At 32.7% G+C, this 72,089-nt stretch overlaps 3 protein-coding genes and 1 pseudogene across 5 annotated transcripts; 2 read left to right on the forward strand and 2 right to left on the reverse strand.

Moving 5' to 3' along the window:
• Positions 1 to 7,763: 7,763 nt before the first annotated feature.
• On the reverse strand, positions 7,764 to 9,503 carry LOC133792276 (uncharacterized). Its single transcript, XM_062230184.1, has 2 exons — positions 8,600 to 9,503; positions 7,764 to 8,494 (listed from the first exon to the last, which is right to left on the reverse strand). Exons 1-2 carry the CDS (start codon positions 9,501 to 9,503, stop codon positions 7,764 to 7,766), a joined length of 1,635 nt encoding a protein of 544 aa, XP_062086168.1.
• A 10,080-nt stretch (positions 9,504 to 19,583) lies between these two features.
• On the forward strand, positions 19,584 to 48,329 carry LOC133788705 (dihydropyrimidinase). 2 transcript variants are annotated; one of them, XM_062226285.1, is made up of 13 exons: positions 19,584 to 19,784; positions 19,857 to 20,024; positions 30,024 to 30,075; positions 33,481 to 33,750; positions 33,853 to 34,064; positions 34,533 to 34,653; positions 36,129 to 36,216; positions 36,322 to 36,400; positions 43,000 to 43,087; positions 43,193 to 43,233; positions 43,329 to 43,381; positions 43,536 to 43,692; positions 47,918 to 48,329. In XM_062226285.1, the coding sequence occupies exons 1-13, from the start codon at positions 19,653 to 19,655 to the stop codon at positions 48,107 to 48,109; spliced, it is 1,653 nt and encodes a 550-aa protein (XP_062082269.1). In that variant the 5' UTR covers positions 19,584 to 19,652; the 3' UTR covers positions 48,110 to 48,329. The 2 variants fall into 2 exon arrangements, with proteins under 2 accessions (XP_062082269.1, XP_062082270.1); XM_062226286.1 differs by having other exon boundaries at positions 19,585 to 19,742.
• A 173-nt stretch (positions 48,330 to 48,502) lies between these two features.
• LOC133788707 (uncharacterized) lies at positions 48,503 to 49,971 on the reverse strand. Of its 2 annotated transcripts, XM_062226288.1 has the most exons (3): positions 49,799 to 49,971; positions 48,876 to 49,070; positions 48,503 to 48,640 (listed from the first exon to the last, which is right to left on the reverse strand). In XM_062226288.1, exons 1-3 carry the CDS (start codon positions 49,814 to 49,816, stop codon positions 48,593 to 48,595), a joined length of 261 nt encoding a protein of 86 aa, XP_062082272.1. In that variant the 5' UTR covers positions 49,817 to 49,971; the 3' UTR covers positions 48,503 to 48,592. The 2 variants fall into 2 exon arrangements, with proteins under 2 accessions (XP_062082272.1, XP_062082271.1); XM_062226287.1 differs by lacking the exon at positions 48,503 to 48,640 and having other exon boundaries at positions 48,658 to 49,070.
• Positions 49,972 to 50,509: 538 nt separating this feature from the next.
• On the forward strand, positions 50,510 to 52,140 carry LOC133792277 (rop guanine nucleotide exchange factor 3-like; annotated as a pseudogene).
• The last annotated feature ends 19,949 nt before the right edge of the window (positions 52,141 to 72,089 follow it).

A 72,089-nucleotide genomic window follows, 5' to 3' on the forward strand; every position in this document is an offset into this window, starting at 1 on the left:
GTGAAGATATCATGTCTTTTGGCAAGAATTGGCTCTATATGATTTTGCAGCAATGCTTCGCTACATCAATGTAATAACCAATACAAAATTATTTGTCGTTGAACATTCACAGGTTTTTGAATTTATTTTTTCTTCAATGCTTAACTATAAGTTTGCTACATTTGTGTAACTCTAATTTATTTTTTCTTTCCAGGGGACAATAATGTCTTTGGCTGCTTTCACTCAGCCAGATGGTTAATATGCATCTTGATCATGTATTTTTTTGTCCTGGTATTATTGACCACATCTACATGTTTTTGATGATAAAGATGACAATCTCTATTCATTTCAACAGATGATTCTTGCCATGGGTTCAGAAGGTCTATTCTAGTTTTCCTTTCCTCTGTTTTTTCTCTAGTACTATGGGCGCGCTTTTTATTAATATTATATTTTCAGTGATTGGTTAGCCTTTTGGATTCCATATGTGATGCCCATTTAGATTGCAATGACCTGTTACATCTATAACAACAGGTTAATCTTGTAGTTTCTAGTTCCTGCAATCAAAGAGTCATGATTTAAATTTTAAGTCTTGTGGTTTAAATTTTAAAGAGTAGTAGTTTAAATTTTAAACCTTGCGATTTAAATTTTAAAGAGTTTTGGATTATATTTTAAACCTTATGCTTTAAAGTTTAAAGGGTCACGTTTTAGATTTTTAGCCAAGTAGTTTAAAATTTTTAAGCTTTGTAATTTACATTTTGAAGAGTTGTGGTTTAGATTTTAAGCTTTGATGTTTAACTTTTAAAGTGTCGCGATTTAAATTTATGTCTTGAGGTTTATATTTTAAATGATTGTTATTTATATTTTAAGCTTTGTAGTTTAAATTTTAAAGAGTTCTGGTTTAGATTTTAATCCTTGAGGTTTACATTTTAAAGGGATATGGTTTAGACTTTAAGCCTAATGGTTTAAATTTTAAGCACTGTTGTTTAGATTTTAAAAGATCGTGATTTATATTTTATATGATTGTGGTTTAGATTTTAAGCCTAATGGTTTAACTTTTAAGCTTTGTGGTTTAAATTTAAAAAAGTCATGATTTAAAATTCAAGCATTGTCATTTAAATTTTAAAGAGTCGTGGTTTAAATTTTAAGTCTTATGGTTTAAATTTTAAGCCTTGTGCTTTAATTTTTAAGCTTTGTGGTTTAAATTTTAAAGATCGACGGTTTAAATTTTAAAGAATCGTGGTTTATATTTTAAAAGATCATGGTTTATATTTTATATGGTCATAGTTTAGATTTTAAGCCTAGTGATTTAACTTTTAAGCCTTGTGGTTTAAAGTTTAAATATTCGTAATTTAAATTTTAAGCCTTGTGGTTTAAATTTTAAGTCTTGTGGCTTAAATTTTAAATAGACGTTGTAACACCCTGGTTACCCCAGAACCGTTACGGTGAACCGGAAATTTGACCCGCTACCCGAGTCCTTTGGTTAAAACGTGTTCTAAGTGTTATTAACAGGCTAAGGTGAAAATCAATAAAAATGAAATGATATATTTTATTAAATACATAAAACTGTTCATGGGCCCATAAAAACATTTACAAGTTATTTACAACTCAAAGAGGTCATTATAGTTTCAAAATTACAAACTCGTCGACCTAAGCAGCAAAAATAGGGTAAACCCCCTAGTTCCTATGAGAACTCCTTGGTCGTGGTGGTCAAGCGGCCGCATATGTACACATCACCACCTAAGCTCTCTACTCAGGGTTGGGTGAGCTTTTCTTTCCTTTTACCTGCACCACATAGCACCCATGAGCCAAAACCCAGCAAGAAAACACAGTATTGCATATAAACATTATCAAATGATTATCATTATAATCACACAGAGCTTATAGCTCTTAAACAGATGAGGGAATATCACTTGAGGTTCTAGTAAACTATACTCAGTGATTGACAAGCAAATCACTAATTTAAACAGAAGAGTGACTGCTGGGTAAGCCACTAGCCTTAAACAGATTAGAGACTGATGGGTAAGTCTCTGACTTAACAGATGAGTGACTGATGGGTAAGTCATACAAACGCTTATAGTATTCATCGAACTTGAGGTCGGTCCGGCATTAATGCTCTTTGAGTCATCCAATGCAATTATCAATTAGATCTAATCTTTATTGGCTTGCGTTGAACACGCTAAGGCCGTCCTAACTTATGAGTCAGCACTGTGTGACCAGTGCCCAGTACCACTGCCGAACCTGACTAATAAGTCACAGCTTCACAGTTGATACTGACACCTTTTCCAATTCTGACTAATGAGCCAGTACCATGCACAAGTGAGCAAGATTTGCTAAGCATTCAATAATCAATCCATGTCCACATTTACACAATCAACATGCCTCATGAACAACCATGCATGTCACATTTGGGGTGCAGTTTTCTTACCTCTGGTTCGAGCGAGAATTAATAGAAGAACGACCCTTGAGAATGACCTGTCTTTTTTTCCCTTAGCGGTTACCTGGCCATAACCAATTATGGGATTCCATCAATAAAATGAATAACAAAGGTTCCCAAACCAAAACCTAGCCTCCGAGACATCGGATACTACTAAACCGGGTAGTAGGATCGATCCCGAGGCCTAAGGCTAGAATCCCCAAGCCAAAAACTCATTTATGGCCAAAATGCCACTAAGGGCCGCGGCCCTCCTTGGCCATGCTGCGGCCCGCCCCTCAAACAGAGGCGGCCTCCTTCAACACCCCTCAAGAGTCGCGGCCCTCCCTAGCCATGTCGCGGCCCAACCCACAGTTCAGCCAAAACTCTGGTTTTTTTCCTCCCTTGCAATTTTCCTTGGAACCAACCTTTCAAACCAAGCTCAAACACCACTTAAACATCCAATACAACCCCTAAACTTGATCTATAACACTCCCTCATCAAAACCCAAGTTAAACCCCAACCAAAACTTCCATCAATTCCAACTATCCACAACAAAATCATAAGCTGAAACTAACAACCAAAACAAAGCAAACCAGGGAACTAGTGGCTAGAAACTTACCTCAAACTCAGGTTGTGATGCTCTTCAATGGTAGACCACTCTCCCAAACTCCCAAGGCCTACTTCCCAAGCTTAAATCCTCAACAAGTGCTCAAAAATCACAAAGAAGATGAAGGAGGAGGAAGGTACGGGCAAGCTCCAAGAACTTGCTCTGTTTTCCTCTTCTTCACAGCCATAAAGGGTTTATATCTATCCTAGGGGTAAAAAGACCATTATACCCCTAGGTCAATTAAGGGTTTCTAAAAGCTCCCAAGGGCAAAATTGTCATTTCCAACCTATCTTGTCAATCATAATTAACGCTCTCCAATTCCTGCTATTTTCGATAATCTCAAACACCAATAATTTATATCCCGTTACCCTTTAACTCCCGGTAACGCTCTAATTATTAAAATCACCCCGAGACTCATCCCGAGCCCCGAACTTAAACCTATTATGACTAGACTGCTAATCAATAATCCAAGATCATCTCTTGCCGAATAGCTCGAACAAACCCACATTATAATGTGTTCTCAACATCATATCATTAACATGCATACAATTATACAATTATACCCTCAACGGGTCAAATTACCATCACACCCCTGTTATCAAATGTGGACCCACATGCATGCGTTTAACATCATATTATAATATAATTCACATAAACATGCATATACTCATTTAATGGCATAATTAAACAATTATGGCCCTCCCGGCCTACTAATCCCGCCATTAAACCACATCGGAGAATTCGGGGCATTACAGACGTGGTTTAAATTTTAAGTCATGTGATTTAAATTTTAAAGAGCCGTGGTTTAAATTTTAAATAGTCATGGTTTAAATTTTAAAGACTGGTGGTTTAAATTTTAAAGAGTCGTGGTTTAGATTTTAAAGGATCATGGTCGTGGTTTAGATTTTAAGCTTAGTGGTTCAACTTTTGAACCTTGTGGTTTAAATTTTAAAGAGTCGTTTAAATTTTAAGCCTTGTGGTTTAAATTTTAAATAGTCGTGATTGAAATTTTAAGCCTTGTGATTTAAATTTTAAATAGTCGTGATTGAAATTTTAAGCCTTATGGTTTAAATTTTAAAGACTCATGGTTTAGATTTTAAAGGATCATGTTTTATATTTTATATGGTTGTGGTTTAGAATTTAAGGCCTAGTAGTTTAACGTTTTAGCCTTGTGGTTTAATTTTTAAGTCTTGTGGTTTAGATTTTAAGTCTTGTGGTTTAAATTTTAAAGAATCGTAATTTAAATTTTAAGCCTTGTACTTTATATTTTAAAGAGTCGTGTTTTAAATTTTAAGTCTTGTGTTTTGAATTTTAAAGACTAGTAGTTTAAATTTTAAAGAGTTGCGGTTTAAATTGATATGAATCATGATTTATATTTTATATGGTCATGGTTTATATTTTAAGCCTAGTGATTTAACTTTTAAGCCTTGTGGTTTAACTTTTAAAAAGTCGTGGTTTAAATTTTAAGTCTTGTGGTTTAAATTTTAAAGAGTCGTGGTTTAAATTTTAAGTCATGTGGTTTAAATTTTAAAGAATAGTGATTTAAATTTTTAAGAGTCGCGGTTTAGATTTATAAGAATCATGATTTATATTTTGTATGGTCGTTGTTTGGATTTTAAGCCTAATGGTTTAAATTTTAAAAAGTCGTGGTTTAAATTTTAAGTGTTGTGGTTTAAATTTTAAAGAGTCGTGGTTTAAATGTTAAGTCATGTGGTTTAAATTTTAAAGACTAGTGGTTTAAATTTTAAAGAGTTATGATTTAGATTTTAAAAGATCATGATTTATATTTTATTTGGTCGGGGTTTAGATTTTAAGCCTAGTGGTTTAACTTTTAAGCCTTGTGGTTTAAATTTTAAAAGGCGTGGTTTAAATTTTAAGTCTTGTGGTTTAAATTTTAAGCTTTGTGATTTAAATTTTAAAGAGTAGCAGTTTAGATTTTAAAGGATCATGTTTTATATTTTATATGATCGTGGTTTAGATTTTAAGCCTATTGGTTTAACTTTTAATCCTTGTGGTTTAAATTTTAAAAAGTCGTGGTTTAAATTTTAAGCCTTGTGGTTTAAATTGTAAAGAGTTGTAGTTTAAATTTTAAGCCTTGAGTTTAAATTTTAAAGACTAGTGGTTTAAATTTTAAAGAGTCATGGCTTAGATTTTAAAGAATCATGATTTATATTTTATATGGTTGGGGTTTATATTTTAAGCCTAGTAATTTAACTTTTAAGTCTTGTGGTTTAAATTTTAAAAGTCGTGGTTTAAATTTTAAAGAGTCGTTGTTTAGATTTTGAAAGATCAAGATTTAAATTTTAAGCCTAGCAGTTTAACTTTTAAGCATTGTGGTTCAAATTTTAAGCCTTGTGGTTTAAAGTTTAAAGATTTTGTGATTTAAGTTTGAACCCTTGTGATTTAAATTTGAAAGAGTCATTGGTTAAATTTTAAGTCTTGTGGCTTAAATTTTAAATAGACGTGGTTTAAATTTTAAAGAGTCGTGGTTTAAATTTTAAGTCTTGTGGTTTAAATTTTAAAGAGCTGTGATTTAGATTTTAAATTATCGTGATTTATATTTTATATGACCGGGGTTTAGATTTTAAGCCTAGTGATTTAACTTTTAGCCAATGTTTGGTAGGGAAGAAAGAAAATAAAAAAGATTGAAAAAATGAAGTGGAATGAAAAAGTAAAGGAAATAAAAGAAATGTATTTTCTCACCCATTTGTTTGGTAGAAAGAGAGGAAATAAAATTATTTTATTTCTTTTCTTTGGTATTTGAGTTAAAATTGAGAGGAAAAAAATATATTTTGACATTTTTGCCCTTATATTTATATGTTGTTTATACTCATATTAATCTTTATATGTATTACTCATTATTTTGATTATAAATTATCCTGCCTATTTTTTAAAATTAGATTTTTTTTAAGAAAATAAATAACTATGTCCACCCTTCTCTATTTTTTTTTCTTTCTTTTCATTCATATGCTTAAAATAAAACATATAAATAATTATATATTATAAAATTTAGACTAAAAATAAATAAACGAGCAAATATAAAAAGCTAAAATTAATATATATTATTTTTGAGTGGTATATAAAAATATGAAGATAAAGCATAAATGAATAATTTTAACATAGAAAGTTAAAAAAAAAGTATTGTGAACAAATTAATAAAATAAATATAAATATGATGTTTATATGGATAGTAGTAATTATATTCATGTATAAATAAAATAAAAAAATATTTTATAATAATTAATTTATTAAAAAGGAAATAGAGAAAATGTAGGAGTCACACAAGATTATTTTAGTGAAATAAAATTTGAAATTTCATTTTTTAAGATTACCAACTTAATTATTCAAATTAAATAATTAATTGTTGAACTGTTACAGAAATGTTTAAACAGACACAAAGACTGTTTGAACAGAAACCAGATATGTTTAAACAGTTTGTGACCAGAAGACAAAAACGAACATAAAGTAAAGAACACACGAATTTTTACGTGGTATCAGCAATCTTTGCAAATTGCTACTAGTCCACGAGGCCACGCCCAGAGAATGAAATTTATTAGAAGAATATCTAAACGATTACAAAACCAAATTGACTTATACAAATAAAGACTCCCTCTTGAATTTGTCGCAATTGTTGTAATCTAAACTCCTAATCAAATTTCTGAAGTGCTAAGATCTTGAACTCCCTTCAAATCATAACACTTGCACTTTTCCTCCCGAAAAGTGACTCACGAACAAGACTTCTCCTGAAGCTTGATGACCAATGTCCAAGTGTGTTCAACCTGCACAATTAACACAAAGAAAACAATACAGAAGTACACTGTAATAAACTACTAAGAACTTCCTGGACTCAAGTTCTTCACATAATAAAAAGTCTCTCTAAAACTTGAAAAATATTTGGAAAATAATACTCCAAGAGAGTTGATCAAAAACCAGCGACCTAAGGATGATTATATACTTTTTAGAATCCCTTTAGGTCGTGGAAAACAAATCAGAAATCAAACAGCCAATAAATGGAAAATCTTCCAAAACAGGAAAGTCAGAATCTGTTCAAACAGACTGGCAAGCCGTTCAAACAGATTGGCAATCCGTTCAAACAGATTCATTGAACCTGGACAGTTTTTCAACCCAGTTTCCTTAAATAAATAAGGAAACAATATATACATTATCACTGCAAGTTGTACACGATTTCTGGGTAACCACATCAGATCAACAAATAAAAATAAATACTAATAATTTCCATATAAATTAATTTCAAGAAAAGATATTCTTTTATAGGAAATTATATATTTATTTTATAATCATATATAGAATAATCTGATTATAGAAAACATATCACAACAAAACAGAAAACTACCCATTTTCGAAATTTACCACAAAATATTACAAAACAGGAAACTACCAATTTCGAAAATACTCTTTTAATTAATTTTGTCATTATTGTCAAATATGCCAATAAAGGATTTTACAATCTCCCCATTTGGCAATTTGATAGACAAAATTAATTCAAAAACCTGCAACACAAATGTTAGTGATAAGTAAAGAGAAAGAACTCCCCCTGCAAACATGCATTAACTTATAACAAACATGTAAATAAACTAGACTTAACTCCCCCCTCAAAATAAGAAGGTCCAGAGTTAAACAAAACATCAAACAAACAGGTTTTTGGAAAGTATCTACTCTCCCCCTTTGTGTCTATCAAAGAAGCCAAAAAACCATAAAACAAAAAAGAGTATCAATGTTTAATTAACAAAAACTAAAATAAAACTAAACAATTGGATCTTTGGACAGAGATTGAACAGCCTCCAACACAGAACGTTGCAGTCCTTCAATTGACATCACTCGAGCAGTCAAAGAATCAACAGAGGCTCGAACAGCAGCTATTTCTGTTGCAACAAGTCCTGAATCTGTGGCAACAGAGGAGGAGGCATGAGGAATGTCATCCGAGGCAATCTTCAGAGATTGGGGCTTGACTTTCTTGGAGGATGGAGCAGCAGTGGCTTCAGTAGGAGGGGCAGAGGCCTTGTAGGAAGCAGCAGTAGTGGGTGCCACCAAGTCTTCTTGATCACGTTGGAGATCTTTTTTCTGCATACTCAACACTTTATAAATAACTTGAGGAAAAGGAAGATTCAAGTTTTTACTATTACCTTTGTGAAACCCAATGATTTGATCATGAATGATCGAAGCCAAATTTATACCAAGACCGGTCCCCACCTTGTACAAAAATGATGTCATATCAAAAGAGATAGTGGCGGTGTGAGAAGTGGGCTTCCAATTTGTTGTGGCAAACTTATGGAGAACAGCATAAGTGTAGGTGAGATTGGAGACCGAGATGACTGTATTAGAAGGCCATACCATTTTTTGACCTACCAATTCAGTGATAACCATGTCCTTGTCAAGAGAGGCACCATCAACATCATCCTCGACATCAAGGGGAAGATGCAAAGCAAGAGCAATGTCTTGAGGAGAAAAAGAGAACCAATGGCCCCTAACAAACACTTTATGATACAAAGAAGATTTAGGTTCTATAATTTCATGAGTAAGATTGGCATAGAATTCCTTGACTATTCTATCCACAAAACCAAAAAATTTAACCAAGGAACCTGTCCATTGTCGATCTTGAAGCATTGTTAGCACACCAAAAGGACGATGATCACTCAAGACATAATTTCTTTCAATGATAAATTTCCTTTGAGCATATAGAACCATATCACGTGCATTATCATTATAGCAAAAAATGGAAGAATAAGGTTTGAAATTTACCCCTGAACGTTTTGGAGAAGGTGTAGGATCAGAAATAGGTTTCTTCCCTTTAGCCTTGGATGTCAAAGGGGTTTCAATTTGTTCTGAGTCAGATTCGGCTTCTTGTTCAGAGGGAACAACGTCTTCTTTTTTTGGCTCATCAGACTCAGCCTCTGATTCTACATTGTCAGGAACCGTTTCATCAGACAATGTGGTATCACGGGTTGCTTCAGATTCAGACTTTTCTTCCTCAGGACCAGATTCGGAGGAAGACACTGATGGAGGATGAGCCTTCAGTCTTTTCTTAGTAGCAGTCAAGGGAGAAGAGGACTCGTCCATTCCCAATTTCCTTTTGGGAGTCACATAATTTTTCTTGGACTGGCTCAGTTTCAAGGGCAATTTGAGCAACCCAGCAGCAGCAGCTTTGAAAGAAGATGAAACATTTTTTGAATTTGCCCTAGCCGCCAAAGACGAATCAATCGGAAGAGGAGAATGGTCCTTGGCTCGAGAGGGCACCACCACTTCAGATGGTGGTGCAACATCAACAATGTCAGCAGAGATATCTAGAAACACCATGGGGTGTTCATGAGAGAGCGAAAACACTTTCTTATGTGCCTTGGATTTGCAAGATTTTCCAACAGATGTGGCAGCTGCTGGAACAGAAAGAGGCGTCGTTGACATAGATGGAGGAGGCGAAGGAGATGGCACCTTTCGGGATTGAGAAGCAGGGATCTTCTTGGAGGAAGCACCACGAGTTCTCACCATTTTTTTCTCTGAAAAATAGAAAGCACTTACAAGAAAATGAGAGAAAAAAAATTAGAAGGAGAAGAAATAACTGAGTGAAATCGTGGGTGAGAAAAAATAGGGTAATGGCAAGCCTTTTTAAATACAATACTTACCCAATTTGGACACCACGGCAATAAAAGGTTTTTTTTTTTTAATTTTAATTGAAATAATAAAAGGAAACAACCTTTAATACACACGATCTTCATACAACTTACCCTTTTTTTTTTAAATTTCAGTTTATGAAAAATAATAAAAATCCCAAACCAAAAAAGGTAACCAAAAAAAATACCCACACGATCTTCTTATTCACTTTTTCCTTTTTTTTTTTTTATAAACAATTCTAAACAAAGTACAAGACAATAAAGATACAAATCATGGTATTCCAAATTGAGAAAGAAGATAAAAATAAATTCCTTGGAGACAAATAATATATTAAATCACACAATTAAATGCATAATTTCACATAATTACCACAATGATTCGGTCCACCATGAATTTCCTTGTCAAAATTTTTATTATTATTTTTTTATTTTCATTTTATATATATGCACAAAAATAAAACTCAACCAAAATAAAAACTGCTTTAATCAATGTGAGTCATCCTGATAAGAATAAAATCAAGCAAATAAAAATAATAAGTATACCATGGATAAGAACACTTGTGAAAACAAACAATTAGAAAGAATATTCGAGAGAAATAAGCCACAATTCAGTCACAAGCACATATTCTTAAGTGAATCAATCAACATGTATGAGACTTACACACATTTTTTATTTTTTATAAACTGTGTATGATTTTTTTATTGCATTGTTTCAAGCATAAGTGTGTGACAGTGTATGCAAGGGAACATTGCCCAATGAAAAATAAGTCTTTTTCGAAATTAAAAATAATTGTAACCCATGAAGACGCTGTCACACTACACCAGTGGTAGCCCTTTTCTTTGGTAGCGTATCCTCTTTATAACTCCGAATTACAAAGTTCCAACTTACTCAAAAGACGGCTTTCACACACTGATGTAGGTAGCTCTATTCTTGCACAGGAGCTTGAAACAATGCTACACAAAAGGAAGCTCAAACATTAAACATTGATTAATTTACTCGAATATGCCTAGGAGGAATTGATTAAATTTCTCTCAAGAATATACAACCAAAGATTCATAAACACAAGACAGATTATCCAGCTTGACACACAACAAAATTTTCAAATTGATTGACAATTTTCTTAACCAAAAATAACACACAATAGATCAAGCGGACAACACCATAACAAGAGAATTTAAAGAGAACAAACCCCCAAAGATTTTCGGAGGAAATCAAAGCGAACCGAATCAAGAGCTTTAGTGAAAATATCTGCAATTTGTTTATGTGTTTCAATATATTCCAAGACAAGAACTTTATTTTCAACTAATTCTCTTATGAAATGATGACGAATATCAATATGTTTAGTACGAGAATGTTGCACAGGATTTTTTGAAATATTAATTGCACTTGTATTATCACAAAAAATAGTTAAAGTGTCAAGATCAAACCCATAATCCATCATCATTTGCTTCATCCACAAAAGTTGTGCACAATAACTTCCCGCTGCAATGTATTCGGCCTCAGCTGTTGAGAGAGAAATAGAATTCTGTTTCTTGCTGTGCCAAGAGACAAGATTATTTCCCAAGAAGAAACATCCTCCACTAGTGCTTTTTCTGTCATCAGTGTTACCTGCCCAATCAGCATCACTAAAACACACTAGATTAGGGTTAGTTTCTTTTGAATACCAAATACCATAATCAGCAGTTTGATAACTCTACAAAATAGAGTTATTTTACCACTTTTTATGTGCTAATTGTTGCTTAATTCTTGAGTTTTTAAGTAATTTATTAAGTTTTTAAGTAATTTTGAATTTATTAGTCTTATCATGATTTTATATACTTTTGTGTGTTTTTATAGTATTTTGTTGTAAAATATTGTAGTTAATTATTTGAATTGTTATTGTTAAGTTAGTGGTAAAAAAATGTTGTATTATTGAACTTAAATGTAAAATATAATTAAGTTATAATTAATATTTTCAAAGAATTAAATTGATTTATTTTATAATTGAAAATATTGTATTATGATTTATTTTATATTTATTTTGTAGGGAATTTATGCTCTTGAAAAGCAATGAAATTGATGAAAAAAAAGTGGCATTTCAAGGAAAAGAAAGTAAAATTGTGGCATTTATGAAGAGGAAATAGCAAAATTTGGCACTTTTGCCATCTCACTTCCCCAAGTCTCCAGGCCCATCACATGAAGCCCAAGCCACACTTCCCCAAGTCTCATCTGCCTCCTGCGCCAACACCCAGCTCCAACTTAATCACTCCATTTTCACCTCCTGGCTCCTTCAGCATATCAATCCGCCAGCCTCCATTCAGCCACCAGCACCCAGCGTGACTCCACGCCTGCCCAAGCCTGAAGCAAGCAGCCCCAAAGCCTCTCACCCATGCATGCCACTTTTTGAGCCCACAAAAATGCTTTTGTACCATTTGTCCCCTATGACAAAAATACCACTTTTTACCTCACTTTCTACACATTTTACCCCAAAACATCATAATTACACCTTATAATTTACCCCTATTTGCCATATTATAATTAATTAAATTAATTTAATCAATTTAATTAATTTAAATTGATTATTTTAATCATCATTTTTTGCTATAAATAAGGGGTTTGGGGTGTCCATTTTAGGAGGGAGGTTAATATACCATAATTTCTACACATTTCAAAACCTCTCCATTCTCTTCATCTTCTTCTTCTTTTTGGTTATTTTCTATGTATTTTTAGAGGAAATATTTGGGGGTTTCTCCTCCAAATTTTCCTATTTATGTTTGTAATTTTTAGTGTGTATTTGCTATTCTAGTTATGAGTTTCTAATCTTTTTAAGATTATTAAGGTGATGATGAAACAATTTGTAACTAGATAGTGTTTATTTTGTATATTGATTTCCCATTTTGTGCAATAAAATTTATGGATTTTTCTTGCTCAAATATCTTCTTTCTTCTTAAATATCATGTATTTTGGATTGTTAGCACATATTTACACTTTGTTCTTCATTAGTGCTAAAACATAATATTCTTTGTGTAAGATGTGTCATTAAATTGTACACATCCATGCTTAGAACAAAAATATTATGTTTTTCCCTATAAATAATGTTTATTGATTTATTTGTTATTTCATTAGATTGACTTACACTAAATGCTTTGAAATTATAATTTTGAAAAGTGAAGAAAAATCTTATCTTTTTAGAAATAATTTGTGCTTAAAATTATAAATCTATTTAGAAAATGATAGTTTGATTTATTTTAACTATTACTAAAACTTGGGAATTAATGTACTTATAAATATTATTGAACTTATATTCTGTGGATTCTAATCCTTAATAATCTTATTTTACTATCTTGATTTTTACTTTTAATTTATATTTATATATATTGTCTTTCATTTTTATATTATTGTCTTTTCTTGTATTTTCATTATTCAAAAATCTCTTCAATCTTTGGGGCTAGGTTAGAATTTACTACTTTTGATTTAAAATAGTTTTCTCTTTTCGATTTTAGACAACTCCTTTGGGTTCGACATCCTTGCTTACACGATCACTATTCTATATGAACGATTTGTGCGCTTGCAATTTATAAATTTTTAAATATACCCGTTTTGGGTCCATCACAGTCCCATGAACATATCGAATGATTCTTTTGACAGCTGCAACATGAGACTCCATGGGATTTCCTTGATACCTGGCACACACACCAACACTATAACTCAAATCAGGTCGACTAGCAGTGAGATAAAGAAGACTACCAATCATGCTCCTATACAGTGTAGGATCCACTTTGACACCATTTTCATCTTTGGATAGCTTGACAGTCGTTCCCATTGGTGTTTTGGCAATCTTTGAACTTTCAAGTCCAAACTTTTTCACCAAGTTCTTAGCATATTTGCTTTGAGAAATAAATGTGCCTTCATCTAATTGCTTGACTTGCAAACCTAAGAAATAGGTCAATTCTCCCACCATGCTCATTTCAAATTCTTCTTTCATTTGTTTCACAAATACCTGCACCTCATTGTCAGAAGTAGAACCAAACACAATATCATCAACATAAATCTGAGCAATAATTATGTTAGATTTAATATTTTTGATAAACAAAGTTTTATCTACTCCACCCCTTTTGTATCCATGAGAAACAAGAAATTGAGAGAGTCTCTCATACCAAGCCCGAGGGGCTTGCTTCAAACCATATAGAGCTTTCTCCAATTTGTAAACATGATCAGGTGCATGGGGATCTTCAAACCCTTTGGGTTGTTCAACATATACCTCTTCATTCAAGATCCCATTGAGAAATGCAGATTTGACATCCATTTGGAACAACTTGAAACCAATCAAGCAAGCAATAGACAATAATAATCTAATTGATTCAAGTCTTGCAACAGGTGCAAATGTTTCATCAAAGTCTATTCCTTCCACTTGTGTGTACCCTTGTGCCACTAATCTTGCTTTATTTCGCACGATTGTACCAAATTCATCAGATTTATTTTTGAAAATCCATTTTGTGCCAATAATATTGGTATGCAATGGTCTTTGCACAAGGATCCACACTTTGTTTCTAAAAAATTGTTCCAATTCCTCCTGCATAGCTTTAATCCAATTTTCATCAGTTAAAGCTTCTTTCACATTTTTAGGCTCAATTAGAGATAAGAAACAAACAAATTGAACAACATTACTAAACCTTCTTCATGTTACCATACTGTCTTTTGGATTTCCAAGTATTAAATCTGCTGGATGATTTAACTTAACTCTGGTTGATGGCTCCTTTTGAACTTCATCCAAAATAATATCTGGAAATTTCTTTTCTGTCTGTCCAGAATCTGTTTCATCGGATTCGCGATATGTTGGAACAGATGGACCAGACGTTGCAACAGTAGTATCACTGACACAAGCTTCTTCGTGTTTTTCAATAGGTTCATCAATAAACCTTTCAATTTCTTCCTCAGTAGAAAACTCAGAAAAATCCCTGGAATCATCAATAACAACGTTAGCTGACTCCATTACAGTTTGGGTTCTCATGTTATACACACGATAGGCCCTACTGTTAGTGGAGTATCCAATAAAAACACCTTCATCACTCTTAGCATCAAATTTACCAAGATTTTCTCTATCTCTCAAAATGTAACAAACACATCCAAAAACATGAAAGTAAGCCACACTTGGTTTCTTACCTTTCCAAATTTCATAAGATGTTTTAGATGTACCTGGACAAAGAAAAACACGATTTTTGATATAGCAAGTAGTGTTAATTGCTTCTGCCCATAACTGTTTGGTCAATTTTTTGCTGTTTAGCATCACTCTAGCCATTTCTTGAAGAGTGCGGTTTTTCCTTTCTACAACTCCATTCTATTGAGGAGTTTTGGGAGCTGAAAACTCATGAGAGATACCTGCAAACTTACAAAAATCATCATAGACAGAATTCTCAAATTCTTTACCATGATCACTTCTTATACGAACAATTTTTCCAATGTTGCAATCTTTTTCAACTTTTAATTTCAAGCAAAGAGTTTTAAAGGCATCAAAAGTGTCAGATTTTTCTTTCAAGAAATCCACCCAAGTATATCTAGAAAAATCATCCACACAAACAAAAATATACCTTTTCCCATTTAAACTCTTAATTTGAATTGGACCCATAAGATCCATGTGAAGCAATTCTAAAACTTTCGAAGTATTTATGTCAGAAACACTTTTATGTGTAATTTTTAATTGCTTACCAAGTTGACAACTCTTGCACTTACCATCAGATTCTTTACCTAGCTTAGGTAAACCACGAACACTCCCTGCATGTGACAATTTTTTAAAGGTTTTGAAATTTATGTGACCAAATTTAGCATGCCACATATCAGTGTTATTACTCACAACAGATTGACACATAATAGATAGCAAAAGAGTGTAGCAATTGTCATTAGATCTATAACCTTCAAGAACATTCTCACCATTCTTGTTTAAAACAAAACAATTCTCTTTATCAAAGTTAACCGTATAACCTTGATCACAAATTTGACTTATGCTTAGAAGATTAGCTTTAAGACCTTCCACAAGTAACACTCTTTTGATTCTAGGCAACCCTTCAAAGTTAAGAGTACCCATACCAAGAACATTACCTTCAATTCCATTGCCAAAAGTAACAGACCCACAATGCAAAGGTTTTATGTCTGTAAGAATAGACTTGTCACCTGTCATATATCTTGAACAACCACTGTCAAAATACCAAAAATATGAAGAAGCAGATCTATCATATTCACTAGTAAAACCAGCAAAACAATTATTCTTTTTTATCCATATTTTCTTTGATTGAACATTTTCCTTTTTTACTCTTTTGAAATTATCAAAATAATTGAATTTTTCAAAATATTCATTGTTAGCAAAATTCATAAGAGTAAAACACTTAGGACGAATATGACCATTCCTACCACAAAAATGACAGATTGGAATGAATTTTTCGAACTTACCATTGGATTTACCTGCTGACTGTGTCCTTTCTGTTGGAACAATCCGAGTACCGGATACAACAGATTTCAGTGAGGATGACACAGGAACATCAGACGGTAACATCCCAGCCGAGATAAAGACAGTTTTCTTTGATTTTTGAGAACTTGAAGCACCCAGTCCCACATGACTTCTTTGACCTGAATTCTGTATATTCTAAAAAACAGTTGAACCGGGGTTAAGCATTCTAACATTTTTCTCAAGAGTATCCAAATCTTTAGACAACTTATTAATTTCAACATTTTTTGAAATTATTTCTTTTTCAAAATTTTCATTTAAATTAGTAAGTTGTTTAATTTCAAAGGATAAATCTTTATTTTTGCTTACCAATAACCGATTTTCAGAACACACTTTCACCCATGAACCATACATCTTTTTGTAAGATTCACTCAAGGACTCATCATTCAATTCAGATTCATCACTATCAGAATTTTCTTCATCTTTTGAAACATTATTCAAGCAAACAATTTTTTCATTTTCAGATTTAGAACCAGGTAAAATAGAAGTGAGAGCGACATTACCTTCCTCATCTTCACTACTTTCAGAGTCATTATCACTCCAAGTCGCAATCATACCTTTTTTGTTCTTTTTCAAAGTATTTGCACATTCAGACTGGATGTGACCAAATCCCTCACATTCCCTGCACTGAATACCCTTTTTATTAGTTTGAAAAGGTTTAAGAGAAGAAGGATTACCTTTTGACATCTTGCCATTGAATTTCTTGTTTCCTATCTTATTCATATATTTTCAAAAATTCTTTGCAATCATTGCCATTTCATTATCACCATCTTCATCATCTGAGACTTCCTTTTCAGTGCTCTTGAAAGCTATGGTTTTCTCCTTTTCTTTGGAAGTACTTGGCTTGTCTTTTTGACGATTCTTTTGATTTAACTCAAAGGTACGAAGTGACCCCATCAGTTCTTCTACCTTCATAGTACTGAAGTTTTTTGCCTCTTCCATAGCAGTGAGCTTAATATTGAACCTGTCAGGAAGAACTCGAACGATTTTTCTAACAAGAACAGAATCATCAAGTTTTTCACCAAGTGCAAAATACTCATTAGAAATATCAGATAATCTCTCATAAAATTCAGATAGTGTTTCAGAATCAGACATTCTAAGGTCATCAAACCTAGTTTGTAACATAATAAATCTAAACCTTTTAACATCTACAGTTCCTTCGAATTGAGTTTGAAGAATTGTCCAAGCATCTTTAGCCGAGACACACGTGGAAACAAGTTTTATAAAACTTTCCCCAACACCATTAAATATGGCGTGAAGAGCTTTATTATTATAGCTGGATAATTTTTCTTCTTCTGTGTCCCAAATAAGTTCAGATTTTACAATTGTGCTTCCATCTTCACTTTTTTCAGTAGGAGGTGACCATCCAGACAGAATTGCTCTCCATGCTTTCTCATCTTGAGCTTTTATGAAAGCTCTCATCCTAACTTTCCAATATGGATAGTTTGAGTCATTTAGCAATGGAGGTCGAGACACCGAACTACCTTCTGCAAGACATTTCACACAAAACAAATCAAACGGAAAATAACCACAAGATCTCACTAAGAGTTTAGTGAACCGCTCTAATACCAATTGAAATTCCGTTTTTTAAGATTACCAACTTAATTATTCAAATAAAATAATTAATTGTTGAACTGTTACAGAAATGTTTAAACAGACACAAAGACTGTTTGAACAGAAACCAGATATGTTTAAATAGTTTGTGACCAGAAGACAAAAACGAACATAAAGTAAAGAACACACGAATTTTTACGTGGTATCAGCAATCTTTGCAGATTGCTACTAGTCCACGAGGCCACGCCCAGAGAATGAAATTTATTAGAAGAATATCTAAATGATTACAAAACCAAATTGACTTATACAAATAAAGACTCCCTCTTGAATTTGTCGCAACTGTTGTAATCTAAACTCCTAATCAAATTTCTGAAGTGCTAAGATCTTGAACTCCCTTCAAATCATAACACTTGCACTTTTCCTCCCGAAAAGTGACTCACGAACAAGACTTCTCCCGAAGCTTGATGACCAATGTCCAAGTGTGTTCAACCTGCACAATTAACACAAAGAAAACAATACAGAAGTACACTGTAATAAACCACTAAGAACTTCCTGGACTCAATTTCTTCACATAATAAAAAGTCTCTCTAAAACTTGAAAAATATTTGGAAAATAATACTCCAAGAGAGTTGATCAAAAACCAGCGACCTAAGGATGATTATATACTTTTTAGAATCCCTTTAGGTCGTGGAAAACAAATCAGAAATCAAACAGCCAATAAATGGAAAATCTTCCAAAACAGGAAAGTCATAATCCGTTCAAACAGATTCATTGAACCTGGACAGTTTTTCAACCCAGTTTCCTTAAATAAATAAGGAAACAATATATACATTATCACTGCAAGCTGTACACAATTTCTGGGTAACCACATCAGATCAACAAATAAAAGTAAATACTAATAATTTCCATATAAACTAATTTCAAGAAAAGATATTCTTTTATAGGAAATTATATATTTATTTTATAATCATATATAGAATAATCTGATTATAGAAAACATATCACAACAAAATAGGAAACTACCCATTTTCGAATATTACAAAACAGGAAACTACCAATTTCGAAAATACTATTTTAATTAATTTTGTCATTATTGTCAAATATGCCAATAAAGGATTTTACAAAATTATTAAGCATTTTCTCTCACTTTTCTTTCCCTTCACATTTTCTCTTCTATGAAACAACCTTCATTTTTGCTTCTCTCCAAAACTTTTTTTCCTCCAATTTTTCTTTCCTAACAAACAAATAGTTAAACCTTGTGGTTTAACTTTTAAAAGTCGTGGTTCAAGTTTTGTGATTTAAATTTTAAAAAGTTGCAGTTTAAATTTTAAGTCTTATGATTTAAATTTTAAAGAGTTGTGATTTAAATTTTAAGTCTTGTGGTTTATATTTTAAGCTTTGTGGTTTACATTTTGAAGAGTTGTGGTTTAAATTTTAAACCTTGAGGTTAAACTTTAAAGAGTCGTGCTTTAGATTTTATGTCATGAAGTTTATATTTTTAAGGATTGTGGTTTACATTTTAAGTTTTGTGGTTTAAATTTTAAAGAATTCTAATTTATATTTTAAACTTTGATGTTTACATTTTAAAGAATAATTTTTCATAAATTGAATACAATCCTATAATATAAATATAATTGTCACATATATATATTACACGTTATAATTAGAATGCATTTCTAATTTAACTATTAAATGATACATATAATACATACTAAAAAATATTTACAAAGAATTATGTGATTTTGAATAATCTCATAATAAAATAATAATAATATATAAAGGTTATCTAAACATATTTAGTTTCTAAGTTTAGTTATATACTCCTAAAAAGTCTAAAAGGAAGAGTGGGTATCATTAACCTCAGATTGCACATTTAAAGTTGGTTTCAAGTAAAAATACATGTCGTATCCCTTGTAGATTCTCAATCAAAAAACTATAAAAGGAAGAGGAGAAAACAAAAGCAAACTCATTTCTATGTCAATAGCTCGCTTCCCATGGACTCCGGTTACACATTCCTTACCTTCAATCTTTCATTTCTGATCCTTCTTCTCCTCTCGTTTCCTTCCACTTCAGATTCAAACGAGGTCACTCTTCTGTTTGGTTCACGAGAAAACAAGATAGAAAAAGCAAGTAAAAAATAGCGTGCTTTGTTTGTGACTGATTTGTTTTGACTGAATTGAATTGGTTATTTCTTTCAGTTTTGTGCTGCTGGAATTGGAGATGGCGACTCCACGTGCGGGTTTTCGACGAAATCTTTGTCGAAGATTCTGATAAAGGGAGGTTCAGTTGTCAACGCTCATCATGAGGAGGTTGCTGATGTTTATGTTGAAGATGGAATCATTGTGGCCGTAAAGCCTCATATTAACGTATGTTTTGAACCTTCATGTTCGATTCTTTTCTTTCTTGGAATGGTTTTGAAATTGAATTTCATAGTTATGTGAGCTAGCTCTGGTGGTTGACTTTGCAACGGCGGCTTTTCAACTATGCCCTTTTATTTTTCATTCATTCTTTCTTAATTGATAGATTAATATTTAAGAAGTGAGTGTGAAATATGTACGTTTATATAAGTTTATAAGTTTTCTTAGTAATTTCGACGTTTTTGTTTCATCATATATCAGGCACAATTTTTTTCCTGGAATGCTAAAATGACCAGAAAGAGAAAATTCTGGGCAAACACTGTTTTTTCTTCTAGTATAAAACATTCAAATTACGTGTTTTTTTAAATTCTGCATAGTATATATATTTATTTATAAAATAAGAATATCCACTCAGTATATATCAAACTGTATACAATAGCTTGGTGTTTCAGTACTTGATTTATTTTATTTTTTTTATCATGTCCGTCAAATTTATTGCCATAGCTAAACTGGGATAAATTTTGTTTGTCTGGGTAGCCATCTGTAGGATGTTACAAGTTTGTAATATCTTGTTTTCCGTTAGGCCTCAAATGAGCCTAAACATATTCCTTATGATTGCTGAGTTGTTAAGTTTTTAGTGGCTGAGATGTACTGTAAGCAGGGTGTTTTAGGTTGCTGAGATGTAATGTTTTTGTTGACAGATAAAGAGAAAGTCAAATCCCATGGTTTGATTGTAGCTGTAAATTAGTAGTTTCCTTATTTAGAAGATTTGTAATTATCTTTGTGAATTTGTAGTTTATTCTGTAATTAAGAAGATAGGTGTATAAACCCTATAAATAGAATTGTATTTTACTGATGAAAAACACAGAAATAAGAAAAACAATTTTCTCTCACAAAGTTTTATACGGTATCAGAGCTGTACGACTCTCTCCCTCTTCTCTGATAGATCTGATCATCTCTGTCTAGTCCAATTTTTTTTTTCAGGTTTCTGGTGAGAATTCTGTTGTCCTTGCATGTCTTATTAATTCAATGGATCCTAAAATTAGTAGAAAATATTTATTTTTGAAATCTGCTAAGGAAGTATGAGATGCTGCTAAGAAGATGTAATCTAATCTTGGGAATGCCTTAAATTCGTACCAAACCCAAAAAAATCAAGCAAGGTAATCACACTGTTATCCAACATTTTCCAGACTTACAAGACCTGTGGCAGGAACTCGATTTGTACCTGGACACCACACCTTTGTGTGCTAACTGCACCACACTCCAGCGCTAACAATTAGAAAAAGAGCGGGTATTTGAGTTTCTTATTGGGTTAAATAGTAATCTTGATGAAGTTCGAGGTCGTTTGGTTAGTTATTCTCCGTTTCCTGACACTGAAGAAGCTTTCTCTGAGGTCTGGCGTGAAGAAGCACGTCGTCGTGTCATGCTTACCACTCCAGAACAGTCGCCCATCGAGAGCTCAGCACTGGTCTCAAAGTCTGGCCCCCCCACAATTTGTTAGATCCACTCCCGACCCTCGACCTAATCGAAAGGGTCAACGTCATGGTCATACTCGCTCCACTTGTTGAGAAATTCATGGTAAACCACCAAATTGGACTCCTCGCCACCAGAATGACAAAAGGGCCTACCAAACTCAAACTAAGGGTCACACAAATTAGAACAGTACTGGTGCCCCTTCATTCAGTAAGGAACAACTCGAGCATTTATACACGCTCCTCAGTCAATCCTCCATGATACCCAAGTTTGGTCCAGAGTCTCACAGTGCCTCAGTTGCACATTCTGGTAATTTTTTTTTAGCTTTCCAAACACCATGGATCATCGATTCAGGCACCACTGATCACATGACAGGTTTACCTCGTATGTTTGATTTTTATTATCATTGCTTTACTACCTCTAGTGTTAAGTTGCAGATGGTACCCACTCACCTATTGCAGGAATTGGCACAATAAAATTGTCTGCTGATTTACTTCTTAAATCAGTACTCCATGTTCCTTCATTAAAATGCAATTTAATCTCTGTTCAAAAATTAACATCTGACAATCTGACAATCACTGTCTTGCTAAATTTGTGTCCAATTCTTGTCAATTTCAGAATCTATTTCGGGGAGGATGATTGGCAGTGCTAGGATTCGTGACATACTTTATTTTTTTCAATATCCGCCCAAAGAACAGCCTTCTTTGCATTGTTTGACTTCAAGTTCTATTTCTAATTCTGTTTTTTATTCAAATTCTCGAACAATTATATTATGGCATTGTCGACTTGGATATCCAAGTTCTTTTTATTTAAAACATTTGTTTTCTTCTTTATTTATCAATAAAATGGTTGCTGATTTTCAATGTGATATTTGCCAACTTGCTAAACATACTCGTGTGTCATTTCCTTGCAAACTATATACACCTTCCAGCCCATTCTCTCTTATTCACAGTGACTTATGGGGACCATCAAAAGTCACTACCTCTTCTGGGAAACGTTGGTTTATTACATTCATAGATGACCATATGCGGATCACTTGGGTTTATCTACTTAGGCACAAATCCGAAACCAGCTAGGTCTTCCAAAGCTTCCACGAAATGATCCACACACAGTACCAAACTTCTATTCGGACACTTCGTACTGATAATGGTATTGAATATTTCAATACCACTCTCGATCCCTATCTCCTATAGCATGGGATTACTCATCAAATTTCGTGTGTAGATATTCTGCAACAGAATGGCATAGCTGAAAGAAAAAATCGTGTCATCTCTTAGAAGTAGCCCGTGCCATTATGTTCAATATGCATGTTCCAAAATATCTTTGGGGCGATACTGTCTTTACCGCTACTGTAAGAAAATCATTCTATTTTTAGTATTATTCTTGTGTGACTGTAAGTCAGCTATTGTAATTTATTGTTTCATATTTTTAGGGTATAGTTAAGAGTTTTATTCTGTCATTATTATTTGATTTTATTTATTTCCCTTTTGAGGGATCCTTGTACATGTTAAATACATGTTTTTTTATGAGAAATAATATACAGAAATTACCCTCTTTGTTGACTTGGTATCAGAGCCAACACGCAACCCTAAAACCTAATCGCAACCTGCCTTTCTCTAATCCCATTCCACTATGTCTGATAGCAGCGAGTTAGCCACCACAAAAATCAATCCCTCCGAGACCACTATTGTTCTAGCCAAGTCTACCATTGCTGAATCCCACTCTGTCCAAATTACCACTATTCGCTTGAATAGTGACAACTTTCTGAGATGGTATCAATCGGTTAAGATGTATATGAGGGGTCGAGGAAAGATGGGGTATTTGAATGGTGAGAAAAAGGCTCCAGCAGAGGCAGATCCAACCTACGACTCTTGGGATGCTGAAAATTCTATGGTTATGGCATGGCTTGTTAATTCCATGGAGGAGGATATCAGCTCGAATTATATGTGCTATCCTACAGCAAAGGAACTTTGGGACAATGTTATCGAGATGTATTCTGATCTCGAAAACCACTCTCAAGTATTCGAATTGAACCTTAAACTTGGAGAAATAAAGCAAGGCGAGGATAGCGTTACGAAGTATTTTAATTCGCTGAAGCGAATATGGCAAGACTTGGATCTCTTCGATACCTATGAATGGAAATCTGTGGAAGATGGTAAACACCATAAGAAAACAATTGAGAAAACCCAGATTTATAAATTCTTGGTTGGTCTCATCATTGAGTTTGATGAGGTAAGGGGGAGAATTATTGGAAGGCAGCCCTTACCTTCTATTGGTGAAGTTTTTTCTGAGGTTAGAAGAGAGGAGAGTAGGAGGAGTGTTATGCTGGGAAAAAGGGTTATAGGCACTACTATTGAAGGATCAGCCCTTGCTGTTGGAGGCACTACTATTGAAGGATCAGCCCTTGCTGTTAGAGGAGGCTACAGTAAGAATACTTCACATCTGCCAAAACCTGATGAGAAACCCCGTGTTTGGTGTGATTTCTGTCATAAACCTCACCATACTCGAGAAACCTGTTGGAGAATCCATGGAAAACCAGCGAATTGGAAGAGCAAGGCTGAAAGAAATAGTCGCACCCCTACTGCAAATGAAGTCGAGGCTAGTCCTTTCACTAAGGAGCAGATGGCTCAACTTCATGCATTGCTGAAATCCACTTCGTCCTCATCTGGTATCCCTAATGTTTCTGTTGCACAATCAGGTAAAGAAATAAATGCTTTAAATTGTTTCTTTTTAGCTTATGCTCCTTGGGTAATTGACTCCGGAGCTTCTGATCATATGAAAAATTCTTCTAGTTTGTTTGACTCCTACATACCTTGTTCAGGTGATAAAAAAGTTAGAATTGCAAATGGTAATTTCTCACCTATTGTAGGAAAATGTCTTATACGATTATCTAAAGGAATAGATCTTAAATTTGTTCTTCATGTTCCTAATCTAACCTGCAATCTTCTATCTGTGAGTAAATTATCAAGGGATTCTAATTGTTGTGTAATCTTCCATGAATCTTATTGTCTTTTTCAGGACCAGAGTTTGGGGAAGACGATTGGCAGTGCTAGGATGATAAATGGTCTCTATTATTTTGAAGATAATATTTCTAAGAATAAAATTGCTCAAGGGTTTAGTAGCACCAGTTCTTCTTTTGTTTATGATCAAATAATGATTTGGCATTATAGGCTAGGTCATCCTAGTTTTTCTTATTTAAAACATTTGTTTCCCACTTTGTTTAAAAAGTTGAATCCTTTGTCTTTTCAATGTGAAAGTTGTTTATTGGCCAAAAGCCAACATAAATCTTATATTAAAACTGTTTATCATTCTTCCAAACCTTTTTATCTTTTTCATAGTGATGTTTGGGGACCATCTAAAGTCACCACTAATTCTGGAAAAAAATGGTTTGTAACTTTTATAGACGACCATATCCGTCTTTGTTGGGTTTATTTGATGAAAGAAAAAAATGAAGTGGAGCAGATTTTTTCAGATTTTTACAAAATGGTTGAAACTCAGTTTCAAACAAAAATCAGCATCTTACGAACTGATAATGGAACTGAATACTTTAATAAAATTCTTGGAAAGTTTTTAAAAGAAAAATGTATTTTGCATCAGTCTACTTGTCCAGATACACCTGAACAGAATGGTGTTGCTGAACGAAAAAATAGACATTTGTTAGAAACAGCTCGTGCTATGATGTTTTATATGCAGATTCCAAAATATTTATGGGGTGATGCTATTCTTACTGCATCTTATTTGATAAATAGGATGCCTACCAAGATTTTGAATTATATTACTCCATTGCAAAGTTTCAAAAAATTCTTTCCAGATTTTAGGATTCATTCTATTTACCTTTGAAAATTTTTGGTTGTACTGCTTATGTCCACATTCCTACAAGGTCTAGGTCTAAGTTAGATCCTAGAGCTGAAAAATGTGTTTTTTTTGGATATCCTCCTAATAAAAAGGATATAAATGCTTTAATCCTACTACTAAACGTGTTTATATAACTATGGATGTGTCGTTTGTGGAAAATATCCCTTATTTTTCGAAAAATTTAATTCAGGGGGAGAATTTAGTGGAATCAAATTTTTGGGAAACTGTTCAACCTTTACCTAAGACTTTTGACACTAGTATTAAGGAGATTAATCCTATAATTGTTGAATCTGAAATTGGTTTGTCAGAAAAAAAAATGCTACGATTAATTAAAAATCGTAACAACCTTGAACCTGTGGTTTATTCAAGGAAGAATGTCGCTGAAAAAGCTAGAGATCATGTTATCATCCCTGTGCCTAGTCAATTGCCAGCCCTGGACAATGGTGCTTCAAGTATTCCAGGTAATTCTTCATCTTCTATTCTTATTTATGATTCAAATCCACATATTATTCAGCCATCTCAATCTATTTTAAATTCAAATTCTGATCCTAAGCCTACCCCAGAGTTAGCCCCAGAAAATCTTGCCAAATACATATCGTATGATCACCTATCAAAATCCTATAAAGCATTTACTATTAAAATTTCTGAGCTGGTTGTGCCTAGAAATATTCAGGAAGCACTAGATGACCCGAATTGGAGGCTAGCAATGTTTGAGGAAATGAATGCTCTAAAAAATAATGGTACTTGGGAAATTGTAGTGTTGTCAGGAGAGAAAAAAATTGTAGGATGTAAGTGGGTGTTTACAATAAAATACAAAGCTGATGGAAGTGTTGAGAGATACAAAGCTAGGCTTGTGGCTAAGGGATTTACTCAAACACATGGAATAGATTATCAAGAAACGTTTGCTCCAGTTGCTAAAATTAATTCTATTCGTGTGTTATTATCTCTAGCAGTCAACTCTAATTGGCCTTTACACCAGTTAGATGTTAAAAATGCCTTTCTTAATGGAGATCTAGAAGAAGAAGTGTTTATGAGTCTTCCACCTGGATTCGAAGATCACTATGGAGTAGGAAAAGTGTGCAAGCTGAGAAAGTCTTTATATGGACTCAAGCAATCTCCTAGAGCCTGGTTTGAACGTTTTGGAAAGGTGTTAAAGTGTTATGGGTATACTCAGAGTCAAGCAGATCACACAATTTTCTACAAACATTCAGAAGAAGGTAAAGTGGCTGTTCTAATTGTATATGTGGATGATATTGTGCTCACTGGGGATGATTCTAGTGAACTCGAAAAGTTGAAAAGAAGACTTGGTGAAGAGTTTGAAATCAATGACTTGGGTAATTTGAAATACTTTCTTGGAATGGAGTTTGCAAGGTCCAGAGAAGGTATTTTTGTTAGCCAGCGTAAGTATGTACTGGAGGTATGATGGGCTGCAAACCTGTTGAAACACCTAGTGAACCTAATGCTAAACTTCAACCTGTAGATTTGAAGAATGTGAAGGACCGAGAGTTGTATCAAAGATTAGTAGGGAGACTAATTTATTTGTCCCATACACGGCCAGGCATAGCTTTCTCTGTGAGCATGGTAAGTTAGTTTATGCATTCACCTGGTTCAAAGCATTTCGATGCTGTTTACAGAATTCCAAGGTACCTTAAGGGAACGCCTGAGAAAGGTCTCTTGTTCAAAGCACGAGGACATCTAGAAATTGAAGCTTATACCGATGCAAATTGGGCTGGAAGTATAGTAGATAGAAGATCTACATCAGGTTATTGCTCCTTTGTTGGTGGGAATCTAGTTACTTGGCGAAGCAAGAAACAAACTGTGGTAGCTAGAAGCAGTGCTGAAGCTGATTTCAGGGCTGTTGCTCATGGTATCTGTGAAATGATTTGGATAAAAAGATTGCTTGAAGAACTGAAGTCATCACAGTCAACTCCCATGAAGTTGTACTGTGACAACAAGGCAGCAATTGCAATTGCCCATAATCCAGTACTTCATGATCGCACAAAGCACGTTGAAGTAGACAAGCACTTTATTAAGGAGAAAATTGAGAGTGGTCAAGTTTGTATGCCTTATGTCCCTACTGAACAACAAGTGGCAGATATCTTTACAAAAGGATTATGTAAAAAACAGTTTGATTTTCTAATTGGCAAGCTGGCTATGGAGAATATTTTTAGTCCAGCTTGAGGGGGAGTGTAAGAAAATCATTCTATTTTTAGTATTATTCTTGTGTGGCTGTAAGTCAGCTATTGTAATTTATTGTTTCATATTTTTAGGGTATAGTTAAGAGTTTTATTCTGTCATTATTATTTGATTTTATTTATTTCCCTTTTGAGGGATCTTTGTACATGTTAAATACATGTTTTTTTATGAGAAATAATATACAGAAATTACCCTCTTTGTTGACTGCTACTTATCTAATTAATCGCCTCCCCAGTCGGCTACTTCAGTTCAAGACACTATACTCTATTCTTCAGTCTCTCTACCCTCATATTTCTACAAATACGTCAAAGTTTTTTGCTGCCTTTGTCCACATGCACTCCCAACACTGGAGTAAACATGATCCTCAAGCCATAAATCAATTTTCCTAGGATATTCTCCTACACAAGAGGGCTACCGTTGTTACTGTCATCTCACCAAGAAATCCTACACCTCAAGGGATGTCACTTTTTTCGAAAATTCTCCTTATTTCATTCCCACCTCGCTTTAGGGGGAGCACATCCATCACGAGCAAAAATCTCAGTGGTCGTGGGGTTTACAATTACCCCTAGATACTTCATTCCCTTCAGAGCCCGATACTCCTCAAGATCACCCATCTTCTTCTGCATCTCAAGATCATCCATCTCCTTTTGCTTCTCACATAAACAAAGAAATACGTCTGTATACCAAAAGGGAAAGAAATAAACAAGTAACGAATCCATATCATAGTCAAGAATTCGATCGGGTGATAGAACCACTTCCCTTAGATGATTCAGATAAACTTCCCTCAAACACTCAGTCAGATCTAGATATTCCTATTGCATTAAGGAAAGGAACTAGATCTTGTATCCAACACCCTATTTCAAAATTCATCTCTTATGCAAAATTATCATCTCCATTTATCTCTAGTCTGCCAATGTTGTGATTCCCAGGAATATCAGTGAAACACTTGGTACTCCTCAATGGAAGATGACAGTTCTTGAAGGTCAAACAGATCATACCCTCTTCATCAAACACTCGGAAACTGATTGTGTATGTTGATGATATCATTGTCACTGGCAACCATACTGAAGAAATAATTATGATCAAAGAAATGAAGGCAAGGATCTTGGTGTACTCGGGTATTTTCTGGGAATGAAATTTGCTAGGTGCAAAAAAGGAATTTCAGTTTCTCAAAGAAAATACACTTTTGATCTCCTAAATGAAATAGGAGTGCTTGGCAGTAAACCCAGCAAAACTCCAATCGAGCTCGGAGACAAGAAAAAATGTTTGAAGGAAGTTCAGTTGACAAAGGAAGGTACTAGCAGCTAGTCGGAAAACTTATCTACCTCTGACATACCAGATCTGATATTGCTTTTGCAGTAATTCTGGTCAGTCAATATATGCATGATCCATGTCAAGGACATCTTAATGCAGTATACAGAATTCTGAGGTGTCTAAAACAAACACCAGGAAAAACTCCTTTCTTCAAAAAGAAAATTGAGAGGAAGGTTGAAGTGTTCACAGATGCATATTGGGCTGGGTTAGTTGATGATAGAAAGTCTACGTCTGCGTATTGCACAATTATATGGGGTAATGTGGTGACATGGCGAAGTGAAAGACAAAAAGTGGTTGCAAGAAGTAGTGTAGAAGCCGAGTGTAGAGCCATGGCTCATGGAGTGTGCGAAACAATATCGATTAAACGCCTATTGGGGGAATTGAAGATTGAATATGAAGCCCCCATTCAGCTCTACTGTGATAATCAGTCTACTATCAGTATTGCACATAACACTGTACATCATGACAGAACTAAGCACGTTGAAGTGGACCAACTCTTTATTAAAGAGAAGATTGATGGAGGAACTATCAGCATCGAATATGTACAAACGGATCAACAGTTGGCTGATATTCTCACAAAAGGGTTATCCGAACAAGTCTTTGATTTTCTAGTAAACAAACTTGGACTCATCAATATCTTCAGTCTAGCTTGAGGGGGAGTGTTGACAGATATGAGAAAATCAAATCCCATGATTTGATTGTAGCTGTAAATTAGTAGTTTCCTTATTTAGAAGATTTGTAATTATTCTTGTGATTTGTAGTTTATTTCGTAATTAAGAAGATTAGGTTTATAAACCCGACAAATATGATTGTATTTTACTGATGGAAAACACAGAAATAAGAAAAACAATTCTCTCACAAAGTTTTATTGTTTTTAAGTGAGATGTCAAACATTTATATTTCCATTAGTAAGCTGATTTGTAGTCTTTGTTACTCTAGCCTTTAAATACTCAGATTAAGTCTTATGATAGGCGTTGATGATTGATATTGTGATTTTAGAGTAGAGAGTACTCTGGGAGTTTCCTAATTTCCTCGAGCAACTTGGGTTTTTGTAACTTGTCTTTGGCTTTAATCAATAAAATTTCTCTCATCATTCTTTCAAGAACTGAGTTGGGTTTTTTTACTCTTTATGATTTAATGTGCTACCTAATTTGTTTATGCCATTTGCAGGTTGGAGATGATGTCACTGTGCTTGATGCTGCCGGAAAGTTTGTTATGCCAGGTTAGATTCTCTGAAAAAACAAAGAGATTGAAGAGAAAAGCCTGAAATTCTTCTCTATTTCTGATATTTCTTTACTGTACGTTCATACCTTATTATATAAAAGATATTTACAAACCCTAGGATCAATGCTATAAATGTAATCCCATAATCCTAGCAATTACAATAACAAAAAACATAAATAAAGAAAATACAAACAAATCAGATTTGGGTAACAAATACCCAAAGTCATCTTATTATAGAAATAAATCTCACAGCTGCATTTACAGCTATAAACTAGTATTTCCACACTCCCCCTCAAGTTGGGTTGTAGATGTCTACCATACTCAGGTTGGACCTCAAATCTTCAAAACTTAGTCTTGGAAGTGCTTTGGTAAGAATGTCCGCAATCTAGAGAGCAGTTGGAACATACTCCAATGTTATAACTCCTTCTTCGAACTTTTCTTTTATGAAGTGTTGATCGATTTCCACATGTTTAGTACGATCATGATGAACTGGATTCTTGGCAGTACTTATAGTTGCTTGATTGTCACAAAACATTTTCATGGGTTCTTAAGAAATTTGTAGCTCATGAAGAAGTCTTTTTAGCCACATTCCTTCACATATTCCTTGAGCAAGAGCCCTAAACTCAACTTCTGCACTGCTTCTAGGTACCACAAATTGTTTCTTACTTCACCATGTAACAAGGTTTCCCCACACATATGTACAGTAACCAGATGTGGATCTCCTGTCTGTTAAGGATCCTGCCCAATCAGTATCAGAATATATCTCTACCCTTTTGGTTTGAATTTTTCTGAGCCATGGCCCATGGAGTGTGTGAAGCAATATGGATCAAACGCCTATTAGAGGAGTTGAAGATTGAGTATAAAGCTCCTATTCAGCTTTATTGTGATAACCAGTGTACCATTAGTATTGCACATAATCCTATACATCATGACAGAACTAAACAAGTTGAAGTGAATCGTCATTTTATTAAGGAGAAGATTGATGGAGGAATTATCAGCATTAAATATGTCCAAACAGATCATCATCTGGCTAATATTCTCACAAAAGGGTCATTTGAATGGGTATTTGATTTCCTAGTAAACAAGGTTGGACTCATCAATATCTATAGTCCCGCTTGAGGGGGAGTGTTGAGAGTTATGGAAATCAAAGGGTGACTTTCTAGTTTTCTCATTTATAGAGATTGTTTAGTACTCTGTAATTAAAGTTGTGATTAGTGTATAGCCTATATAATACTAGTCCTAGTTTGTAAATTTGTATCACAGAAATAAAATATAGAAAGAAAGGTGATCTTTTCATCACCATTTTTACATGTAGCATCTCCAGTCATGTGATCTGAAGCTCTAGAGTCCACAATCCATTGATTTAGTTTTTCTTTTCTCACCTTTAGAGCAGTAAGAAAATTACCTTTCTGAGCCAAAGAACTGGATTTGATTACATTGTTGGAGGATGATGCACCTTGGTTAGGCTGATTGATCATTTTTTGGAGTAATTCAAGTTGTTCCTTGCTGAATAAACTTGGTTCAGGTTTAGCCTCCTTTTCTTCAACAAAAGCTCGATGTCCACGACTTTCTCTTGGCTTCCAATCAACAGGTTGGCCATGAATTTTCCATTAGGTTTCCTTTGTGTGACCTGGTCGTTTGTAGCCTTCCTCCTTTTCTTTGGTTATTATTGGAAGAGAAGTGTTGACCACGAGCAGCAAGAGCCGAACTCAGGTTGAGGATGAGTTGTTTTGGGACCTAACATGACTTTCTTGCGACTTTCTTCTGGAGGAACTTCAAAAGCCATCTCTCTGATATTTGGGAGAGGTTTGGTTGCTAAGATCTTGCCACGTACCTCATCGAGGTCTTTATTTAGCCCCAATAAAACTTTGTATATACATTTCTTTGCCAAAATCTGCTCGTATTTGGCTACACAACCACTGCAGTCCCAATCATGTTTCTCAAAAAAGTCTAACCTCTGCCAATATTGATTGAGGAGACTATAATATTGAGTAACAGAAAGGTCTCCTTGGCGTAGATCCTGAATTATGCCATCTATCTCAAAATCTTCTGCAGTATCTTCCTTGTCTAAATACATCTCCTTTGCTGATTCCCATATTTCTTGAGCAGTTTCATGGAGCATGAAGTCTATTCCAACCTCATTAGTCATGGAATTGATTAACCATGACATAACCGTGTTGTTTTCACCCTTCCATATTTTAAATGTTGAATCTTCCTTTGTTGGTTGGATGGCAGCCCCTGTGAGATAGTCATCTTTGCCACGACCACTTACAAACATCATGACTGAATGCGACCATTGAATATTGTGATGCCTATTAAGTTTGTGTCCTGTAATAGGCAAAACAGAATCCTCTGAAATACCATGGTTATTTGAGTCAGAAGTCCCATGGTTGTTGGCAGAAACCTCACGACTCATGTAGTTTCAGAAGTAACATCTGTAGCTTCCTTGTTGGTGGCCATACCATACTTTGTCATGGCTAAACTAAAGAAAATGCTCTGATACCATGTGAAAAAACAGAGAGATTGAAGAGAGAAGCCTGAAATTCTTCTCTATTTCTGATATTTCTTTATTGTACGTTCATACCCTATTTTATAAAAGATATTTACAAACCCTAGGATCAATGCTATAAATGTAATCCCGTAATCCTAACAATTAGAATAACAAAAAACATAAAAAGAAAATACAAACAAATCAGATTTGGGTAACAAATACCCAAAGTCATCTTATTATAGAAATAAATTTGACATCTGCATTTATAGCTGTAAACTAGTATTTCCACAGATTCTTTTTAGAGTGCATGGTGAATCGTTACAACATAGTTGTTGTGTTTTGAGCAGGGGGAGAATGATGCAAGCACTGAGAAAATAGAAAATAGCTTCATGCTAGACAAGCTCCTACACACTTTCATTTTAATGTTGCCGCCTCAATTGACTTTTTGCTATAATCTTTACACTTCCAAAACTAAAGTCACGCCTTGAGGGGAAGTTGGATTTGTGGATGGTCCTTTGGCTTCCTTAATCTCTGCATCCTTTTCTTAGTTGAGACTCAAATCTAGGGATAGGGCTTGAATACGTATTGCATTTTGCAAGAGAACCCTGCCATTGACACATGACACTTGGCCATTCAGTCTTTGGCTTGAATATCAGTTGCTTTATATTGTATTCTCTTAACTAAGTTTTGTCTTAGTTTGTTTCAGCTATTTGGAATAGTTTCACAAGCATCTTGTTTTCTGTGGTATCATGAATGTACACCTATAACAGTTATTGTCAATGCATTGGTGTTTTGATTTCTTGATTTTGGAATCAATATGATCAGAAGGCGATAATTTTTTCTGCAACAGCAATTAGTATTTATTTCATGCTGATTTCTTTCATGAGTAGTAATATGTTCTAACATTAACAGGAGGCATCGATCCTCATGTGCACCTTGCCATGGACTTCATGGGTACCCAAAGTGTTGATGATTTTTTCAGTGGTCAGGCAGCAGCATTAGCAGGTGGAACAACTATGCATATTGACTTTGTTTTACCTGTCGATGGGAGTTTGATGGCGGGATTTGAAGATTATGAAAAGAAGTCCAGGAATTCCTGCATGGACTATGGTTTCCATATGGCAGTTACAAAATGGGATGAAACTGTTTCAAAAGAAATGGAAATAATGGTTCAGGAAAAAGGTTTGTAGTTTACGTCTCTGTGATAAACTGTAAGTTGGGGTATCTAAAATGATATTTCCTACAAATATAGTTATATTAATTTATGTCTTTTCAAAATATCAGGGATAAATTCTTTCAAGTTTTTTCTGGCTTACAAGGGGTCTTTTATGGTAAGTGACGAGCTTCTATTACAAGGATTCAAGAAGTGCAAATCTCTTGGTGCCTTAGCTATGGTCCATGCAGAAAATGGAGATGCTGTGTATGAAGGACAGAAAAGAATGATAGAACTTGGTATTACTGGTCCCGAGGGACATGCTCTTTCAAGGCCCCCAGTGGTAATTATGAAATATGTTCTTTATGGTACATTATTTTTTAAATGGTACCCACTTGTCCCGAATTGCCTATATTGTCAGATGTGTTAAATACATTATTGATGTCCTATAGATCTAGCATAGGTTGATCTCATGGAATTCCATTGTGTTTAGTACTCACAGTTGCAGCACTATCATTCCTGTACAGTAAGTATTAATATTGAAAGGAGAAATTCTCATCGGTCGGGGTGGTGTGATGCACCATAGGAGGATAACTATTATTTATCCCTTTTTTCAGCTATACTAGTTTGATAAAGTCATTGCTCAAAATTTATAACAGCAAATGTATTGTCAATACCAGGTGAGACTATTTTTTTTTTTTTTTGTTGAATAAATCAATTGGTCATATATTGTTTGCTTTAAATGATCTTATAGAATGTTCATAAGATATCTTTGTGCATTTTATCCTTATGTTTCACATAATTCCTGTAGTTGGAAGGAGAGGCAACTGCTCGAGCTATTCGATTGGCAGATTTTGTTAACACTCCTCTCTATGTAGTTCATGTGATGAGCATTGATGCCATGGAAGAGGTTGCTAAAGCTCGAAAATCAGGTCCTCTAAGATCTTAAAATGTATTTGTTAAGTGCATTGATTTCACAGCAGCATGATTGTCTTTCCACTCATTGATATAAATTCTTATTTTGACTGGTTATCTTGTACCGTTGCAATTGCTTATACTGATTACAATTTCAATATCGCTGTATTCACTCTGCTGTGTTGAAGCTCTTCTGTTTTTTGAACTTTAAGAAGTATAAGCAATGGGAAAGAGACAGCTTTGTGCTTTGACAAGCTGTAAAGTTTGAATAAACTGACTATTAACATTCTTTTTTCTGAAAGAAGTGCAAAAGCTCTATATAAATTAGGAACATGTTATTTGTGTACTTTTCTTGTATAAAGTGGGAAGAATATCTATATCAGTCAGTATGCTCTCAATGTCACCCTGCATATCGTTTCTGATCCCATATATGTCAAATTGTTGCTAAAAACACTAAAACATTATTTTGAACTCAGCAGGATCATCTGTTAAACCACACAAATTTTGCATCGAATTATGTTCATATGAAAGTTGTGTGGTAACATCATAAAACGTATAATTTGCTATCATGTTATCAATATATATTTTAGGTTTTTGCTAGTGATGCAGAATAAGGAAGTTAGGATTTGTTATTATTATTTAACTAGAAATTTTTGGATGATTATAATGTTTTATTTAATTTTGAGTTCTTAGAGTTTTCGATATGTTTTAAGTTCTTAAAATTAGTATTCTAGTTGATTTCTTTTCAATAAATAGGCCTACTGATATTAATTATCTGTAGATTGTAAATGAAAATGTACATTGTTCAGATCATCTCTTTCCAAAAACTGTTCTCTTTCTCTTTCTAGTATTTATTTGTCTTTCTTCTCTTTTCTCCCTTGGTTCTACATCAATTAGAATGTCACAAAAGACTTTGGATCAAGATGTTGGCTGGTACTTTAGGTTGCGTTTCAAGGCTGTAATTATCTTATTTTTCGAAGTTAAACCCTGGTTTCTCTCCCTCTTATATCATTTTGCACTACTGCTTGATTGGGTAGATTCGCAAAACTGTGCTTGAATTAGGAATCAGATAAAGACAAGTAGATCTTGTGTAGGTGTAGCTTCATTTCTAATGTAATTAGTCATTTTTGCTGTCATATTTATTATGTATGAGAGTTAAAAATATTCTGGTGGATTGAACTTTAGCACTTTGTAAAATTATTTAATTTCTAATTTCCTCTCTAATATTAGTTTTGGAGTTGAATCTCATCACATTGCCAAGCGTTTTATGTGTTAATCTTTGAGCCAGAAAGCTATGACCAGTGAAAAAGAAATAACATTTAAAAAATAAAACTATGGAGCTTACACAAATTGTGGGATATAAGTATAACTTTGCCAATTTGGTGGTCGGTTCATTTATTATATGTTCATTTTCTGCAAGCTCTTATCTTGATATACTGAAAGATATTAAATTTGTGCCTACAATGATAGGGTATTTTATTTCAACCTGCAGGGCAGAGGGTTATTGGAGAATCTGTAGTATCTGCCTTAGTCCTCGATGATTCTTGGCTATGGCATCCTGACTTTTCCATTGCGGCAAAGTAAAAAGCTGGACATTATCTCATTATTTGATCATTGCTGATAGTTCCTTCTATGGTTACTGTTGCTAACACTTTGTCAATAATATCAAACTTACCATGTTTCAGGTATGTAATGAGTCCTCCCATTAGAGCATCAGGACATAACAAGGCCCTTCAAGCTGCTCTTTCAACGGGAGTTCTACAGGTTTCTCCTCATCTTTACAAAAGATTGTGAATTTAATCAATTGAGCTTTAAAGAGATTGGATTTCCATCATATCTTCGGGTTCTTGGCTTTGTCATTTCTTATATTTATATAACATAGAGCTGAAAAAACTATCACAATAGCACATGGGTTCTTATTAAAAGTGGCATTGCTCTCAAATTTTCAAGCTCTAGTAACTTATAGTCCTAAACTTTTTACAAGATTTAACTTAATCTTGAGAGTTAGATGGTGTTGACAGATATGAGAAAATCAAAGAGAATCAAATCTCACGATTTGGTTGAAGCTGTAAATTAGTAGTTTTTCCTTATTTAGATGATTTGTAGCCATCTTTGTGATTTGGTGATTATTCTGTAATTAAGAGATTTATGCGTAAAAATTGTATAAATAGGGATGGGCTCACCGATTGTATACACAAAAAAGTAGAAATAAATTTATCTTACAAAATTCTATATGGTATCAGTCGCACGACTCTCTCTCCCTCTTCTCCGATTGGGTTCAATCATCCTTGTCCAATCCGACTATTTTTTAGGGTTCCGGCGACATCTCCAGCTCCAGGCGGCATCTGCGATTCCAGGAGACATCTTTGGCAAGCTTCAATCCAACGTAATCCTCCACCTAGGCCTTCTCTCTGCCACCTTCCACGCCGGCGTAACCCTCGGTCCTGTCTGGCACTCCGTTCGTCGCCCTCCAGCCTCGGTCGCATAAATAGCCTTGATCCTTGATCACGACTCGAACCCTTGAAAGCCCTGCAAGCCTCGGTCACACAAATAGCCAAATTCTTTTTTTGACAGCAAAAACCCTCGATCCTTTGATAACTCCATCCCAACTTGCTAGCCTTAGCCACATGTCATCATGTCAAGCAGTGAAGAGATCTCCTCTCAAACTAGTGGGCTTAACCCAATTCCAGCCCAAAGTCAGTCATCTAGTTCCATGGGCTCCATTTACAGTTATGATACCCCAAAAACTTGATGGGAGGAATTATCTACAATGGGCACAGTCAGTAAAGTTGGTCATTTGTGGGCGTGGAAAACTTGGGTACCTCACTGGTGACCTTCCTGCCCCTCCTCTGACCGACTCCACTTACAAGGTATGGCAGACTGAGAATTCTATTGTCCTTGCATGGCTTATCAATTCGATGGATCCAAAAATCAATTGCAGGTATTTATTTTTAAAAATGCTAAGGAAGTCTAGGATGCTACTAAGAAGATGTACTCTGACCTTGGGAATGCCTCAGATTTTTGAGATTCGTACAAAACTCAAAGAAATCAAACAAGGTACTCACACTGTAACCCAATATTTCTATGACATACAAGACCTGTGGCAAGAACTCGACTTGTATCTGGATACCACTCCTTTATGTGTTGCCTGCACCACACTCCAACGCCAACAATTAGAAAAGGAGCGGGTCTTTGAATTCTTTACTGGGTTGAACAGTAATCTTGATGAAGTTTGGGGATGTTGGTCAGTTGTTTTCCATTTCCTGACACTGAAGAAGCTTTCTCTGGGGTCTGACGTGAAGAAGCACGCTGTCGTGTCATGCTCACCACTCCAGAATTGCCTGCCGTTGAAAGCTCTGCCCTTGTCTCAACATCTGGTCCACCGCCATTTGGCAGATCCAATCCTAACCTTCGACCTAATTGTAAGGGGGACCGACCTTGGTGTGATCACTGTCAACGTTATGGCCACACTCGCTCCACTTCTTGGGAAATTCATGGAAAACCATCAAACTGGACTCCTCGTCGCCAGAATGACAAAAAGGCCTGTTAGACTCAGATTGCGGATGGTACCAATACGAGCACTCCTGCTGCCCCTTTGTTCAGTCAGAAACAACTCGAACAATTATACACGCCCTTTAGACAATCCTCCATGAAACCCAAGTCTGGTCCCGAATCTCATAGTGCGTCTGTTGCACATTCTGGTAAGTTTTCTTCCGCTTTCCAAACACCATGGATCATCGATTCTGGCGCAATTGATCATATGACAGGTTTACCTCATTTGTTTGGTTCCTATTGTCTCTACTCTACTACCTCTACTAAGATTGTAGATGGAACTCACTCACCTATTGCAGGAATTGGCACTATAAAATTGTCTTCTGATTTACTTCTTAAATGAGTACTTCACGTTCCTTCATTAAAATGCAATTTAATCTCTGTTCAAAAATTGACATTTGATAATCACTATCTTGCTAAATTTGTCTCCAATTCTTGCCAATTTCAGGATCTATCATCGGAGAGGATGATTGACAGTGCTAGTATTTCTTTCAACATTCGCCTAAAGAGCAGCCTCCTTTACATTGTTTGGCTTCAAGTTCTATGTCTGATTCTGTTTTGGATTCAAATTCTCGAACAATTATGTTATGGCATTGTCGACTTGGACATCCAAGTTTTTTATATTTAAAACACTTGTTTCCATCTTTGATTATCAATAAAAAGGTTGCTGATTTTCAATGTGATATTTGCCAATTTGCTAAACATACTCGTGTTTTGTTTCCTCACAAACTATATACACCTTTCAGCCCCTTTTCTCTTGTTCACAGTGACTTGTGGGGTCCGTCAAAGGTCACTACCTCCTCTGGAAAGCGTTGGTTTATCACCTTCATTGATGATCATACGCAAATCACTTGGGTTTATCTACTTAGGCACAAATCTGAAACCTGCCAAGTCTTCCAAAATTTCCACAAAGTGATCCACACACAGTACCAAACGTCTATCCGGACACTTCGTACCGATAATGGTACTGAATATTTCAATTCCACCCTCGGTCCCTATCTTATACAGAATGAGATTGTTCATCAAAGTTCATGTGTAGATACTCCACAACAAAATGGAGTTGCCGAAAGAAAAAATCGCCATCTCTTAGAAGTGACTCGTGCCATTATGTTCAATATGCACGTTCCAAAATATCTTTGGGGTGACGCCATCCTTACTGCCACTTATCTCATTAATCGCCTTCCCCGTAGGCCCCTTCAGTTCAAAACACCATACTCCATTTTTCGATCTCTCTACCCTCACACTTCCACCAATACCCTCCCAATCAAAGTTTTTGGCTGCACTGCCTTTGTCCACGTACAGTCCCAACACCGAAGTAAACTAGATCCTCAGGCCATATAAACAGTTTTCCTAGGATATTCTTTTGCACAGAAGGGCTACCGTTGTTACTGTCCTTTCACCAAGAAATCCTACAACTCCAAGGATGTCACTACTTTCGAAAGTTCTCCTTATTTCACTCCCACCTCGCTTCAGAGCACATCCATCATGAGCAAGAAGCTCAGTGGTCGTGGGGTTTAGAATTACCCCTAGACACTTCATTCCCTTTAGAGCTAGAAATCACTCATGTTTCTCAAGGTCATCCATCTTGTCCTGCTTCTCAAGATCAAAACATACAAAAAGAAATACGAGTATCTACCAAAAGAGAAAGAAATAAACAAGTAACGAATCCTTATCTCAGTTAAAAGTCCGATCCTGTAATAGAACCACTTCCCTCATATGATCCAGGTAAACTTCCCTCAAACACACAGTCAGATCTAGATATTCTTATTGCATTAAGGAAATGAACTAGATCTTGTACCCAACACCCGATCTCAAAATTTATCTCCTATGCCAAATTATCATCTCCATTTAGAGCTTTTACCTTTAGTCTATCAGATGTTGTGATTCCCAGGAATATCAATGAAGCACTTGGTACTCCTCAATGGAAGGCAGCAGTTCTTGAAGAGATAAAAGCACTTGAGCATAATGGAACTTGGAAATAAGTGGAGTTACCACCTGACAAGAAAGTAATAGGGTGCAAATGAGTATTCACAGTCAAATACAATGCAAATAGATCTATTGAAAGGTACAAAGCACGGTTAGTTGCCAAGGGTTTTACTCAAACCTACGGATTTGACTACACTAAAACCTTTGCTTCAGTCGCCAAACTCAATACTATCAGAGTATTGCTCTCGCTAGCTGTCAACCTGGATTGGGAGTTGCATCAACTTGATGTAAAAAATGTATTCTTGAATGGAGAATTGGAAGAAGTGTACATGAGTTAACCTCCAAGTTTTGAAGAATCTCCCACTACAACCAGAGTTTGCAAGCTAACTAAATCGCTCTACGGTCTAAAACATTCTCCTCGAGCATGGTTCAATCGGTTCCTGAAAGTAGTCAAGGGACTCAAATCCATGCAAGGCCAAACAGACCATACCCTCTTCATCAAACACTCAAAAAGGAAAAATGTCAATACTAATCATATATGTTTGATGATATCATTGTCATTGGCAACCATACTGAAGAGATGATTCTGATAAAACAAATGTTGGCAACAGAGTTCGAAGTCAAGGATCTTGGTGCTCTCAGGTATTTTCTGGGAATGGAATTTGCTAGGAGCAAAAGAGGGTTTTCTGTATCTCAAAGAAAATACACTCTTGATCTCTTAAATGAAACAGGAATGCTTTGTTGTAAACCGAGCAAAACTCCAATCGAGTTAAGGGACAAGAACAAAAATGTTTGAAGGAAGCTCAATTGACAAAGGAAGGTACCAACAACTAGTAGGGAAGCTTATTTACCTCTCACATACCAGACCTGATATTGCCTTTGCAGTAAGTCTGGTCAGTCAATATATGCATGATCTATGTCAAGGGCATCAATGCAGTATAAAAAATTCTTGGGTATCTCAAGCAAACACCAGGAAAAGGCGTTTTATTCAAAAAGGCAACCGAAAGGAAGGTTGAAGTATTTGCAGGCGCAGATTGGGCTTGGTCTATTGATGATAGAAAGTCTACATCTGGGTATTGCACAATTGTATGGGGAAATGTAGTGACATGGCGAAGTAAAAATAAACAATTGTAAGAAGTAGCGCAGAAGCCGAGTATAGAGCCATGACCCATGGAGTATGCGAAGCAATATGGATCAAATGCCTATTAGAGGAAGTGAAGATTGAATATGAAGCTCTCATTCAGCTCTTCTGTGATAATCAATCTACCATCAGTATTGCACATAATCCTATACATCATGACAGAACTAAACACGTGGAAGTGGATCGTCACTTTATCAAAGAAAAGATTGATGGAGGCACTATCAGCATCAAATATGTACAGACGGATCAAGAGTTGGCTGATATCCTCACAAAAGGGTTATCCGAACGAGTCTTTGATTTTCTAGTAAACAAGCTTGAACTCATCAATATTTACAGTCCAGCTTGAGGAGTGTTGACAAATAAGAGAAAATCAAAGAGAATAAAATCTCACGATTTGGTTGACCCTGTAAATTAGTAGTTTCTTCTTATTTAGATGATTTGTAGCCATCTTTGTGATTTGGTGATTATTCTGTAATTAAGAGATTTATGTGTAAAAATTGTATAAATAGGGATGGGCTCACCGGTTGTATACACAGAAAAGTAGAAATAAAATTTCTTGTATCCTTGTGACCTTATTACTCATTGCTAGAGGAAGCTTGTTCTACTCTGTTTATCTGTATTGTACTTTTTTATTCCATAAATTCCGTGTCTCATATTCAGTTAGAATTCATCTTAGGGCCATTCGAAGAAAAAAGAATGATATAACATGAGAAAAACTAATTCACCCTTATTTGGGAACAGGAGTAAGTTTAACTAAAGAATTGATGTCTTGTGTAGTGATAAGGATGAGATCTTTAGGTCCCATTGCCTTCTTGTTGCGTGGACGCAGCTTTTAATGTACATTATATGAATATGTCGAAAGAGAGCATACCGGGCGGGGTACTAAATCACTAAACAAAGAAATTTTGTTAACTCAGCCCCACTCAAGATAGCAATGGGTGAAACCAGGAGATTAGAACAATAAGAATTGTTCATTAAGGAATTACTTAACCATCATTACTCACCTGCATAGTTTGACAACAGAATTTCCGACGATATTCCTTGAAGTATTTGGTCTACCTAAGTACTCACACTTCTGCTCATTGTTTTTACAAGAAAGAAACCTACCAGCAAACGACTTTGATATGATTTTAAAAGGGTCTTAGAACTTTATTAAGTCAGAAGTAGAATAGATTGAAATTGCTAGAATTCTTTATTGATCTTGCTGAAATGAAACACAAACTTCCAAGCATTCAAGAGACTTGATCTCTCCAAGATGACCTAGACAAATCAATTTTCTAGATAAGCCACTAATGTTCTAGGTCCAATTTATACAATCAGTCCCAAGAAGTTAGTAACTACCTAGGACATAATGTTTAGTCCTCTCCTAATTCCTTATTCTATGTAATACAAGTCTAATTATTCTCTTTATTAGTGACCTGCGACAACAAGTTATGGTAAATTATCAACCATATCACATGCCTATTTGTTGTGAAACTTTTTTTTATTAAGTATTTTTACCTTTACCTTTAACGCTCTATGAGAGGAGGGTGCCTGTCTTAACTTTTCTGTCTTCCCTTCCTTTCTTAACTTTCTATCTTCCCTGTCTTGGTTTCCTCTCTCATCAACTAAAAGATTGTGCGTGTGGTAATCCACTTTTTATAATAAGTTGAGATGATATTTACCATGTCAAATCTAACATTGACCACATTTGGTGTATCAAAATCTTGGAACTTCAATCTTCAGTAAATTTCTTTATTTTCAGCTTGTAGGAACCGACCACTGTACCTTCAATTCCACCCAGAAGGCTTTTGGGATAGATGATTTCCGGAAAATCCCAAATGGCGTCAATGGTAATAAATAATATAGTAATACTTTCATATTTTTGTACCCAAAAAGCTGAGTTAATGATTGGCTAAAATTTAACTTTTTTGTCCTTGATGTCTAACTGGATTTAGGTATCGAAGAGAGGATGCATATTGTCTGGGACACAATGGTGGTAAGCTCCAATTGATTGTTTCTTTTAATGATTTTTGCAGCCTTAAACCACTGTTTTTGAAATGGCTTTTTCTCCTAATTTCGCTTATCTATCAGGAATCTGGTCAAATTTCAGTAACCGACTATGTCCGAGTAACGAGCACAGAATGGTATCTACTCTTCTTCCTTCAATAATATATCCTCTTAATATTCAGTTTTGTTTTTTCAGATAAAACATTACATGTATAGAGAAATTTAGCGTCATAAATTCTTGTAGAAACTGTCTATTACATGAAATAACCTTCATATCCCAATTATTTTCAGTGCTAGAATCTTTAATATATATCCAAGGAAGGGAGCAATTCTTGCTGGATCTGATGCAGATATAATTATCTTCAATCCAAACTCTAGCTTGGAAATAAGTGCCAAGTCTCACCACTCTAGATCTGACACAAATATCTATGAAGGAAGGAGAGTAAAGGTAAATCTTAATTGCTATTCTCTCGTAAAATTATTACTTGGTTAGTTGCTGCAATTTGTGAAAAATGTGTCATCACTACCCTTTACCTGGTACTATCAATAGGAAAGGCTGAGATGCCTATTTAAATATGATAACTGATAAGTGAATATATCACCCCTTCCCTGATATATAGTCCTCAAATAGAAACCAGATATCAAGTATTCTTGTTTGTTAATACCATCTTTAAGTCTAGCCAGAATTCAGCTCCATAAAAAATTGGTGCTTAAAATGAAATTGTTGTTAGGAGAAGGGTTAACAAACCATTTGGAGTTTTTGTTTATAAAGAATAGGCTGTTATTTAGAATTACAGAGTAATTGATTAATGTGATTTTGAAATGATCAAGATTTTAATGGAAACGTTAGCAATATTTAACGGTTGCATGTGTTTTCCTGTAGCCTTTAGGTTTGTACCAGTGATAAAAATTCTTAACATGTCACTACAATCTTGCATAAAACTCTTTCATAACTCGTAGAACATACATTATGAAGATGTAAGGAGAAATAGGTATTTCAATAATTGCTTTTAAAATATTTTTCTTTTAGTTAACAAAACTATATATTTATATATAGGAGAGCCTAAAAAGAGATGATGTAGCACTTTAGAATTGCTCTAAATCACTAATTATTTTCTTATTTTTTTCCCATTTTTTCATTCAACTTTTTCTAAACAAATATATATTTTTAAAAATCTATAACTATATCTATCTATATATATCTATATAAAGGAGGAGATGAGATGACACCTCTTTTTCTATTTTTTTATTTAACATTTATTAAAATAAATAATTAACAAAAATTCTTATCCACATGGTTTGCAAACCATTGTGGGTATTATACATTTAGTCGATAAATAAAGTATTTTTGTATCACTTTGATTGGTCCCAACATTAGTATTTTTTTCTTGATTTAACTCAATCTTTCGCAAATATCAAATAATTATATATTTTTTTTGAGTTTATCAAATTTAATATATTATTTAAATTTGTATATTTTATATTATATATTGAAAAAAATTATATTATTTGTATATATTTCTATATCTATTTATAAATATATTTAATTAAGATAAAATATCTATAAAAAAACTAATAGTACTAGTACAAAATATTTATGAAATAATAATATTATTATTCTTCTTGCTATTATTATTAATACTTTGATTGTTTTTTTTACAATATGGAAAACAATTATAATAATAAGTAAACAATTATAATAATAAGTAATGTGATACTCTAAAATTTTTCCAAACCACTATCTTTATTTTCTCATTTTTTAAGAGAAATTGGTGAAAATAGCATATTCTTTAAGTGATTTTGCAATCTGGCTTAGTTTTGATAATTTTTTACAAAATGACATCTGTCTAAAATTCAGCTAGTCGTCTAAATTTTTTGACCAACTGTCTAAAATTTTCGATCGGCTGTTTGAATTTTTCGACCATCTGTTTAAATTTTCGACTAGCTGTCTAAATTATGAGAGATCATTTTGCAAATAATTATTAAAATAGACTAGTGTGCAAAATGACTTTAAAAAATAGGTCATTTTGCCAAATGACCATTTTTTTTATTCTACTTTTTCTAATTTATGATTATTTATTAAGGAAAAAATATCTATAAAAATTTATATCAATTTCTATTTATATAATTATTAATATCTATAAACATAAAGTTCCAAATAAGTAATTTCTTACTTTTTATTTATTTATTTTATTTTATGGTTGATAATAATAATAATTATAGTAATAAACATTTATTCAAAATATTTATGCTTTTTATTTAAATGTAAATAGATTTACAAAAATATATCTTAACGTCATATATAATTTAAATTTGAATTCTAATTGGATTTATTTGAACTTTTTATTTAAATGATATATAATCTCTATATATATATATATATATATATATATATAAGAGCCACAAGGAGATAACGTGACACTTTAAAATATCTCCAAACCATTCTATCTATTTTCTAATTTTTTTTATTAACTTTTTCTAATTTATGGTTATTAATTAATATTTTATGATAATTTATCTTTTCTAGTCCAAAAAACTAACTACATAGACATATTTGTTCTGGGAATTGTTGAACTTTGATACGTGCAATTAGAAGTAAAATAAACTTGAGCACATATAAAAATTAATTATTGTTTTTAATATCCATACGCATCTACAAACCATGTGAAATAAAATACCAAATGAATCTTTTGTAAGCATTTTCATCACTGGCAAAGATTCAAACTCTATTTCTATATGAAGGAGCTTCAACATTTAGAGCAACAACTTGATTTTGCACTATAACATGTATTATTGTAAATATTGTTTTTATTGTGAAGTCCACAAAGTAAAAAAATCATGGGATACCCTCCCACTATGTAACATTTACATGTAATGTACCAATTTTTGTCTATTTCATTTATCAGTTTATACAATATTTGAATAAAAAATAATTAAATAAATTAATTTTAAATTAGAGTAATGAGTTTAAAGAGTTGATAATCAAACCAAAACTAATAAAATCAACGATAAAAAATGTAGCAGCGAAAATTGATTAGTACATATATTTATTTAAAAAAAATAAATATATCTAAATATTTATATATGATGTACTATTTAAGTACTTGTATAAATGAGAGCGAGAAGTGATGTGACTTTCTAGAATCATTTATATGATTACCTTTTTTTTCTCATAATTTGTAGTTTTTTCCATTTTTTTATTTTACATTTATTAAAAGAAAGAATTAATTAACAATTAAAAAAAACTTATAGTCTCACATGGTTTACAAACCATTATGGGCTGTTATACTTTTAAGCTATAAATAAAATATCATTCATTCACTTTAATTGGTCAAAATACTAATATTTTTTTTTTCTCATATTCGTGATTAATTTAACTCAATCCTACCCAATATTTATATTTTTTTTTTAGTTCATCAAATTCATATTAATATTTAAAATATTATTTATATTTATATTTAGTTTTGTAGTTTATAATTTTATATATTTAAATTTGTAAATTATATATAGGAAAAAATGATAAATATATAGTGTAACAAGAATGAAAGAATATATGTATATATACATATATATATATATGATATAATAGTATAAAAAAAAATATAGATGCTCTAATATGTTAATAAGTTCAAAATACTTAAGAAAATTAAGAACTTATATAATATTAATTTATTTTTTTTGTTATGATTTATCTTTTGTGCTAATATATAAGATAAAAGAGAAAAGAAAATGAACTATATATTTTTTATTTTTTTATTATAAAAATTTAAAAAAATATTAGCAGATTGAAAAGATAAAGATATCTGAGATAATATTAAGTAATAATCTATTCTATTAACATGTATATATATAATTTCCAAGAATTACACAACCATATATAACATTAAAAAAGTGAGAATTACCATACAAAAAATTATAATTTTCTATTATTATAAAAAAAATCTTATTATATTTTAAAAAAAATTATAAAATAATTAAATAAATATAATTTTTTTACAATATATATATAATTTTGTACTATTATGCTGCTATATTTCCTAATTATTTTATAATAAAAGTGAAGTGGACTTTTTTTTTAGGGATAAAGAATTCACAATATGAGAGATCCCATAAAAAGAAAAACATACTGGATGAAGTGTTTTAGGTGACAATGTTTTGTCTGTTTTAGAGAGAACATAGTGTCCTCTATTTATGTAATGCTATTTTTCTAAAGTTTAAAAATATTTGTTTTGACAAAAAGTCAATCCGTCAGTGCTACTTAGAGCATATCCAACGGCAACGATGGAAGTTACTTCTCAAGATTATATATTAATTTTTTTTAATAAAAGTAGCTAATCACATTTTTTTTCTTTTTGTTTTTAGAACAATGAGCATCATGTGGCAACTTTGCTAGGCAACTTTTGTTAAAAAGTTACCAAAAGTCCACATAAAGACCCACTTATCAGTAAGCACTATGTAAAGCAACTCCCACTGGAGATGCTCTTATTGCATTAGCAAGAATAAATGACATCAATTACAAGTCTCATCCAATTATATATAATAATTAGCTGTACGTTTTAGCAACTTTATTTGGATGTGTTTATCTGTCCTACCTATCATTCTATTCTCGTATCTATCCTCAAGATCTTGTTCATGGTATTCTTAGTATTTCAAGTTCCTGTGATGTTTCTCAGGGAAAGGTTGAAGTAACCATTGCGGGTGGAAGAATTGTTTGGCAAAATGATGAACTGAAGGTTGTTCCAGGTTCTGGCAAGTACATAGAGATGCCACCTTTCGGTTATCTTTTCAAAGGAATGGACAAGGCAGAAGCAAGTTACTTATCTTCTCTACGGGCTCCAGTTAAGAGATCCAAAAAAACAACTTAATTTTTTTCTTTTTATCTTCTAAATTAATAAACCAGGAAAAAAGGGGGACCATTAATGTTCGGCCATGTTTATGTCGAAAATATGATGCAAAGACAAGAAAGAACTAATTATTTGAAATGTTGGAATGTGTCATGTTAGCAGTCAAGATAATAATTAATGAGGTTGCAGATTATGTGTGTAGATACGTGTTCATATCAATAAATTAGATACATCTCTTGCATTTTGTGATTAAACAATGTATATCTGTGTGTGTGTGTATTTTTTGTTTTCTTTTTGTTCTTACTGAATCTAAAGAAGTATGAAACGAATTTCAAAGTTACCTTATAGAGAATATGTATATATAGTTATATTGCACACAAAAGAGAGTTACAGAAACTTCTGATTAGTTTTCTTGTGATGAGCAAATCTCATCTATAAATTTACAGGCCATTAATAGAGGATAAATGATTGGAAGTTTTACAGATACCTTTGGTACTTAGAAAATCAAGGTCTTATACAGCAATTAATGTAGGTCAGGATCTTCTTTTTCCTCTGCATGTGAATAAAAATGAAGTAATTAGAAAGATTAATTTGAACTTTTTATCCTAAAATGTTTTCTTCATCAATTTTCACAAGGCTATGCTTTGCTCCATGTGATTTGACTTTGTACGAATGGATATGGACCAAAACAGGTAAATGTATATGGTAATAACTCAACAAACAAGGACTTTCTAGGCAAAGATACTATAAGCAAACATAAATTAGTTGTGTTGAAATGAAGGCATACCATGACAGAATCATCCTGATGATTAGCAGGATTAATGAATTCTCTCTCATTTCCGAGGCTGGATCGCTTGAATTCACTCAAATCCATCTTCTGTTGCTTCCTGTTGGCTCGAGCTCGAGAAAACACCATGGAATAGTCAGTTCCTCCCTTCTGATCCCACCCTCCAAATTGAGGAATAGACATCCAACCATTTTTCTGTTAGCATGTAGAAAATTCACAAACTCAACATCTGAATTCTTGATTGATTTCACATCCAAGTCAATTGATTTTGTAAGCATTTCGTATATGCCATTCAATATCCCCCTTGGTCAACGCACATTGGCCACTACATGCTCATGTATTCCTACCAGATATTTTATATTTCTTTAGTAACTTTCTTATGGATTGGGAGTTCATCAAATGATTTACTTTGTTCACAAATTGCTCAATAAGTTATGGGACACACTCGGCTGACGTAAGAATAACATCAGCAGTCCTTAAGAGGTTAGACAAAAGAAGAAAACCTTCAAGTATGCAAATAAATGACAATTTTGTATAAAGTAAGAAACTTTACGGTTGTTTTAGTTCCTTACCATTATTTCTTCGGAAAAAAAACTACTAAGAGAAATAAAACAAGTGCACGCCATACAAACACAAACCCATCGTTGTTAACTTTACAAAGCTTGATCTAGAGTGAAATTTACATAATTTATTTTCCTGGTGTTTAGAACAATGAGTATTTTAAGAAAATGTTGTGTTTTCTCCTAATAAAAGTTTTTCATTCAACTTTGCTTTCCAAAAAGAAAAATATCATTTTCTTGTAAAAAAGAAGTGTATTGCTAGCCGAAAAATTAGTCCAAAATCAAAACATTAACAAAAGAAAGACAATATATATATATTAATATACATCTTTCTAGATTTTTGAATAATTGAATTGTGTGTACCTCATTCGTATTAGCCATGGCAACTTTATGAGATGAGGATGGAAGCTATTAGTATAGACAAAAAGTAAATGCTTCAGAAATATTTATTTGGACTTTACTAAATATCTGTGCTCTATTTTAAGGGAGTTTAAAATTGTAATCTTTATGGCTATCCAAATAAAATCTGTATATTCTCCTACCAATTTGCCTTGTTACGTGGTAGCTGATCTTGAAGAATTGAACCATTTTCAGTTGAAGTACCATCCAACATGAGGATCCAATAGAAGAAGAATAGTAGGGGATTTTTGTCATAAAGTACGGCCAACCAAGAGATTTGCTTGCTTGGGTTTTGTTAAGAATCCACGCAACCAGAAATGTGGTGTTGGTTTATGGACCGTCAACAAGTAGTTATGTTAAATGGAACTTTACATCCAATTTAATGACATTGATTTGATCCTCCTAATCTATATATATGGGAAATGTTATGTTTTCTAAAAATATCGAAATCACTAACTATTTAATTATGCTTTCCATAGTTCATGACCGCATCACCTTTCTCTCTCTCTCTCTCTCTTTTTTTTTTCCAATTGAGGGGATGAAGAAGTCCCATTCCTCGACCAAAACAAAATTGCACTCATTCATAACCATTTTATAAAGGGATAAGTTGAAAATTAGCCAATTTAATGAATACTTAACTAAAATTACTCTCTAAATATATTTAGTTTAATTCTATCCATTTTTATCACAAACTTCCAAAAATACCTTTGACCACATGGTTCTCTTCTAAAAACAATATCACCGATTACCATTCCCTCTAACCTTCTACACCACCATCCATCAATAGATATTTATATGTTCGTTACCTTTACTGGCTTGTTAATGAAATTACAGATTTTTCACTCTCTAAACTATTATTTGGCTCTAAAAGTTCTGTGCTTTTTTTTTCGTCTTTTTCTAGATTTTTTCTCTTGTTTCTTCTTTCTTTTTTCTCTTGAATCTATAAGTATTGCTATATAAATTTGAGCTTCTGTAACTGACTGTTGATATATTGTGCAGTTAAAGTTTGATATTTGGGAATTTGGGTTCTCAGCATGGTGAAGCTAACAATGATTGCTCGGGTTACTGACGGTCTTCTACTAGCAGAGGGACTCGATGATGGCCGTGATATTAGAGATGTTGAATTTTACAAACAGCAAGTCAAAGCTTTGTTTAAGATCCTCTCAAGAGGCGAAAATGAGCCGTCAAGGATATCACTTGAAACTGGGCCTTACATCTTCCAGTATCCTTGTGTGTTGTATCTCTTTTGTCCCCTCTATTTGCTTGTTCATTATTTCATTAATTATTTGTTACATTGAAGTTTTCGCAAATTTATTTATTATCATACAGAATTTTCAATTAAAACACTCAAATAGTGGTGACTCTTTTGCTTACTGCTGGACTAATTCAGAGACCTCTGCCTTTTCTGAGCCTATAGATGATCAAAGCTATTCAAGTGAGCCTTCTCCTTCATGTTGGCACGCCTTGAAGTCCTTAAAGTCTGGCACCGGAGTTAATAACCATTCTGTTCTTACCAGACTAGGCATGAAGCAACACAAGTCTCTAGTTGGTGATCACAAACTCAATGATCAAGAAGTGTTGGATTCAGGTGTGTTTTGATAGCCTTTTCAAGTTATTTTTTATACTAACTAGTTTTGTCTTAAAGACATAGGAATATACTGACTTGAGTGAATGGAATTTATGGCAGAACTTTAGTTGATGAAAGAAAGATTTGCAAAACTTTTGCTCGGTGAAGACGTGTCCGGGAGTGGGAAAGGAGTTTGTACTGCAGTTACTATCTCAAATTCCATAACCAATCTCTATGGTAAATTAAATATTCTATTGAGATTAAGCAAATATGACTATTTTCTCTTTCTTGTTTCAATCTCACATCTCTTTTTATATTCAGCTACTGTTTTTGGACAAAATTTGAGACTAGAGCCGCTAAATTCTGAGAAGAGAGCTAAGTGGAAGAGATAAATGGACGGCCTTCTGTCTGTATGTGATTGCATAGTAGAATTCATCCCCGCCACATCACAAAATTTGAGAGATGGAACAGCCTTAGAGGTATATACATACATGAATGATTCATGGGCTGAAATTAAATTCATTTGGTTCTACTCTACTCTTGCTTGTTATGAACCTTTTTCATATATATTTGTTTCCCTTTTATTCTCTCACATAATGACAAGTAGACCAAGAGCTGATATTTATATAAACCTGCCAGCTTTGAGAAAGCTTGACACAATGTTTATTGTAAGGATCTCTATGAAAGGGTCCAAGTCATATTTTGCACCATCTTTTACTGAAATACAGTAGCTCGGTTTCCTACCAGAGTCTAATATTACATGAATTCTTTGGTAGGAAATATTGGACAGTTTCCAAGACAGAGAATTCCGGTATGCAGAACAAAGAATTTCAATTCTTTCTTTATTTTTTTTCAAGTGAATCTGTTTTAGTCTAATGCTACATTTTGATGTTACAGAAAATAGTATATTTGACAAAAAGTGTTGAGTACATGCCATTCCTTCTTTCGCTTGTCTTTTTCTTGAATGGTGGAGTTTGGACTGTCTATGCTGTACTTGCAAAAGACACATTTGTTGGAGTAAGTTACATTCTAATATCATATATCTTCTCCTAAGAAACAAATTTTTTCCTCATTTTTTTGGTTATTAAGTCAAAATATTGGTCAACTAATTGGATAAATGAAATGGATATATTATCTACTGTGTGCAGATACCAAATGGGACTGGATTATTCCTTGGAAGTCTTCAGCGGGTTCTCTATGCAATATAATGGAAGCCAAAGTTTAAATTTTAAGCCATTTGGTTTAAAATTATAAAGATTTTGAATTACAACCATACATTAAATTATATATATTAAAGGAGAGTATCTTTATGATTTAAGCCTAAATGATTAAAATTTAAAAATTGTGGATAAAATTTTGATGTCATTTACGATTAGTGGTTCATATTTTTAGCAATTTAAGACTTGCAGTTTAAAATTTAAGACAAGTGGTTTAAATTTCAAACCTAGGGGTTTAAAGATACTTTATTTATAATTTAAGCTTAAATTGATAAAAATTTATAAATTGGGGTTTAAATTTGATGTTATTTAAGCCTTGTGGTTCAAATATATAAATAGTGGTATAAACTTTAAGTCATTTGGTTTAAAATTATAAAGATTTTGTATCAGATTAACACATTACATTATATAGATTAAAAGAGAGTATTTTATGATTTAAGCCTAAAGGATTAAAATTTAAACCTTGTGGTAAAATTTTTGATGTCATTTAAGTTTAGTGGTTCATATTTTAAGCCATTTAAGGCTTGTGGTTTAAATTTTAAGGCAAGTGGTTTAAATTTTAAGCCTTGTGGTTTAAATGTAAAGCTTAGTGGTTTAAATTTCAAACCAATGAGTTTAAAGATACTTAATTTATAATTTAAGCTTAAATGGATAAAAATTTATAAATTGTGGTTTAAATTTGACGTCATTTAAGCCTTGTGGTTCAAATTTATAAATATTGATTTAAATTTTAAGTCATTTGATTTAAAATTATAAAGATTTTGTATTAGATTCACACATTACATTATATAGATTAAAAGCGAATATGTTTATGATTTAAGCCTAAATGATTAAAACTTAAACCTTGTGGATTAAATTTTGATACCATTTAAGTTTAGTGGTTCATATTTTAAGCCATTTAAGGCTTGCAGTTTAAATTTTAAGACAAGTTGTTTAAATTTTAAGCCTTGTGGTTTAAATTTAAAACTTAGTGGTTTAAAGATACTTGATTTATAATTTAAGTTTAAATGGATAAAAATTTATAAATTGTGGTTTAAATTTGATGTCATTTAAACCTTGTGGTTCAAATTTATAAATAGTGATTTCAATTTTAAGCCATTTGGTTTAAAATTATAAAGATTTTGTATTAGATTCACACAAAACATTATATATATTAAAAGATAGTATGCATATGATTTAAGCCTAAAGGAATAAAACTTAAACCTTGTGGATTAAATTTTAATGTCATTTAAGTTTAGTGGTTCATATTTTAAGCCATTTAAGGCTTGCGGTTTAAATTTTAAGGCTAGTGGTTTAAATTTTAAGCCTTGTGGTTTAAATTTAAAGCTTAGTGGTTTAAATTTTAATCTTACGGGTTTAAAGATACTTGATTTATAATTTACGCTTAAATGGATAAAAATTTATAAATTGTGGTTTAAATTTGATGTCATTTAAGCCTTGTGGTATTTATAAATAGTGGTTTAATTTTTAGCCATTTGTTATAAAGATTTTGTATTAGATTCACACATAACATTATATAGATTAAAAAGGAGTAGGTTTATGATCTAAGCCTAAAGGATTAAAACTTAAATCTTGTGGATTAAATTTTGATGTCATTTAAGTTTAGTGGTTCATATTTTAAGCCATTTAAGGCTTGCGGTTTAAATTTTAAGGCAAGTGGTTTAAAGTTTATGTCTTGTGGTTTAAATTTAAAGCTTAGTGGTTTAAATTTCAAACTTAGGGGTTTAAAGAAACTTGATTTATAATTTAAGATTAAATGGATAAAAATTTATAAATTGTGGTTTAAATTTGATGTCATTTAAGCCTTGTGGTTCATAATTATAAATAGTGATTTAAATTTTAAGTTATTTGGTTTAAACTTATAAATATTTTGTATTAGATTCACACATAACATTATATAGATTAAAAGAGAGTATGTTTATGATTTAAGCCTAAATGATTGAAACTTAAACCTTGTGGATTAAATTTTGATGCCATTTAAGTTTAGTGGTTCATATTTTAAGCCATTTAAGGCTTGCGGTTTAATTTTTAAGGCAAATGGTTTAAATTTTAAGCCTTGTGGTTTAAATTTAAAGCTTAGTGGTTTAAATTTCAAACCTAGGGGTTTAAAGCTACTTGATTTATAATTTAAGCTTAAATGGATAAAAATTTATAAATTGTGGTTTAAATTTGATGCCATTTAAGCCTTGTGGTTCAAATTTATAAATAGTGATTTAAATTTTAAACCATTTGGTTTAAAATTATAAAGATTTTGTATTAGATTCACACATAACATTATATATATTAAAAGAGAGTATGCATATGATTTAAGCCTAAAGGATTAAAACTTAAACCTTGTGGATTAAATTTTAATGCTATTTAAGTTTAGTGGTTCATATTTTAAGCCATTTAAGGCTTGCGGTTTAAATTTTAAGGCTAGTGGTTTAAATTTTAAGCCTTGTGGTTTAAATTTAAAACTTAGTGGTTTAAATTTTAATCCTAGGGGTTTAAAGATACTTGATTTATAATTTAAGCTTAAATGGATAAAAATTTGTAAATTGTGATTTAAATTTGATGTCATTTAAGCCTTGTGGTATTTATAAATAGTGGATTAATTTTTAGCCATTTGGTATAAAATTATAAAGATTTTGTATTAGATTCACACATAACATTATATAGATTAAAAGAGAGTATGGTTATGATCTAAGCCTAAAGGATTAAAACTTAAATCTTGTGGATTAAATTTTGATGTCATTTAAGTTTAGTGGTTCATATTTTAAGTCATTTAAGGCTTGCGGTTTAAATTTTAAGGCAAATGGTTTAAAGTTTATGCCTTGTGGTTTAAATTTAAAGCTTAGTGTTTTAAATTTCAAATCTAGGGGTTTAAAGATACTTGGTTTATAATTTAAGCTTAAATGGATAAAAATTTATAAATTGTGGTTTAAATTTGATGCCATTTAAGCCTTGTAGTTCAAAATTATAAATAGTGATTTAAATTGTAAGTTATTTGGTTTAAAATTATAAATATTTTGTATTAGATTCACATATAACATTATATAGATTAAAAGATAGTATGTTTATGATTTAAGCCTAAAGGATTGAAACTTAAACCTTGTGGATTAAATTTTGATATCATTTAAGTTTAGTGGTTCATATTTTAAGCTATTTAAGGCTTGTAGTTTAAATTTTAAGCCTTGTGGTTTAAATTTAAAGCTTAGTGGTTTAAATTTCAAACCTAGGGGTTTAAAGATACTTGATTTATAACTTAAGCTTAAATGAATAAAAATTTATAGATTGTTGTTTAAATTTGATGCCATTTAAGCCTTGTGATTCAAATTGATAAATAGTGATTTAAATTTTAAGTTATTTGGTTTAAAGTTATAAATATTTTGTATTAGATTCACACATAACATTATATAGATTAGAATATAGTATGTTTATGATTGAAGCCTAAATGATTAAATCTTAAACCCTGTGGATTAAATTTTGATGCCATTTAAGTTTAGTGGTTCATATTTTAGGCCATTTAAGGCTTGCGGTTTAAATTTTAAGGCAATTGGTTTAAATTTTAAGCTTAGTGGTTTAAATTTCAGACCTAAGGATTTAAAGAAACTTGATTTATAATTTAAGCTTAAATGGATAAAAAATTGTAATTTGTGTTTTAAATTTGATGTCAATTAAACCTTGTGGTTCAAATTTATAAATAGTGGTTTAAATTTTAAGCCATTTGGTTTAAAATTATAAAGATTTTGTATTAGATTCACACATTACATTATCTAGAATAAAAGAGAGTATGTTTATGATTTAAGCCTAAATGATTAAATTTTAAACCTTGTGGATTAGATTTTGATGTCATTTAAGTTTAGTGGTTCATATTTTAGGACATTTAAGGCTTGCGGTTTAAATTTTAAGGCAAGTGGTTTAAATTTTAAGCTTAGTGGTTTAAATTTAAAACTTAGTGGTTTAAATTTCAAACCTAGGGGTTTAAAGATACTTGATTTATAACTTAATCTTAAATGGATAAAAAATTATAGATTATGGTTTAAATTTGATGCCATTTAAGCCTTGTGGTTCAAATTGATAAATAGTGATTTAAATTTTAAGTTATTTGGTTTAAAATTATAAATATTTTGTAGTAGATTCACACATAACATTATATAGATTAGAATAGAGTATGTTTATGATTTAAGCCTAAATGATTAAATCTTAGACCTTGTGGATTAAATTTTGATGTCATTTAAGTTTAGTGGTTCATATTTTAGGTCATTTACGGCTTGCGGTTTAAATTTTAAGGCAAGTGGTTTAAATTTAAAACTTAGTGGTTTACATTTCAAACCTAGGGGTTTAAAGATATTTTATTTACGATTTAAGCTTAAATGGATAAAAATTTATAGATTGTGGTTTAAATTTGATGCCATTTAAGCCTTGTGGTTCAAATTTATAAATAGTGATTTAAATTTTAAGTTATTTGGTTTAAAGTTATAAATATTTTGTATTAGATTCACACATAACATTATATAGATTAGAATAGAGTATGTTTATGATTTAAGCCTAAATGATTAAAACTTAAACCTTGTGGATTAAATTTTGATGCCATTTAAGTTTAGTGGTTCATATTTTAGGCCATTTAAGGCTTGCGGTTTAAATTTTAAGGCAAGTGGTTTAAATTTCAGATCTATGGGTTTAAAGATACTTGATTTATAATTTAAGCTTAAATGGATAAAAAATTATAATTTGTGGTTTAAATTTGATGTCAATTAAGCCTTGTGGTTCAAATTTATAAATAATGGTTTAAATTTTAAGTCATTTGGTTTAAAATTATAAATATTTTTTATTAGATTCACACATTACATTATATAGAATAAAAGAGAGTATGTTTATGATTTAAGCCTAAAGGATTAAATCTTAAACCTTATGGAATAAATTTTGATGCCATTTAAGTTTAGTGGTTTATATTTTAAGCCATTTAAGGCTTGCGGTTTAAATTTTAAGGCAAGTGGTTTAAATTTTAAGCCTTGTGGTTTAAATTTAAAGCTTAGTGGTTTAAATTTCAATCATAGGGGTTTAAAGATTCTTGATTTATAATTTAAGCTTAAATTGATAAAAATTTATAAATTGTGGTTTAAATTTGATGCCATTTAAGCCTTGTGGTTCAAATTTATAAATAGTGATTTAAATTTTAAGTTATTTGGTTTAAAATTATAAATATTTTGTATTAGATTCACACATAACATTATATAGATTAAAAGAAAGTATATTTATGATTTTGGCCTAAAGGATTAAAACGTAAGCCTTGTGGATTAAATTTTGATGCCATTTAAGTTTAGTGGTTCATATTTTAAGCCATTTAGGGCTTGCGGTTTAAATTTTAAGTCAAATGGTGTAAATTTTAAGCCTTGTGGTTTAAATTTAAAGCTTAGTGATTTAAATTTCAAACCTAGGGGTTTAAAGATACTTGATTTATAATTTAAGCTTAAATGGATAAAAATTTATAAATTGTGGTTTAAATTTGATGTCATTTAAGCCTTGTGCTTCAAAATTTGATGCATTTTGGTTTATAATTATAAAGATTTTGGATTAGACTCACACATTACATTATATAGATTAAAGAGAGTATGTTTATGATTTAAGCCTAAAGGATTAAAACTTAGAGTTTGTGGTTTAAATTTTGATGTCATTTAAGTTGAGTGGTTCATAATTTAAGTCATTTAAGGCTTGCGGTTTAAATTTTAAGGCAAGTGATTTAAATTTTAAGTCTTGTTGTTTAAATTTAAAGCTTAGTGGTTTAAATTTAAAACATTGTGGTTTAAATGGTCTTGATTTATATTTAAAGCTTAATGGATAAAAAATTATAAATTGTGGTTTAAATTTGATGCCATTTAGCCTTGTGGTTCAAAATTTGATGCCATTTGGTTTAAAATTATAAAGATTTTTTATTAGACTCACACATTACATTATATAGATTAAATAGAGTATCTTTATGATTTATGCGTAAATGATTAAAACTTAAACCTTGTCGATTAAATTTTGATGCCATTTAAGTTTAGTGGTTCATAGTTTAAGTCATTTAAGGCTTGCGGTTTAAATTTTAAGGCAAATGGTTTAAATTTTAAGCCTTGTGGTTTAAATTTAAAGCTTAGTGGTATAAATTTAAAGCTTATTCGTTTAAATTTAAAACATTGTGGTTTAAATGGGTTTGATTTATATTTAAAGCTTAATGGATAAAAATTTATAAATTGTGGTTTAAATTTGATGCCATTTAGCCTTGTGATTTAAAATTTGATGCCATTTAGCCTTGTCGTTCAAAATTTGATGCCATTTGGTTTAACTTTATAAAGATTTTGGATTAGACTCACTCATTACATTATATAGATTAAAGAGAGTATGTTTATGATTTAAGCCAAAATGATTAAAACTTAAATCTTGTGGATTAAATTTTGATGTTATTTAAGTTTAGTGGTTCATAATTTAAGTCATTTAAGGCTTGCAGTTTAAATTTTAAGGCAGTGGTTTACATTTTAAGCCTTGTGGTTTAAATTTAAAGATTAGTGGTTTAAATTTAAAATTTAAAGAGACTTGTATTTTAAATAAAACTTAATAGGTAAAAAAATTATAAATTGTGATTTAAATTTGATCCCATTTTTCCTTGTGGTTCAAAATTTGATGTCATTTAGCATTGTGGTTCAAAATTTGATGCATTTTGGTTTAAAATTATAAAGATTTTGGATATAACTCACACATTACATTATATAGATTAAAGGGAGTATGTTTATGATTTAAGCCTAAATGATTAAAACTTAGACCTTATGTTTTAAATTTTGATGCCATTGGTTAATCTGTTTATATGAAATAATTTTTCATTGGTTATCAGGCATGACCATAAGTTTGTCAGGACGCTTTTGCGTTCTTGAAATTGATTGTGTAGGGTCCGGATGAATCTGGAACCCTAATTCCCTGCATGCTCTTGTTTTATAGTTGAACTTACTAAGTGTTTTCACTTACCTAGTTTTTTCCTGTTGTAGGTAAGAACAAGGGCAAGGTAGACCAGTGAGCGCTGGAGTCTACCTTGCGTATGTACATGTGGACTGACATTTTGGGAAGCCGTTTATTTTTGGAAATGTTGTATTATTTTCATAAACTAGACTCACTCTACTCTTTATAAAATATGTTTGTATTAAATGTTAAGTATGTCTATACGACTTTTAATTTTTTTTTATATGCGGGTTTTTGAGACATTTGGTTAAATGAAAACATTTATATTTCCGTATTATCAAGTCTTAAAAATATGGGTCATTACATATATCATGTGTATGCCTCACATAATCAAACCAAAATAAATAATTCCATATTTAAAATCAAATTACTATATTTAAATTATAACCTTGAAATCATCATAAGAAAGCATGCCAAATTTGTTTGGCATGCCAAATATGTGATATGTATAAACATCACACATAAACGATCTTTGAAATGGAGGGAACTATTAAATACATCATGTCATATTTGTTTGTCATAGAATTAATTCTATACACTTGGCTGCTACAAGATTTAGTATAAAACTGCTAATTGCCTTATCATCACTGTTTTCTTTTTCGGCTGAAATCTTTTGTAACAAATTTTATTTTTGTTTGCAGCAGGGGAAGAATGGTCTTGTACAAGATGTTGTTTGTATAGGAAATGATGGCCATCAAAGAGAAGGTATTTTATTCACACCAATGCCTTTTCCAAAAAATAAAAAGAACAATTCTTTTAAAAAATTACAGCGTATTAAGCATCCTAAACGAGTTGATTCAAAAGATGTTTCTGAACAAGGATCTATTCGAGAAAAGAGAGTTCAGAAACCAAAGTCTTTGAAGAATGTTGTGAAAAACAATTCCAAAGGAGCTGATTCAAGAGGTAATGCTGAACCTAGCAGTTCAATCTTAATTAAGACAGAGAAACATGAAAGTGATCTAGACTCAGCTCTTAAAAGCAAAGGTCAGATGCAAAATTCTTTGAAGAATCCAAAAGAAGATCACCTCAGAAGAACTGAGTCAAGAGATACTGCTAAAGGAAAATTTTCCTTTCCAGATAAGGCAAACAAAACTGGAAGTGATCCAGACAATGCTCCCAAAAAGAGAGTCTAGAAGTTAAATTCTTTGATGGATGTAGAGGATGCCCCACTGGAAAGAGAAAATTCAATAAATACTTTAACGGAAGAGAAGACAGAAACTGATTCTTTAATGAAATCTACTAAGGTAGAAAAATTTGAAAGTGAGCCATATTCTGCTATCAAAAAGCGAGGACGGAAACCAAATTCATTAATGAAATCAAAGGAAGACTATAATAATTCTTGGATGTCTAGTGGAAAGAAACTTTTAAGGTCATCTCGTCTTAGAAACACTGATGATCAGAAGAGTATCGAAAGTTTACCTTCTAAAAATTCAGTTTCAAAGAAAAGAACTTCAACAACAACTGATAATGTGAAAGAGCTGGCACCTAAACTTGATGAGAACATAAGAGAAAATATAGGCTCCTATCAAAGGAGTCGTGGAAAGAGAAAAATGAGTACATTGAATCAGGAAGCTGATACTAAGTCCCTGTTAGATATTAAATCAGAATTAGACGGTTCACAGGTCGAAGAAAAGCTTCCAGAATCTGTAAATCTCAAATTGAAAAAGGTTCCTGAGGATATTGGCTGTTAAAAAGAGAAAGATCAGGGGAACTCAACAAAGCTTGGGCTTGCTGCAAAGGAAAATAAAGAGAGTGTTGTTACTTCAGAACATGTGTTTGCAAACAAGGAAACTGAAGGTCCTCGCCAGCCCAAGGAAAACCTACAAAAGCAGTCTACTGTGAAGTCTGAGGCTGCTGATGTCAATGATAACCTGTCAGCTCTAAGGACTACTAAGAAAAGAAAAAAGGCTGGGAATTCTTCAAATAACAATAATAATGAAGAATCTGGTCTTAAGGTACCACCATATTTCTTTTACCATATTACTAGTACAAATAAATTTTTAATTCGATGGTCACTTTAACTTTTTCTTACTTGCTGATTCTACATGTCCAGCAAACCAAAGGTAAGGACTATACAATTACAATTAAAAAGAAGAAACATATATCAATTTATAATTAAAATTGACAAATGTAAGGACCCAATGTTAACTTAGATTAAAAGGACATTAATATAAAAAAAATAATCAGAAAGAGCTCAGCCTCAAATACTTAACAATCTTACTAATACTAGTAAACATCTCCATTGTTAAGCTAATCTGATGCACATATCTCAAAACTCCAATCAATCATATCTTACTTCAAAGTAGTTACTTTTACAGCAATTTAACTAGGACCCTTTCTCCATTTTTTTTTCAATAATGAAAAAAATCAATTAGTTTAGACCACTAGATCAGTGAACTAGTTTACACCACAAGCTTAATGCTTAGTTTTTCTATAAGGAAAGTATAAATTAGCTAATTTCAAATATATAAAAGATATATAGTCAATATCATTGTTCTGCATTTTCCTAGTATTCCATGAATGAATAATTAATAAACTAGTGATAGATCATTAACAAATGATACCAAGCATACTTAATACAAAATTAAACATATAGACAATATATAAATCAATATACAACCTCTCCTCTACGGGCCTTAGAGTATGTAGAAGGTATTATTCATGAAACTATAAGGGTCTCATTTGCATACCAGATTTTATAACCAATTTGGTTTGTCTATTGAGATTAAGAAGATTATATGTAGATCTAGGAGAGCCTGATTTCTCTCTTTCTCTCTAATATGGGTGATAACTAAACATTTTCTTATAACATATTATACATAACTTTGGTCTAAGGAATTGGCTTTCATTAATTTAGGAAAGTCATGGAGATATGAAAGTGGAAACAACAGATGTAAGTAAGGATAAAAGACATCAAAATTCTTTGGAGTTGATGTGGCAAACACCCTGTGACCAATGAATAAATCAATTTTGAAGAAAAAAATTACCCTGTGACCAATATACTTAGCTCTGCGAAGGCACTCCCGGTAGAGCTACAAGCAATAAAGATGGAATTCATTCTTATGCATTTTCAAGCAAAACTATTTCAATTTAAATGACTATCAAAAGAACTCTACAACTAATCTGAAAATTGTACTTTAAAGTTTTGTAGAAAAAAAAAAAGTACTTTCATCAAAATAAAACAAACAATGAGAACACTATATAAGAAAATAAACAATTCGATGTTTAATGAGGACTTTCATCAAACAAATGGAGTGCAAAAATATTAAACAAATTCTTTTACATACCTTACTATAAGAAAGCAAGCTTCTAAAATAGCTATATTGGAAATCAGAGGTCAGCTCCATCCTTAGGGAAGAAAAAGAAATCGAAGGTCTGCTTCAATAGGAGGTCAGTTCCATCGATTGAGCTGCCGTCACAATCGCGGTTGTCGAATAATAGCCGGCGCCGGAGAGACGGGAAGCAGGAAGGTGGTGATGGGGAAGCTTGCTGCAGATAGGGGAAGCTCGAAGGTGCTGATGGGGAAGCTCGCCATAGACAGGGGAAGCTCAAAGGTCGAAATAGAGAGAAGGTGAGGGGAATCGTGAGAAGAATGGGAAAATACTCGGAATAAACTCTAAAAGGGTATTGTTGGAATACTGATTCAAAAAGTGGGTACAAATATAAAAAAATTAAAACGTGGGTAAAAATAGATATCATTCTCTAAAATTGGGTACCCAATCTAATTTCTACTTTTATAAATATATACTAGGTAAAAGTTACTTGCTTGTACGTATTGTCTTGTTATTTTTTTGTTAAGAACAGTAATATAAAATGTAATAAATTCATTAAATAGTGAATTAATATTGTTGTATTTTTTGAATAAGTAAATAATATAAAACATATTAACAAATGAGTACCATTTAATCATATAAAAATCTGTTTGACATAGTATTAGAAAATTAATTAGAGATAAATTAAAATATTTTTGAAGTTATGGTTTATATTATTAGTGTTATACCCGATTTTTGAGATGGGTAATCTTAGCTTGAATAGATAAATAATGAGCTCGAAGGTTAAATTATTATTTACAACTTATGTAATAAGATGTTGTATTAGTTTGGGACAATGGTGATGAAATTACCGAGCAAAGATAAAGAGATCGGTTTGGGAGTAATTCATCATTTCAGCTCGAATTAAGGCCAATGATCAACTCGAAAGCATGTTAAAAGCCCTGGAATAGCGGAACATCAACACTTGGATGAACAGTTCCACCTTTATATGAAACTAACTAGATATTTATGTTGAAATAAACTGCTTTTGTAAATCAAATTTGAATAAAGATATTTTGTAACCCGGAGGAGAATCAGATACTAGTCCTATAAATAGACTGGTGGTATTCATTTAGTTTTCATGCAAAATTCTTTTACTCAGAAATTCTGTGAAATTACCTCTTGGCTTTAACACAAAATTGATTAATAAAAGTGAGTTGTGGACTTATGTAGATTTTAACTACCGAACCACATAAAAAATCTTGTGTTCTTATTTTACAATTGTTTAATTCTCTTTCATTTTTGGTTGACGAAAAATGGAGTCACCGATTTGGTGTTTTCATTGAGAGCATTAAATGATTCAAATCATCCCTCCCCACAAAACTTCATTTGTTGCTGCAATGGCCGCCTGTTGGTATTAAATATGAAAATCAGAATGCGCAGCGGAATGAATCTTTTTAAAAAATATTAATACCAGCCAGGATCATACTGTTGGGGTTTTATGCCCTTATAAAACCATGTCGGACATGTAACACGATTTTATATTGTCAATAAAAGAAGTAGAAATCATTTAGTTTGATAATCGTGTTGCTTGCTTATTTTATTACATGATTATTAGAATGCAAACATTTATAAAATCCTGAACATATAAATAATTACAATTATAATGACTAGGTCACAGTTGATTATAATAGTAATTATATGTTCAAAAGAACGAGTCCTAAAATTAAGTCAGTGTATTGGAGTTTCACTGATATGGTAATATACGATATGATCTACTTACACATTCGGGGTGTGATGTCTTATCCAAGGCACTAACCAAGTAGATAAGATCAGATGTATTTTATTACATTGGACTGGATCGATATTGATTATTGATAAGATAATTAAGTATTGTTATTATCTAATCTAATCATATCACAACGTTGACCATAGGCCAATTCAATCTTAATTCTTAGTAATTAATATTCTGTTAATTGTATTATTCAAGTCTTTTGATTTGTTTGTTACCAGCTTACCCTACGGACTAGCTCATACTTACATATTGAAGATTTGGTAGTATAATATCATAGACGTAAAATCTATATCTTATGTTTAATAAGTGAAATGTTGATTTCCTTATAGCTTTGGTCAAGTGTTAAATTGATAGAGTACTCATTTCTGTAATTAAGTTTACAGAAATGTCATTTACAAGGAACTTAGGTGGGAGTTAAGGATAAAATACCAATGAGGGGTCAAACGGTAATTTTCACCCGTCTCATTAGTATATCATCTATAGAATATTGAATGACGGTTATGGTTATAACAATGGATAACGTATTTACATTTGGTGTAAAGTGTTCTATGAATTCAAGAGTGCAATTCTAAGTTTATAGTGGAGTCAGGAATCAATAAGGTAGTGAGATTATTTGTTATAAATAAACTCATGGTAACTTATTCAAGCTTGAGTTCATGGATCCATGGTCCCCATGTCATCTCTTATAAAAATGACCTAGTAGTCTTGAATAATTAACGTAATTATTAATTATAAAAATATCACATTGACTAGGTCAATGAAAATAAATAATGTTAAATTATTTATTGATATTTTGTGAGAAAAGAAATACAAGAAACATTGAGGTTTTTATTGCAAAGTCTCAAAAAAAGAGTATTATAGCCAATTGGAACAATTTTGTTAATATTGATATTAATATTAGTGAAATTAATTAAATAAATGTCAAAATTATAATTGGTTAATATTGACAAGTATTTAATTAATTATAATTATTAAATAATTAAAATAAAATGGGAAACTAAAACATATTTTATGTTATAGCTAATTGCCTATATATATATTAGTGTTATAGAATGCATTAGGTCAGATGAATTTGACAAGGTAAAAATTCACTCTTAATATTTTATACCTAGCCACTCACTCTCTCTTGGTTTTCTCTCTAAGAATTCTCTTCTCATGTGTTGAGACTTACCCACACAAACACTAGGTTGTTTTAGAAAAAGACTTGGAAGACTGTGGTCTTATTTCAAAGCGGTATGGATTCCTTAAAATACCTAGCATTCAACAAGGATAAAAGGTTAGGGAATCCAAAGAGTGTAGTCATTGTTCCGCTACGCATCTTGTAAGTACTCTAATTGTTTTATTATTGTATTTACATGTCTCTATAATATTCACATGCTTGTATGTTTTTATGTTTTCTACTATGTATATTGTTATAAATATATATTTATAGGGAGCATGCATATAGACTTATATAAATAAGATCCTATACATACATATATAGATATATTAAACCAAACACATATAGATCATATATTATCTCTTGTAGCTTATCAAGAGTCCACAAATCTTTTTGGATAAATCAACGATCTTCCTATCCTTATTATGAAAGCTCACACCTTGATCTTCCAGACCAATCATCAAACACACAAGAATGTGTGTGGGTACGTAGGATTCAAAATATTGATTTAGAGTGCAAAGAAATAATTATGTGATAGTTATGGACAATTGATTAACTATGAATTATTACTATATAGTTTTTATTTTAAAATAAATATTAATCTTGTTTGGATTAATATATAAAGAGAGATTAATAATTATCTTATTTAGAATAAGATATTTATTTATTTTATTTAAAACTGATATTTTAAGATAAAGTTAATATTGAATTAACTGATATTTATTTTAGGATAAATATATTGTCTTAAATATTAATTAAATAAACAAATGAGAAAATTAGGGAAAAACCTAATGTGGACAGTGAGTGGCGCCACATAGAGATATTTCCTATCCCTGGGATATGAATTTTGAATATCAAATAATTTATTTTATTTAATTATTATTTTTAAATATGATTTAAATTTAATAATTAAATAAGGTTATAACTGATCAGTTTTATTTTATTAAAGTAAAGATTAATTAAATAAGTTAATTATCTTTATAAACCTAAAAAGAAGGTTATGGTTTAACACAGACACTCTCTCAGAAACAAAAGCGATATAGTTTTCCTACACTTGAAAATTATTCAATTCCTCTTCTCTCTATCAAACCTCTCTAGATCTCAAGTGTTGAGTACATCTAGAGAGTCATAAATCATCCTTTTGAATCCTACATACCTACACACGTCCTTGTGTGTGTTGATGATTGGTTTGGAAGATCAAGGTGTGAGTCTTCAAAACTTGGATGGGAAGATTGTTGATTTTATACAAAACGATTCGATGACACTTGATAAGCTACAAGAGGTAATCTCTAATTTCATTGTATGTGATTTAATATATATATATATATATGTGTGTGTGTGCGTGTATGATCTTGGATGGTATTAATAATTATTAAAAATGGTCAATTCTCCGCTGCGTATCTCTGATTTGTTCTTTTAATACCAACACTAGGTATCCAGATCATTAGGGATAGAAAGAAAAAACTCTTAGCTCTATCTCAAGAAGCTTACATTGATAAAGTTCTTGAACGTTTTTCAATGAAAAATTCCAAGAATGGACGTCTACCGTCCCGCCATGGAATTCATCTTTCAAAGAAGCCGTCTCCCCAGACTCCTGAAGAGGAAGATGCAATGAAAAAAAGTTCCTTACGCATTTGTAGTTGGAAGTCTGATGTATGCTATGTTGTGTACTAGACCAGATATCTGCTATGTAGTGGTAGTAGTGAGCAGGTATCAGTCAAATCCAGGACCGGAACATTGGATAGCAGTTAAGCATATCCTGAAATATATATGATAGACTAGGGATTATATGTTAGTCTACAAGTGTGGTGTTCTGAACCCTGTAGGCTACACCGATTCAGATTTCAAGACTGATGTCGATGACAAGAAGTCTACTTCTGTAATGGTGTTTACTCTTGGGGGTGGAGCTGAGATATGGAGAAGCGTAAAGCAGTGTGCAATCTTAGATTCGACCATGGAGGCTGAGCACATAGCTGCATCTGAAGTAGCTAAAGAAATATTCTGGCTAAAGAAATTCTATTAAGACCTTGGTGTTATTCCAGATATGGATAAACCACTTTTGTTGTTTTATGAAAACATAGGAGCGATAACCAACTCGAAAGAACCTCAAAGTCACAAAAGGAGTAAGCATATAGAAAGGAACTATCACATAATTCAAGAATATGTGGCCAGGGGAGATATGAAGGCTATGAAGATTGCATCTGAAGACAATCTAGCAGACCCATTTACAAAGACACTGCTAGTAGCGACATTTGATAAGCATATCAAGGAAATAGGTGTAAATTCTTCCTAATCCACAACCGTTACACTGTGTACTTTAAATAGTGCAGACTTGCTAATCAAGTCATTTGGTTATAAACGTGTAACTAAGGATAATGTCAAGGGTTAGGGTTAAAAAATTTGGTCAAAGGAAACGTTGACTTTTCATTTAAAAGTTTAATACATACATGAGATCCCAAAAGGCTACAAACAGATGTTTGAAAAGGTATATACAATCAAAAGTTACAACTAGCTGGCCTAAGCGACAAAATAAGGGATACAACCCCAGTTCTCTGAGATATCCTCGACCGTGATGGATGGGTAGTCGCATATGTACATGACGCCACTGAAGCTCTCCAACTCATGGCTGGTCTAGCTTTCCTTTCCCTTTACCTGCACCACATAGCACCTGTGAGCCAAGGTTCAGCAAGAAAACTTAAGCATGTATCTATCATGCCCAGTAGTAATAACCTACTCATGCATGCATACAATTACAAATAAATGATCATTGGATCATTCTGGGGCCCGCTGCCTTGAATAGATGACCATAGAGTCAACCTTGGGCCCTATGCCTTAGCTATGTGACCATAGAGTCACCTGGGGCCTTTGCCCTTAGCTGTAAGTAACTAGCCATAGAGCTAGCCAAGCGCTTTGTTTTCCGATGACCTTAGGTTTGGCCACCGTAATAGTACGTCCCTGATTGGGCCTATGCCTCTCGACCAGCGCGCAGAGAGCTATTGTCGCCCTTGACTAATAAGTCAAGGCCTTAATCAGATATTCAAATAAGTAGATACATATACAGATAAGCATACTTCAGACGATACAAGTATGCATACATATTAGTCATGTATCTCATTCAATTGATTACAAATATAGTAATAACCATGATCCTTAATGGGGTCAAGCCCTAATAACGCAGACAATGTAAACAATCATTAAATAGTTATCCAAATATGGAACATTCGAGCATGAATAATCAATGAGCATGGACATAACTTAATCACTCTCGTTCTCAGGGGCTCGAGCCCTATTCATAGTTATAGCCAACAACCAGGCCAAGCCTTAATCACATATATCACGTATTGGGTGTAGTTTTTTTACCTTAGGTCCGAGTGCAATATATATTAAGAACAACCCTCGAGCACGATCCTGGTTTCGAGCCCCTAGCGATAACCTAGTCACAAAAAATAGAGAATCTTGTAAAAAACGAGCGAATAAAGGCTTTCGAACTGAGTCCTAGCCTCTGAAACGTCAAATTCTACTAAACTGGGTAGTATAATCGATCCCGAGCCCTTAGGTTTGAGTTCCCGCACTCAAAACCTTCCCAGGGCCCAAAAACCCTTCAAGCGCCGCGACTCAAAACAAAGGAGCCACGGTTCGCCCCAAGTCAGAGAGAGCAAGGCTCTCCTTTGATTTTACACGCGTTGCGGCGCTCCCTGCAGGCGCTGCGGTTCAAAATGGCAGACTAGCACCTTCTTCTTCGATTGCTCATGAGAGTCGCGGAGCCCCAAGAACAGGGCTGCGACTCGACATGAAAACTCAGAAATTTCCTCGTTTTCTCCAAGCCAAAACCCACCAAAAACCTATCTAACATAGCTAAATCCCGAAGGTAAAGTTCCCATTCAACTCAACACCTCAAAACACAAAACCCAAGCCTAAACTTGGCCAAAACCTCATCAAATCCCAAAATTCAGAACTTAGTTTCTAAACTCCAAAACTTAACTAAAAACCAGAGAAATAGAGAGATTCAAGGCTGAAAATCATTACCTCAGTTGCCCCAAGTGATACTAAGCTCCTTCCCAAGCAATCCCGAGCATAGGCTAACATTGATTACTCCTTGATCGCAAGAATTCCTAAGGAATTTGAGTGAGTGTGTGAACGAGAGAGAGAGAGAGAGAGAGAGAGAGAGAGAGAGAGAGAGAGAGATGAACATTTTTCCTTCTATTTTTTGTGTTTGTGAGGTTTACTTAGACTCTGAGTAACCTTAAGAAAATCCCAAGGCTCAGGGTACCAAAAACGTCCTCGAAGGAAAAATGGTCAAAATTCCGTCCTAATCACACTAACTCCAAATATATCCTCGAATATTTATTCTCGTTACCCGATAACCTGATAATGTACTAGATACCCAAAATACCCCTTAACTTACCTCGAGTCGGGTATTAGGTCCAGTTGTGACTTTTTCGCTAACTTGCTCCCTAGGATCAACTCGTGCCGAGTAACCCAAATATATCCACATAATAATGTGGTCTCACACATATATCACATATATTCCAAATATACCCGTACAGGCCAAATTACAAAAATCGTCCTTCTAATAAGAAACAGACACACATGCATATTTAATACACCTAAACATGCATATCTAGTCATATTATAATACAACTCACATAATCATATAATAACACACATATATATCACATAATTTCCACAATTTGCCATCCTGGCCCCCTAATCATGGCCCTAAGCCTTATTAGGTAATTTCAGACGTTACAATAAGATTAGTAAAACTAAGGCATTAGTTTCAATTAGTGCAAGTAGGAATTTGTTGGGGTTTTATGCCCTAATTAAAACCTAATGTCTTTGTAATCTCATTTTATTATCAATAAAAGTATAAGAAATCTTTTTGACTTGGTCAATCATTTTGCTCACATGTTTTATTTTCATGATTATTTGTTTAATATAAACTTCTATTAAATCCCAAGCATATAGTGTTTAACGTCCAAATCATGACAACCATTAAGCGGTAGTTGTAGTAAAATCGGGTGGTCGATCCACAAGGAGGTAACCTAAAACCAAAAGATTAGTAGAAAATAACACAAAAAGTTAGTAACATGAAATAAATAAAAATGTAAATGAAAAAAGGTTTGAGATTTTGGTGGTCTTTTTGATGAAATTATAAAATGAGACAAGTGAAATAAAAGTAAGGTGTAATCAAGAGTTTGAGAAAATAGAAAGGTTTCAAGAATCATCCATATGCTTGTTTGGTTACTTAATTACTTGATTTATAAAAATACACAAGTAAATAGTTCACATCCCAATATTTACTTGGAAAATCTAACTTTAAAGTCCATATTCTTTTCTAACAAAATTCCATTTGAGTTATAAAGTTATTTACTTTAGGAGCACAATGTTAACCTTATGAAAAATCTAAAAATGACAAAATACCAAAGGGCAATAATGCAATAGAAGATTGGACATAAAATTATGTATCAATATTACCTTTACTAATTAGAAGTACATAGAAAGAGCATGACTAATCCTATATAAGATTAGTACAAGTAAATAAAGATACCAAAATAGAGATGAGGATGAAAGAACATAAATAACTCAAATACATTATATTAAGAACATAGTAAATCAAGTAGAAAAATAACATCACTAGCATATGAAATCATCCCTAACCTTCCTAGGAAGATTAGGCCATTATGCTCATGATTCTCACAAAATTCAAAGAAGAAAATATGAGAAGAAAGTGAGTAGAAATTTGCTATAGTTTCTTTACTCTCAAAATTACCTATCCATGTGAAAGAAAGAGTCCCTATTTATAGAGGGAAAAAGGATTAAAAAAGAAATTAAACAACAAATGGAGGTTACACAATAAATCTAAAATATTAATAATAAAATATGATTTTTAAAAATCAAATCTTATTATTAATATTAACCTAGCTATTTTGGTGAATGATCAATTTTCCCTTTTTATAAAACACAATAAAAAAGAGCTTTGAAGCTCAAAATAGGAGGTTCATGGCCCAAAGTGCATAAAAGGTTGGGCTGGAATGACTATTGCAGCTAGAAGTTTGACCCAATCCGCAGCCAATGGAGAGGCGCCACGTGGGCGCTGGCTGGGGGAAGAGAAGGCTGGAGAGTGGCAGGTCACCAGGTGGGGTGCGGGTCGCTAGCTGGCTGGGACGCGTGGCGCGAGGGAAAAGCGCCACTTGGAGTGCTGGGTTGAGAGGAAAACAGGCAGGCCTAGTGTGCTATTTGGGCTTCCTTCTTTCAACAATGCAACATTTCTTGTCTTTTTTTCAATTTAAA

The sequence above is a fragment of the Humulus lupulus genome, chromosome 7, assembly GCF_963169125.1.
Source record: "Humulus lupulus chromosome 7, drHumLupu1.1, whole genome shotgun sequence".
Lineage (NCBI taxonomy): Eukaryota > Viridiplantae > Streptophyta > Magnoliopsida > Rosales > Cannabaceae > Humulus > Humulus lupulus.

Bases quoted from the DNA above. Each gene is read 5' to 3' on its own strand.
- LOC133792276 (XM_062230184.1), bottom strand. From the start codon at position 9,503: ATGGTGAGAACTCGTGGTGCTTCCTCCAAGAAGATCCCTGCTTCTCAA. The intron at 8,495-8,599 runs GTTCCTTGGTTA...TGTATCATAAAG, and splicing joins TCAAGATCGACAATGGACAG to TGTTTGTTAGGGGCCATTGG.
- LOC133788705 (XM_062226285.1), top strand. From the start codon at position 19,653: ATGGACTCCGGTTACACATTCCTTACCTTCAATCTTTCATTTCTGATC. The intron at 34,065-34,532 runs GTAATTATGAAA...TAATTCCTGTAG, and splicing joins CTCTTTCAAGGCCCCCAGTG to TTGGAAGGAGAGGCAACTGC. The intron at 43,088-43,192 runs GTAATAAATAAT...AACTGGATTTAG, and splicing joins AATCCCAAATGGCGTCAATG to GTATCGAAGAGAGGATGCAT.